The following is a 72,089-nucleotide window of genomic DNA, read 5'->3' on the forward strand; positions in this document are numbered from 1 at the left end:
TAAACAGAATGACTCGGTGCGCCTTATTAAACGAAATATCCGTAGCATATTTCTTGAGCCAACGTGTGAAAATTAAATATGCACTGTTTTTTCTTCCTTTAATAATAGTCCTGCACGTGATATAGATGATATTCAGATGGCGCCGGTAAAATTTGTGATCAGAGTCATTGCTCCAATACTTGCCTACATATACAACCTATGCCTATCCACTGGTGCCTATGCCTATGCCTATCCCTAAACTAATGCAGATATCCAAAGTTATCCTAGTGTTTAAAACTGGAGACAGAAATAACATGTCAAATTATAGGCCTATTTCTATCTAACCTATTTTTTCGAAAGCGCTAGAAAAAATAATTTTGAAGCGAATGACCAGCTTTGCGGATAAACACAGACTATACTCTCACCATCACAGTACGGATTTCTTCGGAGAAAATCTACGGAAACCGCATTACTTGCGCAAAAAGAATTATTCCTTGAAGCATTTGAGAACAGACAAATATGTGTGGGAGTGTTTGTTGACTTCTCCAAGGCCTTCGATCGCCTCCCGCAATCACTAGACTTTAGTCGATAAACTAGAACGTTATGGCATCAGAGGAACACCCCTATAGCTACTGCAATCATATTTAAAATATCGTTCACAATGCGTAATTATAGGAAAGCATGTCTCATGTCTCGAAAAAAATATCCGCAGGCGTACCACAGGGAAGCATCTTGGGTCCTTTGTTGTTCTTGTTTTATATTAATGACATTACTAGAATTAACGACAAAGTAAACTCCATCATATATGCAGACGACACAAGTATATTCTTCACAGGTACCAATATACAATTGTTACAGCCGATCATAAATGACACACCAGCGGCTTTGCAGTCATGGAGTGAAGCCAAATCTTTGGTTCTTAATGCAACAAAAACAAAAGCTGTCATTTTTCATCCGAAGTGCCATGGTTTTGTGCACAACATTAGTTTACCCCTAGGGGGCTCAAATATTGACATTGTGGACAACATCAAGACATTGGGAGTTTATTTTAATAAGAATATGACTTGGGACACCCATGTTGATTCAGTGACTACTTCCCTGGCTAAATGTGTCGGGATACTCGCAAAATTTCGTTGTTTTCTCCCAATACCTGTAAAACGCATTCTTTATAACACCCTTTTCATGTCCCACGTCAACTATTGCTTCTTAGTATGGGGTAGTACTACGCAAACAAACATTAAGAAAATAAATGTATTACAAAAGAAAGCCGTTCGCCATATAGCTAATACCGATTACCTAGCACACACGGAGCCTTTGTACAAACGCTTCAACATTATCCCGATTCCAAAACTGTATGAGTATTATTTAGCAATGCGAGACCTTAAATCGATTAAATCTAGACAGCATAGCTTTTTGGAACTTGTTAATCTCAGAGTAAATATTTCTGTCTACAGCACCCGCAATCAAGAATTTTGGCACATTACATTCTGCCGTACGGATTACGGTCGTCAAATGCTGCGTCTTACAGTCCCACACCTTCTAAATAAGTTGAGATCCCAAAATATAGATTTAGATAGCAGCAATTTCTATGTTATTAGGCAGTTATTCTTATTGTGAATACTGTTCACGCCTATGCTTACTTTTAGTTTTTTGTTTTTATTATTTTTAAGTACATGATATTACATATTACTGCTGCTAGTGCCATGCTGTAAAAAAAAGCCTGCGAGCTGATGTATATTCTTGTGTATGTTACCCTAACCATGTATAAATTTTGGAGACCACACTATTTACATTTGACGTTTTGCCTGTATAGTTCTCATTGATATACATGTTTTCTCTGTTGTTTCTCTGTATTTGTTTCTTGTACTTACGTTAATTTTTTCCTGTTGCGTTCGGGTGGCTCCTGTGATTTAAACACATGATTGTATACAAATATTTACCCTGATTTGACGTATGAACACAAACTACGTCAGAAACTTTGCATCGAAAAGAGTTCGTTTTTTTTTTTGCTTTTTTATACCTCACTGTTTTGTATTGAAGAAGCACTGTTTGCTGACGTTGCATGCCAGTACGGGGGGCCCGGGCTTTCTTCAAGTGAAGCAGTTCACTTTTCGCCCGGGCCTACCGCATCGAAAGGATGCAAACAAATAAACTGAAACTGAAACTGAAACTTGTGTCGAGTTCTCCTAGACCCAACTCGTTCAACTCCATCGCGGCACCGAAATACGTTGCAACGAAAGAAAGCCTATTGGCGGTGAGCGCGACCACGGGCGGCGCTGCGAAGCGCGTCTCCGTGACGTCGGCTTAGGAACTCTGACATTGACGTCTGCTTCACTGGCGCTCGCTCTCCCTGCTGTTTCTTTGCGCGCGGTTGACTTTTGATGCTTGTCCGCAGCATATTTTGCGTATGCGCAACTTTTTATCATAATAAGAGATTTAAAATCGCATACACTAGCCGAAAGCGCGATTAAAAGTATAGTTTTTGATACCGTTCCGGAAGAAATTAACATTGCCGGCGTCGCCCCATTCCTGCGAAGCCGGTCCTGTGCCGAGCGCGCAGAGTCGAAGCTAGGCGTCAGCTTCTGTATCGAGCGATCTTTCGAGCAAAGCGTAGATACAGAGTCTAATAACCGACAACAGCGACAACACAAGACCAAAACAATAAATTCCAGGCCTGCGGCACTAACAGCGTTGGCAGTAGGCATCACGATTCCCGGTAATCGTATGCAAGGTAAAACAGTTTTTGGAACCTCGCCGAACGCCGGAAAGCATTGTATCATATCACTTCATGTTGTCATGGCATGAAAGTATGCCGACATGCACTAAGGGGCGCAAAAAATGTAGGTTGAGTTTCAAATAACCTTTATACCAGGCTCCTAACCAGTATGGATGCTTATTGAGCGAAACGAGTCACGTCCACGGTAAAAATACAGTTACACTATGCTTCTTCGGACCTGGAGGGATATTTCGGCACATTTCCCGCAGCCATATCTTCTCAGATTCAGATATGCGTTATAGTAAAACTGTACTCAAGAGGAGGGGAGGAGGACAAAACATAATATAACAGTAAAATCGTGCTGGTTAAGTGGGTAGGCTTCTCAGAGAAGTTCAGGGAAAGAGAGTAAGAGTAATTTTCTTCAATACAAGGAATGTTACCCCGGGTAGGCCAGGATTTCTTCTTTACGCCTGAATGGGTTGGAAAACAATAACATATGCTGCTTGGACATAGTTAAAATACGAAGGTATCGATCGGCCGATGTCGATGATCGATGGGATGATCGAAGAGATGATCCGATGAACGACGTCTCGCTGGCTCGTTGGCCGACGGCGCATAGCCGACGACGGTCTACTCCAAATAAACTCCAAATGTACGGTATGTACAATTTAAGGGGTATTCACATGACGGAGAAATCCGCCGTTTGGCTCCTAGGAGTGCGCATCACGTGACCCCTACGTCACGGTTTCTCTCCACTGCACCGCTTCCATCGGAGGTCGGAGCTTCTGCTCGCGAGCTACAAACGATCCGATGCTTGGCGGCGGAGGCGGCGGGATTTCGTCTGCTCGTCGGGAAGCTGGCCGCGACTCAAGTTCTAGAGCAGTTGCAGGCACTCTATTTTTATTGCTTCTTATTACAATGGACGCAAAAATGCGCCGCGCACACGACAGGCGCACTGAGCGAGCCGCGTATACCACCAGCACGGTCGCTGGGCGAGCGGCGGCCGCGGCCGCGAAGTGGCGCAGACCAGCGCAGGTAGCTCGAGCAATAGCTTGTTATCGCTCCCCGAGGCGCAAACATGCGAGAAAGGGGATAATGATGTGATGGAAAGTTGCATTAAAAATCGACATCTGCGCCGCTTGCGAGAGCGGCAATCGAATATTCGCCGCAGTGTTAAGCCTAACATCTAACATGTTAAGCCTAACCACAACCTCCTCATCACCAAGTTCCCAGGTTTTGGCATAACTGGGACGACCCTGCAATGGATAACAGCCTTCCTCACAAACCGCCGCCAGCAGGTACACTACCGGGGTGCTACTGCAGGTCAGTGGAACACTGTGAGAACGGGCGTGCCTCAGGGATCCGTTATTTATTTTGATTTGATTTGATTGTAGGGTTTAGCGCGCCGACGCAACGCAGGCGATGAGGCGCGCCGTAGTGGAGGGCTCCGGATTAATTTTGACCACCTGGGGATCTTTAACGTGCGCCGAAATCTCGTACACACGGGCGTTTTTGCTTTTCGCTTCCATCAGAAAAGCTGCCGCCGCGGCCGGGAATCGAGCCCGCGACCTCGTGCTCAGCAGCGCAACGCCTTAGCCACTGAGCCACCGCGGCGGGTAGGGATCCGTTATTGGGCCACTCCTATTTAACCTATACGTCAACGACCTCGCGTCCGACATTGAATCAAACATTCTAAGATACGCTGACGACCACATGCTTACCGCACTATCCATACCACCAAAGACCGGCAGATCTTGCAGTCCGACCTCCTCAAGATTTCCAGATGGAGTGATCGTAATGGCTTGTTCCTCAACCCACGCAAGTCACTATACCTTCGAATATCTCGCAAACGAACACCGGCGGACGTGTCCGACATGGCCAATGGCACACGCCTGCAGGAGGTCACCGAGACTAAGCTCCTTGGGGTCTGTTTTGATCGCAGCCTGTCTTTCAGACCTCACGTAGACTAAGTCTGTAAAAGAGCTAACAGGCTAAGGGGGTTCATAACCCGAACGTCAAGGGCCATGCCACACCATGCCTTCCGTGCGCTGTTCACAGCCCTTGTACTTCCAGTCCTGGAATACTGTTCCACCATCTGGAGCCCCCACCAGATTGACCTCCAAAAGCGGGTCGAGTCCGTTCAACGAAAAGCGTCGAAGACGGCGCTTCATATCAAGGACAGGGCAACCAAACTTCCCTACGAGAGGCGGTTGCAGACCCTGAGGTGGTCTCGAATTGACGGACGCAGACTATTCTCCAGGCGGGCACTCCTGTACAAGTTTCTGCACGGCGACTGTCCCATCCCGGAGGGTTACCTGCGGCGTTCAAGACGAGACCCACTGAGACTCGAGCAGCGCCTCGCACGCACCACTAGTGCCTCCTACTCCCTCTTCATCCAAGCCCCTGAGCTATGAAACTCCTTGCCAGTCGACTCTAGGAGGGCCCAAAGTGTCGGGGAATTTAAAGACTTGGTGCGGCACAGAGATGTGTGACCACTGCACCTCCCCTCACCCGTATATACTACTGCATATATAACTATAACTCCCCTCATCTGTATATATGTTATCATAATCGTTTTCACATGTCCTACATATTGTTAACATACAGCTGAGGAGGCAGCCAGCACTCTGGTGTACGGGCTCCTGCCTTTTGTCTGCCTCTGGCTCTCAGCTGTACGTAAGTTATGCCAATAAACTCCTATAGACCCTTTGCAAAAAGGCGGACAACACTGAGAATTCAGCGGTACTGGTAACACTGGTGGTGAACGCGACGACGCCATTAGAAAGGAAGCAGGTAGTACCAACGCCGTTGCGGTTGCACGTTTTCGCCCACGGCTTCACGAGTCTGTTGCCCCACGAGTCCGTTGCCCCATCGCCGTAGTCATATTTCTCTCCTAAAGTGGTGTTTTGCGCTACCTTACGAAGATTAACGCTGGTCAAAGCGCTTCCGCTTATCCACCCCGCTGCACAACGGCTCGTCTGGGGCGAGTCGAGACGTGCCCTTCTTTTCTCCTATTTCTTCTGTGTTTGTTCGTTCCTCTGAGTTCCTCTCAAGTTCGACTGCCTCTGCTCGCTGCTGACGCACGCGTGCGACCTATCGCTCCCGCATCACCGCATTCACCGACGGAAAAATTAAGCACCGCAAGTACAGAGGCGGTGAATCGCAAACATGACCTCTAGCAGAGACATCAAAATCAGTTTCATTATGCATGCTTTGGTCATTTTCACGAATAGTTTTCAAAGTTTGAACATACGCAAAAAGAGCGGTCAGCAGAGACGGACCCTTCATAGCCCGTTCATAGCGGCCAGCCGCCGCTACCACGGGGCAAGGGCGCATCGATTAAACACAATTATAACTCGACAACCAAACAAGGAGGCAGCGCTAAGGCTATTCTTTATTAGCAGCGAATCCTACCTTTGCTTGCTGCTGTTTGTCAACACTGATGATGGCGTAACGTAGGACTCCACGCTGACGTATGATCGCTCGTACTCGTACCACCTTTCAGTGGTCGACCTCGAAGAATAAAAATCCTGAATATGCCGCTCTTCTATCGAAGGAAGGGCGGCAAAGTTATTTTCCCATCCTGCAGTGGGAAACACCACTTCGCGGGACGCGTATGCAATTACGTGGACGGTAGCTACCCCATAGAAACTCTGTGCTCGCAGCCTTTTCGCTTCCTTTCTAATGGCGGCGCAGCGGATGTACAGTGTTGCCAGAGTACGTAGGGGCTTTAGCACAAATTGCCGCCGTAGCGTAATCGGCGGTGCTACGGCAGCTCTGCTTAATAGGCGACTGCAAACACTGATGTCCGTCCGACAGACGCATCCTCCGTCTGAGCGAAGGAGTTGGCCGAGCGGAAGTCCGCCTGTGGTGACGTCACGACCTCCCTCGGATTTCTCCGCTGAAACGATCCGTCGTGTGAACACCCCTTTATTTACATTACGTATTTACTATACCCTATACGCCTCGAGATTCGCGATCGCTGCGCCGCCTGCCGCCGCTTCTCCGCGGCGTTCGCGGGATTAGCACTGCGTGGCTGATAGGTGGTCATGCAGTGTTTTGGTTCTCTTTCGCTTCTCTTTGCCTTTCCGCGCACTAAACAACTTGTTATGGTGACGTCTGTAAGCTAACTGCACGTTTAGGGCACTTTAAAAAAACAGCTGCGTCTTGGTAGAGCGCTCTTACGCCAACAAGAGCTACTGGAGGAGGCGGTTCTGCGGGCTTCTTGGCCGCTCTTGCGGGCGTCGGCGACGGCAGCAGCATATCACCGCTGTCGCCTTCGAACACGTCAGCACAAGTGAATTCTTTTTTTTTTTTTGTCGCCTCGTTTAGACCTGATATTGGCACTGTAAGAGGTTGGTTCGTTTTGCAGCGCAGACAACAAATGCGGCTTTGCTTCGAATATGTACGTCGTAGAAAAATATGTTTCGGGGATGTGATAACCCAATAGCTGACAAAAACTTGTGCCTTTTATGGGAATATAAGCCACGCGAAAATGTTAAGTACACTCAAAGGCTGTGCATTGTCAGATATGTGCCCACTCATACCTTATAGTAAGAACTAAGGTATATGTAATGAAACCACGGGAAAATGAATGGTCTGCAAGTCAGGAATAAATAGTATAGTCGTACGGCAATAAAAAAACCGAGTGCAGCTTCTGAAATGCTAAAGACGTTTGTTTGAGCAAGGTAGTATTCACCAGACCAACAAGATCCGAAATGCACTGATATTTGGCTAGACATGGGGGGGGGGTGAGGAGGAGGACGCTCAACTGTCGTTTACAAATGCGGAGGAGCGAAATTAACGAATGAACGTTTTGTAATCACACACACAAGCTGCATGTCAACTTTTCGTTTTTTTTCGCCTTCAACGAACGGCTGATCACTCGGCGGACGCATTTTTTGAAGAATACAGGGTAGGCAGTTCACAAGCGATACGAGGTGTCGTTGGAAGAGTTGATTGATTGATTGCAGGGTTTAACGCGCCGACCCAACGGAAACGGAGACGATGAGGCACGCCGTAGTAGAGGGCTCCGGATTAATTTTGACCACCTGGAGATCCTTAACGTGCGCCGAAATCTCGTACACACGGGCTCGTTGGAAGAGTGTCGTATCTGATAAGGGTCTCTGATTTCGGTTTATGCTAGATTCTGCAGTGTTTCTGTGCCATATGTTTCGAAGAAGAGTTTGGTCACGGACGCGGATTACTCTATAAGCCCATCTTCGCGCTTCTCGTGGAGGATAAATGTAACAGATGAATCTTTGCGAGCGCTCACCTCGGGACAAGACGACCCAGCATTAAATTTGTCGTGGTGGGCTGACTCCGGAGTGTAATTTTACATTATCCATCGTACTTCTTTGGTACAATATTTGTGAAATTTATGCCGCATTCGCTTGTTCATGGCACTGATCAATATCTGATATGTGATATTGGCAGGCGTAACTTGCGTGCTGTCAGGTATGAGTTCTCCGTAGGATTTTGTAAGTGCACAAAGTCGATTTACATCATAGTGTTTATGGTCGCAACATGACCATCGGAGGAAACACTGCTTACGGAGACACTGTCACTAAATTTCAGGGCAGCGGAATTGCAATCAGCTGCATGCAAATGCTGGCTTCGGGACGCCGGCCTGTGACACACGCCCGGCGCTCATATAGATCTCACTAAGATCGCGTCATAAACGTTTATACTCTCGTGAACACACCACGCTTGCAAACAGAGTGCCTGCTCCACGTTATTCGGTATTTCGAACGCGGACAAATGGTAAATCGCTGTCTTGAACGAGCCCCAAAAGCAACGGCGACAGGGGGGAGCGGGCCGGGGACTCCCGCGCCTGCTTTCGAAACGGGCCGCTAGGGGGACTTCAGTGGCGCCCCTACAAGCCGCGCTCGAGGCGTATACCCTTGTGTACCCTTGTGTAACTATACCCTTGTGTACACCGGAGGGGCTGTTTTTCCCCTCCACTTTCTCGGGTATTTATGTTAAGGGATTTGTTCCCTGTGCTTAAGGGTGGTAGCCAGCGCAGCGTTTTTCTCAACTTTCTTGCTTTCTTCCAAAATTTTTTACCTGTTTAAATGACCTACCGCATACTCCCCTTTGCTTTCATTGGCATTCTTCACTGCACTGCCAATCCTTATATATATATATATATATATATATATATATATATATATATATATATATATATATATATATATATATATATATATATATATATATATATATATATATATATATATATATATATATATATATATATATTCTCCAGTTTCTTTCTTTCCAAATTCTTTATCTCTTTCAATCACCTACCACATCCTCCCCTTTGCTTTCCGAAGGTTTTCTTGACTGCCAACTCTTATTTCTGTCTTATTTAAACGAACCCCTCATTTCCTATTCTGATTCTCTACATGCATAGCGAGGGCCTCTGTTCTGGCAGTCTTGGTGCCATAGGGAGCTTAAGAGGGTTCAACGCTGGTCGACCACTCTCTACATGTCGTAGACATGTGAGTCACGGCCCGGGGGTTCAAAAGAAGGTCCCCTTCCCCCCGAGTAGTCCGAGTGGCGCTGGCTACCACCCCCAAGCACAGGAAACAAAAATACCTAAACATAAATACCCCAGAAAGTGGAGGCTAAAGTAGCCCCGCTGGTAGCGTAGTGGTTATCGCACCAGACCGGTATTCTGGAGGTCGTGGGTTCGGATCCCACCTGGAGGGCATTTTTTCTCCACTTTCTTTCCAAATTCTTTATCTGTTTCAACGACCTACCACATCCTCCCCTTTGCTTTCCGAGGTTTTCTTGATTGCCAACTCTTATTTCTGTGTTATTTTCAACGAGCCCCTCATTTCATATTCTGATTCGATATATATATATATATATATCACAGGGAAAATACCAATAACAGGATTACCAGCGCCCGCATTTTTTAACGTTTATTGAAATGTAGAAAAAAAACACCCGGGGGTCTCTTGCTAGTGCATCAGACCCCCTTAGGGGTAGCGATAAGTTAAGGTTCACGACGGGTATGGGTGGGAAATAGCAAGGGAAAAAAGTATTCTAGAAAGGCAATCAAATGGGACTGGATGCGCCTTAATTGGCAGTGGCTATTGTCGGCGGTCGCCAATAGCACAGACGAGTCCCTGTGCCGTCATCGGGGCAGGGCGAGAAAGTGGCTGGCGAGTCGACACTGCTCCATCTGTTTTAACTGTTACCTAGATTAATTGTTTGAATTTTATTAGGTTTAAAATTTGCGTGGTTGGCATTGCTAAATAGCAATCTTTCAAATAAACCAAACTTGCATTTTGTCAATGGTTCCTTTTAACTCGCAAGAGTAGCTTGAAAAGCAATCCCACAAAAAATAAATATTATGAACATTACTAAAAATAATTTTGTTTGGGGTCAAGTCGTGTTCGCAGCTGGTTGAGCTGCCTGGGGGACGGTAGGCGATTGACCATGGTTAAGTCACTTATCGCAGCCGAAACAAAAGCCCTCGGAGACCTCTGAACCCAGAATAGAACAAACAAACAAACAAACAAACAAACAAACAAACAAACAAACAAACAAACAAACAAACAAACAAACAAACAAACAAACAAACAAGCAAACAAACAAACAAACAAGCAAAGAAAAAAACAGACAAATAAACGAACGAACAAACAAATGAACGAATGAACGAACAAACAAACAAACAAATGAACGAACGAACGAACGAACGAACGAACAAACAAACAAGCAAACGAACGAATTAAATAACTACAGACAGACAGACAGACAGACAGACAGACAGACAGACAGACAGACAGACAGACAGACAGACAGACAGACAGACAGACAGACAGACAGACAGACAGACAGACAGACAATAAAATAACGTTAAATCAATAGAATCGTGTAATTGATTAGTTTTCCCCAGGAACGAAAGTACTTCAACTTAAAAAAAGTGTTGAAAATGGCAAATTTAGGCAAAGTTAAATGTTCAGATCACTCCATAACCGCCATAGCGTCGAGTTTCGCGAATCCACGTAGTTCTGGTTTCAAGCACTTAGAGCATTTACAGCTGAAAAAGATCGCCTCCTGATAGCTGGCAAGCAAAATCTCTCAAAAAAATTAGCAGTGGCTTACCTCGGCTATGCCAGGATATACTTAGCGTGAGCTAAGGTTCAGCAATCCAATCCAATCCAATTTAATCCAGTCCAGTCCAGTCCAGTCCAGTCCAGTCCGGTCCGGTCCGGTCCAGTCCAGTCCAGTCATTGCTCCTCGCGCATGAGCAGCACGGCTCTCCAGGAGCCACGCGAAACGACTATCAAGCGGCTCCGGCGCACCGTCAGGTACTTGGCTACTCAGGATACTTGGCTACTCAGGTACTCAGGTACTCAGGTACTCAGGTACTTGGCTACTTGGCACCGTCAGGAGCACAGCTGGGCATGCGCCGGCGCCAGTGCGTCTGCCGCGGCTATGACGTCACTCCTCTGGAATGTGCAGACCGGCGAATGTGCAGACCCAGTTCTCTACACACCCGTACTCCAATTCGATTGGACTTCGATCCAATACAATCCAATTTAATCCAACCCAAATCCAATCCAATCCAGTCCAAATTTCTGGGGCGCCGGAACAGGGGGTGCAGGGGGAGCGATGGCTCCCCCTCTTTTACAGATGGGGTATAGCATGGCTCCCCCAGTCAATGGGCTCCTGAAGACTGTTGCAGAGCCCCAGACGACTCCAGGAAAGTTAGGTTTATTTGCAGAAGGCAAAATGCTCAGGCGATATTCATTCGAAATCCTAGTGCTGTTGGTCACTAGTTGAATGATATTTCTTGCCTTTATTAATGGCCTCCCCCAATTATGAAAAAAATAGTGATTTCGACGTTACTTCTTTTCACCAGTTATATAGTTCAACACCTTTGTGTGAAGGCTTTGGCAACCCAATCTCCCGTCTCAAATATTCGATGCCTGCGGTATCAATCAAATGATGGATGGTATACGTATCGGCTTTTCCCTGTGTATCCGGCTCATACCATCAGGACACCAGCCAGCTCACATGGACAGTAATGAACAATTTATGTTTGCGCTAACAAGCTTTGCACCAATTACATAATTACTCACGCTCTAACAAATTGTCAGCCCGGATATCAACAGTGTGGCTATATATTACGAAATATGAATGCATCCGTATCATACCACTCGAGTTTTTTTAATTGAATGGCACACAAGACAATCAGAAATGTTCGGAACAAAATTAAAAGAAATGAACCGTTCTGCATACACGTGCTCTAATAATATAACACTCATGATTCAATCTACATGTACAGTCCTCAAAAGTGTTAACAATAACGAAGAAGCGGGTGCCAGCCTATGCACGGAGCGGCAGATTACGATACCCACCGGCGCATCTTCGGCGCCTGATAATGGGTGCTTCCGATGCTGGCTTTCTGTTCTTGGCAGCTCCTGCGCATGCGGCACAACATCGCTGATTATCCTGGGCGCTGTAGCAAGCTGCCACTCTAGGCATACGCTGACACCTCGTTTTTTGTTGTTGTTAATACTTTTGATGACTGTACATGTTAAAGCATAGCATAACGCCTCTCTTCAACTGAAATGTGTATTTAACTCACTTGCTCTGTCAATATTCATGCACGTGTAAGCCTGCATTTGGTAGCATGAATGTGCAGGTTTCGTAGTATGTTCATGGTTAAGAGGCACGTATGCACCTTTTTATCCGTTAATCTTTATTAAGATCAAGACATGTTCTGGGCTGTGTTGCGTATGCGCAGTGATATCTTCTTGTCCACTGCGCTAATTATGCATAGGGCCGCTAGCACAGCCCACTGATCAAACGGCAGCGCCCAGAACTAAGAAGTTAAAAAGGTCTATATAAATGTGCTGCAAGTGTGTGTTGCTTTCGCAAATTTCTTTTTATTTTTATTTTGATGTGCACTGAATTTTTTTATTGATAAATAAAAGGCTATCGAATCGTGGGTGGTACCGTTGCCTCGTGGAGTGGTCACAGTCACCGTTAAGTCACAACTGGCTTTTTTACTGGGAATTTGTGATGCTCAGGGAATATTTGATTGGATTTGACTTGGTTTTATGTTGGTGGGTCGACTGTGATTATTTATGGTCACTAGTACTGAAAGAAAATGAATTATGATAAAACGTCCATGATAACAATAGAATTGATTATGATGATTATGTTTATGGCAGCATATTTTTCGCTCCCCCAGCGAAAAAATAGTTCCGACGGCACTCACCTCGCGCTTGCGCAGCACGGCCCTTCAAGGTCCACGCGAAACTGCTCAACCTCGGCCAGTGTAGCTTACGCTACAAAACTACTCCTCGTTGACCGAGCCGCTACCGTCGCCGCCAGCTTATACTGCCGGCGGCCACCACGCGTTCCTAGCCAACTTGCTTGGAAAATAAAGTGATTTCTGTCTCTCTCGCTCTCTAAAAAAAAATGACCGTGGATGTGCTTTGCCACAATGCACCTGAATGCCAAATCGCAGCGTCCGCGGGAACAAATGTGGCAAATAAAGAGGTCCGACATAACATTTGACTCAAAAATGGACTCAGCTAGCTCTGTGACACCGCGCAATGCAAATCACCATGCTTGCATTGTGCGATGTGACCACATTTTTTGAGTCAAATCTATATATATGCTGGGTGCCGTCATTGACCTATTTCACCGCTTTGATCGCAGTGTTGGCCTTCCCTTTGCATTGTGGGGATGCAGGCTCACGGAGACTCACAGAGGAACAATTGGCTTAAACGTGCTCAAACTTCGCACGAAGGTCGCATTTTGATCCATTTTTCTAAAATAATAGAGGCTGCAGCAATGCGCTGACTTTTTTTTTTTTTGCAAACGTATAAAAACTTGTCGTTTCTCTCCGCACACAGTAAAAATTAATCCGGCGAGTTTCACACTCATAAGCGAGAACGCGTTTTTAATCGATTGCTAAAAAAAACAGGGCACCATAACCTTCGGTGTTATTTTTTTTAACAAAATAGGCCACAGAATAATACGTTTGTACAAAATTTCAGCCCAGAGGAGCACATGATTTTTTACTGTTGAAACGTCTCGTACGCACCCACATTTCGTAATGGTGACTTCAGAATTAAAGCTTAGTACAGCGTGCTGTTGGGCATGTTAAATTCTAGGGTGGAAAAACTACGCGCGAGAGACAAGACAAAAAGGAAAGGACCGTCCCGTCCTGTCCTGTCCCTTCCTTTTGTCTTGTCTTTCACACGCGCAGTACGTTTTTCCTCACTTTAAATTACTTCAGAATTTATAAGTGCATAAAAATGAAGGTAATGCAACCTGGTAGCATGTTATTTTTGTGTTTCACTGTTAAAGATAAGACGCTTCGTGATTTTCAAATTTCGGGTTTTCATCATTTATTTAAAAACAAAATGACGCGGTCTAACCAATTAAACCAGTTAACTTACGATTTCGTTCTCATCCTGGAGTTGTAAACATTTTCTAATCAATTCTCCGAGTAGATTGAAGCCTAGAATGAGTAGGCTATTTTAAGAGTTTTTACGGGCGATTTACATGCAATTCTTTTACGAAAAAAGTCGGTTCGAACGTACCGCCTTTCTGACACCATCCTCCTCCTCGATTTGCTGACGTCACAATGACGTATGAGGGGGACGCTGGCAAGTCCGCAGGTTTACGAAATTTTGCGAATTCCTAGCATTTTAAACTGCAAACGGTGCGCAAAAAAAAAAAAAATGAAGGTGATATAACCGTGAGACGTGTTAACATCAGTGTCGTGAAGCTTGAGACTGCGTGAAAAAATCTGCAAATTAATGCTACGTTAGCCTTACCCTAATTGGGAACCCTTCTTCTAGACCGGTACCCAGCTGTTACCTGCATGGTGGTCCACCGGTTGTCATTTGGTCTTACTACGTGGCCAGCCCGAGTCCATTTCTTTTTCTTTATTTGAACTGTGCTATCATCGACTGGAGTTTGTTCCCTGATCCAGGAAGCTCGAGTTTCCTGTCCCTAAGTGTTACTCCTATCATTATTCGGGCTGGTTGCACGTACGCCGCCCTTATGGGTGTTTGCCAGTTACGTGCTAACACAGCTTTTGCCAGTTAGTAACACAGCCAGTTACTAACAACACTAACACAGCTGGCCGAAATAACTAATGACCTAGCCAACGCTATCAATACCAACAGTCAGGTTGATGCCATATTCTTGGACTTTTCAAAGGCGTTTGACTTGGTCCCACATGAAGATTTAATCACAAAACTACAGGCTTTTGGTATTGATGACACCTTAATCTCGTGGATTTCCAGCTTCTTACAGAACAGAACACAATCTGTAGCCGTAAACACATATACGTCTGATAGCCTCCATGTGTACTCGGGAGTACCGCAGGGTTCAGTCCTTGCGCCTCTGCTATTTCTTATTTATATCAATGATATCCAATTTTGTATTCAATCACCAATCCAGATGCGCCTTTTCGCAGATGATTGTGTCGTGTATACAGTTGTAAGAAATTCAGAGGACCAAATCAGGTTGAACAACTCACTAAAAAATATACACGCTTGGTGCCAGAAATGGGGCATGAGACTGAACGCATCTAAAACCAAATGCCTCATATTCACTAATAAGAAGCATCCGCTGAATTTTTCGTACACTTTAGACAATAATGAACTCCCTAAAAGTGATCAGGTGAAATACCTTGGTGTCACGCTTTCAGCGAACTTAAGTTGGGAACCCCATATTGACACCGTCTGCAAAAAAGCGGTAGGGAAACTATCCTTCCTCAGAAGAAGGTTGCGAAATGCTCCGACCCAAGTCAAATTAAATGCATACAAGACTCTTATTCGCCCTGCCTTAGAATATGCCGACATAATATGGAGTCCCCACCAACAACACCTAATAGACAAAATTGAACGAATTCAGAAATTAGCTGCACGGTTCATCTACTCTAATTATTCGCGGCATTCAAGTGTCACCAACCTAATTAATAGAGCAAATCTTCAGCCACTTTCCAAACGAAGAATAATTTCAAGGTTAAAGTTCCTATACTTACTCTATCACGGTCATTTTAAGATACCGCGCGCTCTGTACTTACAGGACCCATTTAAACACTCACTCAGGACAAACCATAACAAGGTCATTTTTCAACCTGCTAGTCGTGTCAATACACATAAGTATTCTTTATTCCCAATGGCCATTTGTTATTGGAATAAGTTGCCGGTCAATGCTGTGAATTGTTCTACGCTGGAATCTTTTGTCAACTGTCTAGAAGAGATTGATTTTTTCTAAAAATGTATGCATGTGAATCGCGAAGTACCCTATGCGTATCAATACTTTTTCCTTTTCTTTTAGTAGAGCGTTATTGTGTTTCGTTTTACCTATGTATCCACTCCTGCAAGGGCCCGGTTACGGCCTGCAGTATGTACAAATAAAAAAAAAAAAAAACGTGCAACCCAGCCCGTATGCCTATTCTGCAACCTGTCCAAGATAGTTATAGTCTTCTATTTGATATAGAATTTCTTTAGGTGAAAACTCGAGCAGTGCAGTCTATTAAACTTCGAAATTAGCATATGGTTTTCAAGATCATATATACATTGGCTCCCAACTGGGACCAAGTTAAAGGAGCCATGAAGAGAAAATACAGCTTCGTGTAAATTTGAAAGAACTAGGATTCAGTATCTTACTCAGCTCCATTACAGCCCCGAAAGATGTTTTTTTAACAAAAAAAAAAAAAGCAAGGAGTCTTTAAAAACTTTAAAATTTTGCGCCACCGTTACGTGTTATGAGCAAGAATGACGTCATACGGGCCAACAATAAAACATAATTTTCAGTGTGTTAACTGCACGTTAGCATTCAAGTGATGCAGTCAAATGGAACTAGAGGCCCCATTACAGCCGTCCAGTCATGGGGCTCTTCGATTTACAGTCTCGGACTCACCGCGGATAGTCCGCGGGTAGTCCGAGGATTCCCCGAAGCCATAGGGATACATGGGAAAATCGAATGCCGGTCTGCTTCTCGGGGAGTCCGCGGTGAGTCCGAGACTGTAAATCGAAGAGCCCACGTGTCGTCGCGACAGGTCAGTTAGGCAGCCGCCAATCGCACAAACAAGGTTCCGTGACGTCATAGAAAAGTTGCGGGAAATTGGCTAGGGGCTAGGTCACGACTGCTTCACACGTTTTCTTTAATATCTCCGTTATTTGTTCGAAGATTGCGATGATATTGGTATGGTATCATTGTTATCGGGACTAAGCAGTCTTTCTAATAAACCCAACTTGTATTTTGTCTTCATGGCTCCTTTAAGCCCAACTGGGACCAGTTGTCCCCTTTCAGATCCCAACTGGGACCAGTCACCTCCCAACTGGGACCAGTCGCCTCCCAACTGGGACCAATTGCATCCCAACTGGAGCCAGTATAGTTCCCCACAGGGACCAGTAGTTCCCAACTGGGACCAGTTGATCTCAGTTAAAACCAGCTGAAAGATTTTCACTAGGGATATATTGAATTCTGAATCAAGATATGTTCTAATCATTCTTAATTTCAGCTTGGGTCACATTGACTGCTAACGTAGAGTTACCTGTTAACCTATTTTAAGTAGTAAGTTTTTAAAACAACCCGACATTTTTAGTAATTTTAGGCTCAGATACGCTCGCTGCGTAGAATGGTCAGAATGGCTCCAATCTGTGCGAGTTGGTGCATAAGTGGAAAAAAGGTCGAACTTTTACGAATACAGACGGAAAGGAAATAATGCGCATGGTTGCGAGCAATATGCAGGTCGGACTCGGATACGTCAGAACGTGAAAACGCAATCGTCAACACGTATTTCTACCTTATCGGTCTTCCCTGATTTGCGGCCGCAAATCGGCAGAAATTTAGCCACGAGTACCGAGAAGCGGAAACAGCTCTTTCCGAACCACGATTCTTTTTTGTATGTATTAATATTTATCGATCTCGGTGCCACACGCAAACGTCAGTAGACGCCCATTCCTGATGGAGCGCCGTAAAAAAATGTAGCGTCTGAGCGTTCATGGATAATTTGTCCTTGTTTCAATCAACGAACGGCTTTCCTAGGGAAAATTGCGTGCTGCCTTTAGGGAAGAACTTTTGGGCGGCCCGCGGACCTACCGCTTGAAAACAGGTCTGGTAGGTCTGGCAACCACGCCCTCGCATGGCCTCGTCTGGGAAGAGAACGCCGCAACGGCGTCCAAAATGTCGATATTTCTTTTACATCGAAAATGCTTCAGAACAAAGGAAACACATTTATAACTGACTCTAATCGACGTATTGATGTCGCTGATTTAAAGAGGAACTTGGGTGTGTCATAATGAGCCCGATTCATTGGGAGAAGCGCTAATTTACCACGTCAAAAACACGAAGACAGCGCCCAGGGCGCGAAATCCAGAGGGCGCTAGCGCAAATAAACTATGGCACATGGTTAAAGTCGGTGCGCTTTTAATGTAAATGATCTGAATTTTACAGCGCCTTTAGGAGGTCTAATTGTTTTATGTTGCGCGTTAAGTACTGCTGGAAGGCATATTAGTCTCTGGTTGCCAGGTTACCTTTCGTTCTCCTTGAATAGCCTCGTTTTGTAGTGGTTGTGCGCTGACCATTCTTTGCGATGTCGGAACCCAAAATATCCGCGAGTGACCCGTTGAAGCTGTGGTACAGCATAAAGGGCGATGTCAGGTAAGTGAACACGTGCTTAGCAGCTTGATTTGGGTCATGTATCAGCTTCAGTATTCGGCTTTCTTGTTTTGATATATATTTTTTTATTGTTTCTCAATGGCTGTTTCAAAAGAAAAAAAAAAGCATCGCAGATTAATGTAGGTTTTACATTCTTTTGAGCTCTGTTGTGGTTATTATGCGCAGTTTTTATGCGCAATTTTACGGTTGATTTCTGGCCGTGGCGAGGAAACTTTACAGAGACCTATGCTACAGGCCGACAAACGGAATCGGAGGGTGTATGGTTAAGCTGTCAGTGCTGCGGGGAATGTGAACGCTTTCGGGCTCCAGCGACATTCAGTGCCCTTTGCATAAGTCCCAAGCACAATTCATTCCTGTATGGAATAAAAATTGGGTATGATTACTAGTGTCATCAGTGAAGCCCTCATTTTCTTGTGTGCAAGTTTTACAGGATGCTCCATGTAGCTAGCGTAGACATAACCGTGTAGCAACATCCATACTTCGCGCTAAGGGGCCTCAATGAATGTGAAAAATAATCTTACACGGAAACGCTATTGGCCATAAGGTGCGTTGTAAGTTTTATCATCTGTAAAGGGGCCGAACTGAATGAAGGTGGTGGTTTACGTCGCCCGTAGCGAGCCCAATGCAGTTGATTGTTTACATCATTCGTAACCACCCGAACCTGGTAGAATTTAATATTTTATTGCACATGATTTGCTGAGTTCTCTCTCGTAAAAGCCCCAACCACGGGAAAGAAGTCGGGTAAACGTTGACGCGGAGTTGGGTGCAGTTGGGAAGCACCCCCGCTCGTCGTGTCACCGAAACGAAGAGTGGGCAATCGGTGCATGCTTTTAGTAGCCACTAATGGTGCTGAAAGTTGGTGACGCAAGAAGCACCTGTACGTGAAACTTTGGTCACCGTAAGAAGCCGCGACAAACAGGTTCCATGGTTAAATAGAGGTGTGCATCTTTTGATCTGATAGGCGACTGCAGGGAGGCGACCTCGGCTCGAGCTAAGAAAAAAAAATGGAGTTAGGCAATGCAACCGATGCAACGGGGAGGCAAAAGATTGGTGGCAGTGTGTCTACTGAGAGATCTGACAAAAAAGAGATATAACCAGGAAACTAGGCGGAGCGACCAGGGGAATGAAATTCTTGGACGAAGATTGGCTGTAGCTGGTGCAAAGTACAAGTGAGTGCAGGTTATTGGGAGATGCTTTTGTCCTGCGGTTGTGAGAGCTGTATGTTCAGTCTTTGTGTCTATAAGCAGCCACAATGTGTAAGCAGCAACATTCGGCTTTGTATTGTGTGGCGTTAATTAAGAGTGTTGAAAAGTGCCTGTAGTAATTTCTGTACACTGTATCACAGCTGTCTGCTCAGTAAATTTAGTTTACGTTGGGGCTCTAGAAACTAGGGTCTAATGCCATAAAGAGGAGTGTTAGTTTCGAGCTTTTAAAATTCTTACTACCTGTAAAAAAAAATGCTGTAAAAGAGCAAAGGAAAACATTGATATTGCTTTTCTGTTGAGGCGAAATTGTACGTTATGAAAAGACTCAAACGATGGAGAGTTTAACAGGGCGTACTTAGCGAGGTGAAAAGCTAAGCTGGTCTTGATGTGATTAGCTGCCAACGTTGAGGTGGGCTCTTTATGGGGAACTAACACTAATGAGACATTATTGCCTAATAATCTTCGTTTGTTTTTCATCTTTATTTCAGGACAGCAAAGAGTGTTGCCCTGGAGTCTCTGACCCTGCAGTCTGTCGACCACTCAGTGTATGTCATGCTGCAGATGAATTGTGACTTTATTAAGAAGTTCGAATTTCTGAACATATCAGAAATCATAGTTACAAACCTGCGGGTAAGTGGTTTCATGCTTCTAATTTTATGTTGTCGTTTTTTCTTGCAAGCTGGTGTTTCTGTGGTTGTTTTGTGTCCCTGTCCTCAGTATGATTATGTAAGCCTCGAAGACGACCAACAGGCAGAGGCAGTCACCAGAGGTGTAACCGAACTCACGCTGAATGGGCACATGTGTGCGCACTTGCACTAGGGAGGAGGAGTCATGAAGTACTGGGCCTCGCATGGTCTGCTTCACCGTGCTGCTTCTCCCCAGTTATGCCAGGTGGCAGACGCCAGCTATCTTTGACCAGCCTTGGCAGTTGCTGCTGCACACTGTATTGAGTGAGGGACCGCGTGATAGGCATCTAGGTCAAACAGTCTTACTTCGGCTTTTCACTGCAGAGGCTCTGTTTTAATTTTTCCCTGCTCTTTTAAATACTTTGTCATAAGTTATCAACTTTTGCTTTTCACTGCAGAGGCTCTATTTTAATTTTTACCTGCTCTTTTAAATACTTTGTCAGTAAGTTATCAACTTTTAATTGCACAGTTGGCTGTGGTCTTCTGTGGACTTCTGCTGGTCTTCTGTCCAAGATCCTCTCAAAAATCTTCTTGCAGGGTGGGGGAGGATAATTACTCAATCCCCCAAAATATTCAGCTTTCCTTGGTTGTGCAGTATTTAAAGGGGCCATGCAGACAAAGCACAAGTTTGGTTCATTCGAAAGATTGCCTCGTTAGAATCGTACTGACACCACTTTTACTGTAAACTTCGCTCAATTAAGGTATTTAATTAGGGAAAAAGGGAATGGCCATGCGACTCGCTAGCTCATTTCACGCACTAGAACCTATGACGTAATATGCACAGCTGTGCAATTGGCTGAGGCCGGCAAAAGCAAACGCAAGTTAGGCAGGTCTTATAAGCTTGCAGAACGAGCTATTTTTGCTTGAATGTAATGTATATTCATTTTATAGCAGTAAGAATGGTGGGGTAAACAATGGAAGTTACGAAAGTACACGTAAACATAGAAGTACTGCTTCGCACTGCTGTTGGTACTGGGCGCACTATGCTTGTTTTAGTGTCACGGCAGTCTGGCGCTTTGTGGCTGTCCCGCACGACACAGGCCTGTTGGCGTAAGTGGAATTGTCTTACTTGACCCTGTTTGTCAAGCATACCCCATGTTTAACAAAATGATTGCTACCTACCGTAACAAAAACGAGCCAGGTGCGAATACGGTCAGAAACAAAGCAAAGGCAGACAGTGGCCCTGCGCAGTACGGTGACGCCATCTAGGAGTACTAACTGCAAAAAAAAAGTTTCGCAGTATGCTGCTGAGTAAACTGCACACTAACATTCGCTTGAAGACCCGTCCTTGTTACGTCTTTGTAGATGTCATGAAACCCATGATTTGGCGTGACATAAATTCAATAATTTATCAGTGAATGAAGCATCGTTTGCTGCTGGTCAAGCGTTGGGGGCAGTCTAAAACACCATATTTTTCGAATAAAGCAAACTTGTATTTTGTCTGCATAGTTGAGTTGTGGGCAATCAACCTAATACGCGGGATCAAAAAACGCTTGCATAACGGCTCAGCTACAAGAAAGTAAACTGTTTAGTTAGCATGCTTTACTTCGTTATTGTGGCTTTTGCTGCTCGGATTTGCCATAACTGTCTTGTAATTAAATGCAGAATTTCAGCTTGCATTGTCCACAACTGTCCGTTTGCTGGATTGCTTACATTGTCCCATTGTGTACTGTGAAAAGTTTTGAAGAGGTGAAAAACATTATATGAAAGTGGCAAAACGAACACTGAAACAACATTCTTGAAATTGAGGAAAACGCGGAACTCTTTTATAAGGCCTCTTTGGCTCTTTTAAGATGTATTTCTTGTGTTTTCTTTAATTTAACTTTAACCTTAAAGAAACATACTTTATTGCTGTGTGATAAATTTCTTTGCTTTTTTCTCTCTCTTCCAGAATGGTATGAGCCTGATGGAGATTTCAGACTGCTTGAGGATCCTCGCAAAATATGCCAAAGAGATGTTGAAGCCTACGAAAGAACGTTACAAGCACTGGAATAAGATCCCTTTCATGAAGGCAGGTGCACCGCAGAAGTGGACAAGGATGGATGTAAGTCTGACTCATCTAACTCAGTTGGTGGACGTTGTTTTTTACATTTGTGGTTGGAGTGGTTGCCTGGATGCACAGATGTGAGGACTGTGCACAGAACTGAAAAATTATGTTGTAAGTCACTCGCACTGTTTTTATATGAGGAGCAGCTTCATTATTTGTCAGTCCTTAAGCTTGTCATGGCTGATGCTTCGAACGTGCCCTTTCTTTTCTGTCATTCTGAGCGTCAGCATTGACATGGAGGTCAAATTCATGGAGTACAAGAATTTAATTTGCATCTGTACAGTTAGTGATCATTAAATACTTACAATATTTTTCATAGTGACAAATTTAGTAGATGTAATTTTGTTCTTTAGTTGTCTGTGTGTTTCTCGAATGCCATTGAAACAAAATGAGTTCTATAATAAGCTGTTTTATAGTAACGACTGTAACCTGTGAGAAAGTGCAAGTCTACTCCTTGGTTAATGTAAAATGTTTTTGCTTTCTGCTGCCATGTCTCGCTTTAAAGTCACTCTCCTAGACTTGTGCAGTGCTGAGCTTGGCACTGAGCAGTAGTAACTGTTAGATAACGATGCAGTGGAAATGAAATGTTCCCATGCCAGTTTGATTATTCTTTTCCGTATTGGCCTCTTTTTTTTTTTTCTTGTTGTTGAACTGAGAGCTCAGGTGTGAGCCTGCAAGGCATCACTTGTTCTTGTGTTTTTATTTAAGTGATTATGTTCTGCTTGCGTAGATGTTGTTCTGCACAGTGTTTTGAAGCTGTGTACCCAAGGAGTGAATGAACTTGTCTTGAGCTGCCATCAAAATGTGTGGTCATCCGTAAAACTGTGGGTTTGTATATTTGAACTTGTGGAATGGCTAAGGGAGTTTTCCCCTTAGCATGAGGCTGCAGTAGTCATGTTTTTTGTAGACACTGCAAAAATGGTCATTTATGGAATTTTTCTGCACAGTTAAAGGTTACTCCTGGTTTATACTGTATGTTCATGATTGTAAGCACTCCCCTTGCTCCCTTAAGCGGGGATAAATTTCAAGAAGCTAACATTTTAAGGTGGATGTGTTTTGAATATAAGTAACCTTTTCCACTTTTAAAGAACCATGAAGACAAAATAGAGATTTGTTTTGTTTGAAAAAACTAGCCTTTGGTAACTTGCGCAGCTCCATTCTGGCCTTGAAGGCAGTTTGCCCCGAGAAAGATAAGAAATTTTGACAAACATTCAAATTCCACATCACATGTTAGCAGTGATGACATAGGGAACTACTAAAAATGCAGTTATCAGTGTATGAACATTATGTTAGTATTCAAGTGGTGCAATTGGGCAGAACTAGAGGCCAATGTATCTTGGTGCTGGCTTTGGTCCATCAGTTGGGAACACTGCTTGATGTGTTCTCCTTGTTGTGTAAATTAGCCATTTGAAGTTCAGTTCAACCCTTCGCGGTCCGTTGACGGGCCCTGCCCGAATACGCAACATGGCCGTAGTGGTCCAGTGTTCAGGTACGCCCGACTTGGGTGTTCAAGGTTAAATTTCGTGGTTTTTCTCACTGCGATGTGCCCGCATTTTTTCTACACATTCTTGAGGGATAAGGGAACTTTGTTTGTTGAAGTTTTCTTCTTTTTGCACTAGGGTGCAGCTTAAAGGGACACTGAAGTGATATGTAAACATTGCGGGATTACTAGCGCAAATTGTAGTCCGGAGTCCCCAGGCCATGTTTCGACCAATCTAGGTGCGTTTACGCGATTTTATTTAGTAGAAAAACTAATTCGAAAACGCTGTCCTCCTCTCTTTACGCTCGCCCATTTTCTGTGGCGTTTTCGTGTGACGTCAGGAGGGGATGAGCTGGCAATTGGCTGCGCCACGGCTGCGCTACTGCACGGCTCCCCGGCCGACAGAGTCAGTCGGCCCAGCGTTTCGTCCGCCGGCCGCCGGCGGGTCGTCGCAATCAAGGAGGTTAAAAAAAAATTGCTTGGTCGCAATTCGTTCGCTTAGTTGAAACGAAGCCAGGACACGTTTGTGAATGGAAGAATGTGCCTTTCTTTACTTGGTTTGTTTGTACACTGTATCTAGCTCCAAGTCAAGGTCGCTTCACACAAGCGCTGCACATGCGACGCTTCGCTGACTGGTACGCCAGTAGGAAAATATAAGGCCTCTTGAAGGCGGGAGAAGAGTCAGCGAAGTCAATATAGGTACTAAGCAAATAAAATCAACTGATATTTTTATCGTACAGCGTAAAACTAGGGCGCGGGAAGCACTTTTTTGCGCTTGGCGAACAAGCACAGCGGTCAGCAGCACGACTACGCATCTGCGAACGCTTTTCCGTCTACGAAATGCAATTGCTAGACGTGAGCTACTGTGGAAACTCGGGCGACGCTTACTGCACGATCGCAGTACAACAAATAGTCACCTAAGCGGCTTGAAATGCCAAAACTAAATAAAAGTGTAAACCGGTTGTACAATATATACCATATATTAGCGAGGCAATTCGCGTCCCGCTCCGTAGCCTAGCGGTCTGGGGCGCTCGAAATTCGCCGCAAATGTTTTGCGAGTCACGAGTTCGAATCCCCGCGGGTACGTGCTTTTTTTTTTTTGTAAGTTAACTTTTTTGTTTTCCGCCGATGTTTTCTATATTGAGTTCACCTTTTTTGGGGCCGCAACGTTCATGGCTACACGAACTAGTTCACAAAACGCGCGCAGGCTGGCACTGGCGCGCTAGCGAGTTCTCGTTGGCGTGCTGTTGCCATAAGCACCGACTGCTTGCAGGCAGTGGGCACAGGCCAGAATGAACAGACCCTTGGCCTGGTGCGAACACGCTTTTTACGATACAGGCATGAGGGAGGCAAGCTCCAAATATGGGGGAAAAGCGCATGACATTTGGGCGTCTGCGGGTACGCGGAGGGCGTTCATGCACTGCGTAGGTCTCGGCTAGTGAATGCTACGACTACAAGCCGTCCTGGGAGGCTTATCTTGTGCATTTTACAGCCGACAACATGGCAGAAGCGCGGTATGATGATTACTGAGATATTGAGAATGCCCATCCAACAAAGCCATTGGTTATGTTTTACAGAACCGAAACCGAAACTTGTGTGATTGCTAACCTTGGGCATCGTCCAATCACGGCGCCCCTCCTCTCAACGTCACAGCCTTAGTTGGTGCGGCCGCCGCAAACCGCGCATGGTAGTTTTTCTTCTTTCGCGCTTTGTAAAATAATTACCGATTTGTCAACCGGATAAACGATGAAAAGTGTGCTAATTTGAGCCAGTCTACGCAGTGCAAGCAAAAACGGGAGCTTGACAAATTCACTTCAGTGTCCCTTTAAACTGGCCTTCTGGATTCCAGAGCGTTTTCATGTGCGCGCTGTTGGCTGAGAAGCATGGCCGCCTTCTCATCGCATGCATTCTATGGTGGTGCACTTTGCGAAAGCGATGATGACTTCAGTGAGGAGAAGAATTGCGTGCCTCCATCAGTTAGGAATGACAGTGATTCAACAGAAGTGAGTGATGAAGACCACGTTTGCGGTGGAGACAGTGTCGTGCAGATCATTACTCTTTGAGCTACACATTTTGTCGAAAGGCAATGAAATGGTGGCGAAGGCTTTTTTTCTGGTGTCTATAGGTTTCCATTGTCAATAGTTTTATTTGGAGGGGCACACAGATGCAGAAAAATGGTGAGAAAGAGCAGTGAAACCTGCAGCACCGTTGCAACCTCATCCAAAAAGCGGGGCCCATCTGCAAGTATGGAGTGTGAGGAAAGGCTAGACGAGACGAGCCATTTCATCTACAAGCTCTCAGGCCGGAGCAGCGAGGACTGTGCTGTTTGTAGTGATTGGAAAACAAAAGGAAGCAGGAGAGAAACTGTGTGTTTCTGCAAAACCTGCAGTAACAACCCTGGCCTGTGCCCAGGAGAACGCTTCGAGCGGTTTCACACGCTGCTCAAATATCGGTAAGGGAGTTGCAAGCAGAATGCAAGAAACAAAAAAATATCCTGTGAGTTTTTTTGCACAGTTTGTGTTTTTCTCCGCGGTGCCAGAAACGGGCAAAATAGTTGCAGACCGGAACGGCTGGAGAGTGGGTGAAAGTTCCGGACCGCAGAGGGTTAAAATGTGCATGTTTGTTATTGATGCATAGCAATCTTGAGAATGAACCAGCTTGCATTTTGTCTTCGTGGTCCTTTCATCTAATCAAAATGTAAAAATGGTGTTAAAGGGGCCCTAAAAGAGGTTTTGCTGATACATGGGTGTTCACATTTTCAGGTGAATCAATGTCCTAGTAATCACCTCCTTCAAGAATTTTGTTAAAGCGATTAGTATTAGTGCGCTGCAACAGATATTACTGGCACTCTCGGACGAGCAGTATAAGTCTTGGGGCCGTGTGCGCCTGCCTCTTCGTTCGTCTGTGCATATGATTGCACAAAACATTTATTCCACCCTCGCTTTTTCCGCTGATGGCCTGTAGCCCCTTTTCTTTTTATAAAGGCTGTTCGCTCATTTTTTTGCAGGCCCAGTGCTGCCAATTGCAATATGTGGAGGGTTTGGTTGCCCCCCCCCCCCCCCCCCCCCCCCCCCCCTCCCCTTGAGCCCACCTTTTGTCTTGTTTAAGGGGATGAAAGGAAACTATGATGCTTACTCTGTATTAAGACACACCAATTTTGCAAAATGCACATCAGTATTTTCTCCTCTCAAAAAAAAACAATTGCCTTTTTATATATACAAAGCACAAGATTCAAACTGAACAGATCGTGTCTATGACTTAAACAGTGCATTGACATTTGATATGGTAGTTTCACAGTTCAACCAAAAAGTTTTGTTTTAAATTCGTCAATACGATTTGCAAACCATGCCACGTAAAGGCAGGAAAAAAAGAAAAAGCAAGACCCTGCCGGGATTTCAACCCTTCACTTTGGTTGTCTGGGCGTGAGAGTCCACTGCGCCACTAAATAACTGCAAATTGAGACCCCCCCACCTTTGTGTAACATCAGTGTTTTCTACCTGATTTCAAGGATTCCTGGCTGGTTAACTAAACATTTCTTGAATTACAGTTGCGCAGTAAGGTTCCATGAAGCCCCCACCATAGGTGGTCTCCAGCAACACCACTGTTTCGGCTGCGATAGCGATTTCACCCTGCGGGAATATTGCTTGCCGTGCTTTTGTTTTACACTACGCTAAAAACGTTGGTCAATATTGATTCCTTATTAGCTAATAAACCTTCCGTAACTCCTCTCCTGCTCTTACCTGAGCTTTTATCGCACACGAATATGCATTTTGCAACTCCAGGAAACGATTTGCCGCCAAAGCGAACGGCCGAAGTGTCATAAGCCGAAATACAGATACCATTAGCGCTAGTGTTAAGTTGCATGAATGAACTTCATGGACCTTACTATGCTTATTACACTCTAGGAACTAGCAGAACAGAGCCGCATTCATTACGGCACGAATGTTGTCGGGGCGCAGTTTTCGCTTCTTGATCGATCTCAGCGATCGTTTGCCCGATCGGTATTGTCGGTGTCTTCGGTCAGCGAGCCAGTCACACCACACGGACTTTCGTTCGGCTGACGTGTTAGTGTCGCTGTCGGTGTCGTGTGACAAGGTGGTCTGCCAACTCGGAAGTCGGCGTCACTATTGTGTCGGTGTTGTGTCAGTTTAGCCAACGCGCCTCAACGAGAAGCATAGTAATAGAGTAAAAAAGATAAATATGGATGAACACGATAGCATTAGGCATGCTGTAGGAAGCACCAATTAACCAAAGGTGCCGCCATGACCTGTCGACACTGAGCAGACGACACTTCTCTTCGCCGGAAGTGCAAGAAAGAGCCATCCAATATCAAGATTTCTGCTTCGTGATGCTCACTGAAGAATCGATGACGTACGTGCGGGAAGATGGCGGTGTCCAAAAACATGCTGGGAAGGGTGGGAACGTAGCAACAAACTTTGCAACGAAAGTGTGAGCTTTCCGCTGCACGTAAAAATGTTATTCTTGGCACAGACGACATTGACCACCCACTCTAACAATTGCACTAGTTCATTTAGTGTACTAAAAACGCCTTTCAGGACTCCTCTAAATAGCTGATACTATTTTGAATGACTGTTTATTACTCGTTGCTGGAAAATTCATTACTGTAAAATTCTGAGCAAACAACGCCTTCCTGCAGACAAGTTGAGATCATCGGCAAAGTGGGGAGGAGGCACTATCCCAGAACAACACCAAAATTCAAGATGGCAGCGACAACAATCCCCCACCAGCCACAATCACCCAACAATAATCCCCATCTTGAGCCAGTCCAGAAGAAAAGTTCGCAGAATTCCGCTTGAAGTCCACCCTGGTCTCCTGGTGCCCTGCAAGTCCACCATGCAGGTCGCCTTTCTCCGAGTCATCCAGCGCGTTCCTTATACCACAGTCCCCGAAGGACCCTACCTAAGTATCCTCAGTTACAGCGCAGCGGCCCACGGCTTGGCTATAAAATCAAGTGCATGCTGCCGCCAAAAGGAACTGACACCACCAAAAGAAAAACGAGAATTGGTCCGTAGAGATCGGGCTAGCAGGCTGCTAACCACAATTGGATTGGAATGGACTGGCCGTGGCAACCCAGTGTTGCCTGGGTGCAGTGGATTTCGGGGTCTGTACATCGTGGAGCGAAGGGGGACTTTCCCTTAACGGCACAGAAATTTGAAATTAGCAGTGGATTTAGAGGGGGTCCTTTACACGGGTGGGAGTGCTTGTTAGGAATTTTACGGTATTTCTAATTTATTGCTTAATCCAAATAACGTGAAACACCACCTGTGTGTGTGAGTGGGAGAGGGTGGAGAGGGGTACATAGGTATGTGGAGGTTAAGGTTGGAGACACAGATTTGTGGATATTAGGGGTGTGGACCTTTCATTTTGTGAGTGCCGAATTGCACTGGTGCGTGGCAAGACTGGGCAGTGTATGTAGCCTTTGCTTTCAGTGAAGTGTATTTCTGTGAAAGCAGTAAGCCAGCTGGTGATCCCATGGGCGACGGTTCAATTGCGTTAAAGTGGACTGTGCAGGATACCACTTATGGGCTGCACGATGCCCCCTGCCTGGTCCTATCCGGCCTGCTAAAGTCATCGCGTTGCTCACCGACTGCACTGCCAAAAATGGCAATGTTATTTATTGGTGTTTTCACTATGCCTGTTCCACGTTTTTGTCCCATCATCTCAGTGTACTTTTTTCCCAATAGGTTTAGGAACCATGCAGTTATGTGGCAAAATATTATGAGGTTTTTGGTCCAGTGGTGCAAGGGAGTCCCAGAGTCTTGCATGGCTTCGCACTGAAAATAATTGCTTACCTCTGTATTAGATACTTGGGACGTATTACAGCACATACAGAATGACATCCACTTTCGTGGAGGTTGTGAAAGGCTTGATTTAATGAAGCCACTGTGGCTTAGTGTGGCTAAGATGTTGCATTACAGAGCACAAGGTTGCACGTTTGATTTTTGGCCGTAGTGGCTTTTCCTTCTGATGGAAATAAAAAAAAGTGCCTCGAGTTTTCAGCTCATTCAAGAAGTTGAAAATCAGGATTCTCGTGTTTCTCATGCTTCTCAGATGCATCTTTGGTAATAACATCACTTGGCATTTTAATGGCTCAGGTATTGGTGTGTGTTGTAAGTTGTGCTGCCACTATCTTTTTCCAGGGTACCAAGACCATTCTCAAGCAGCTTGGCTACACACAGGAGACCTCGAAGGGCTACATTTTCCCGCTCCATTCCTTCGGGCCGCCGCTGAATGTGATCAAGAGCCTCTCCTTGGAGCTGGCCCTAGCTGCTGCCGAGCTATCGGTCTTCTACAACAACCACCATCCCCACCCGGAGTACATACGCAACATCATGTGCCCCGCTGGGGCCCTCCTGCCCTCGGCCTCCAGCACTGAGCGCCGAGAGTTCAACGTCATGGATCTTTTGGCAGAAGTTGGCAACTCTGCGAATCTAAGGGTACGTAGCTTGCTGATTGCCACCTGTTTTGGGACGTTGATTGCAACAAGGCCGACTGCAGCAAATGTTTGACCACATATAAAGACTGTTCTCTGAGTGTATGCATGAACAAAATGCCGAGTGAAAAACAGAATACAAAAACAAAAACAAAATATGGGTTTCGTATATCAGACCAAGTTTCATATATCAGACAAAAGACGCTGCCATTGCTGGTGGCCAGGCTGAGCATTTACTTCATCCCGAGCAGGCAAGGCTGCTGGCCATTTCCCTTATTAAAAGGACTGTGAAGTTAGGCTACACACTGATTGCCCTTTTCTGGCATTTAATTTGTGCTGCACATAAGCCATTGCACACAAAATGAAAAACTACATCCACAGACTGGACGTTTTTCAGTCAAATTACTGTGCGTGCTAGGGTGAAATGAGTCCGTACTGCTATCGTAGCTAGTTCTGTTAAATCGTCTTCCAAGTGTCGTGCATACTGTAGCAGTCCCAGGGACAAGGAGCGAAACTTTTTAGCGGACTGCAACTGCGACAGTCTCCTGTTTTTGCGAAAGCTTTCTAGTTGTGGAGGGAAAACGTATACTGCATAAAACGAAAGTGCAGTCTACAAACTACAAACCAGATGGGACACCATGTCTGAAAAGGCCGCGAGAGGTTTTGAATCTGCCCTTTGAATCTATCGTTAGTGTGCTAACAGCGCTCTGTGGGCCCTGTATTCGTCTAGTAAAAGCTAGTGTGATGTTTCGCTTGTGTAATAGCATAAATTTAGGCTCTGCACTTGCTTCAGATGGTGAAGTTGAAGTTCAGATTTCTATTTGCTTCCAGTGTGGCAACTTGAGTTGACCATGACTCTCACTGTTGTAATAAAAGAAAACGGGCAACTGGAGTTTTTGATATTTGTTCTGGATTTTATATAGTCATGCTGCTACAAGAAGCACACAGAAATGGTGCCACGTCCTTAGCGTTTGGGCTTGTCTCTTCGCTGTTATTTCTCTGTAGGCATTTGGTAATTGCCTTAGCTACCGTACTTACCCGATTCTAACGCGCACCTTTTTTCCGCAAAAATAGGCTGAAAAATCGCATGCGCGTTAGAATCGGATACAAAACCGAAACTGCCGAAACAGCTGAAATTTCGTTCCACTCATCGCCATCGCCATCTCAAGATTTCGCCAAAGCTTTTAGCAACAATTTTTTGGATCTAGGCGCCTAGGCTATTCTAACGGCGTTCGCACAAATCGTCAAATTATTCCACTTGCGCGCTTGATAACAGCAACGGCAGCAGCGGCAACGAAGGTGCGCCGCTTCCGCGGCTTACGAGCGGTCCCACGCGTTCACAACGAGCGGTTGGCTGAAGCGTACGCCTCTGGAGAAGCTCGCGGGATAGGCGTGCGAGGTGTGGGCCACGATCCCATCGAACATGGTTGAACGTTCGTTCAGAAGTGTGGCATCACGAACGCGCTTGACGTCACCGATGACGAGATGTTGCGGTCAGCGGAAGGCGACAAGGAGTAAGATGAGTGAGATTACTTCAGGAAATAAATCGCCCGTTTCTCTCGCATTCGTTTTTCTTGCTTTTGTCACAAAGTTCCTTGCGCGTTACAATCGTAGGTGCAAGTTTTTTCAGTTTTTTGCCTGGAAAATCGGGTGCGCGTTAGAATCGGGGGCGCGTTACAATCGGGTAATTACGGTATATAAAAAATTACCGTTTCATGTTTCAGGGGCAATTATTTTGAGTTGTAAACCCTCAGTCCTCACAAATGGGATTTTCTTTAAAGGGGTCCTGCAACACTTACTACCAACTGCTTGGAATGTATTTTGGAGTAAAGTCTAATGGTCCCAGCAATGTGTTCCTGCAAGAATTATAAAAATCCGTTCACTATCATCAAAGCTACGCGAGATGAAAAATTGCGCATGATCGTTTCCTCTCAACTCGACAGCGGACTATGCGACGAAAGCTGAATGCTCTGTTCCAGACAGGGGGGCGGCTCGTGCGTTCTCTTCGGGGCCCTTCAATATATCACAGGCCGGGGAGTTCTCTCTTTTTTTCTCTGCGACGTGGCGGGGTCTATTTCCAGTCTGATGCAAGAAAAAGGCAGGCATTGAAGCCTGCTCACAAGCACACGCTCAGGCTGGTAGGGCGTATTTGAAGCAATAAACGTTTTCTGTCAAGTAGTCTGATTTTAAAGGGAAATATTGAGTTTGTTACTCAAACTCTACGCACACTCAAAGCACAAAATAAACGCCAAAATTGTTTGTACATGTTCAGGCATAGAGGAGGTTGGTGCAAAGTGCCGACAATGGCGGATCGTCACAGGAAATGCGAGGAATAAACCGTGAAGTTTACCAGCAACAGCCAACAGGACAGCCACCACTGTAATACGTAATTACAGTGGTGCATAATGAGAGAAATTGAAGAGAGTGCACACACAGTGTGCACTCTCTTTCACAGTCTTTCACAGTGATTTGCGAGCTTACCCCGTCACGTGCATGTGTAATATTTGGCTCGGGTATTCCTGGCAGTGCAATCTAAATGTCGCGCATGTTTATTTGCACTGCTCAAAGCGTGTTGCAGGGTCCCTTTAAAGGCCAACTGCACTCAAAATTTCAACCTCTTGTGAACGTTATTTTCGTATAGTCTGCCTAAAAAGACTGCAAGATACAAAATAGGATAGCTGGAATACATGTATTTGCGGTGCAAACAACCATCAAAAGTTGGAGATTTTGAAACCGAAATTGAGAAGAGCGCTGATATTACGCCGAGGCTGAAGTGACGTTTTAGTCAGCGATAGAGCGGCTGCATGCGGCCGGCCGGCCGGAGCAAACGTGCGCGCAACACTTCGCCCTCGCAGCAGCCATACAAGAAACGCGCTTATTGGAGCTCCACCGGTTCTCCTCGCTGCGGAGGAAAAATCACCCGGCCGGCTGCAACGTCACTTCCGCTTCATGGCTGTTCGTGCAATCCACCGGCAGGTGCAGCGTCGCCTGTACTGGGAAAAATTCTGATCCAGTTTGAGCAGATCCCACCTGAAAAATGTTTCATTTTAGTACTTTAGTTCTGATTTGACTTAACTTGAAAGTATAGTGGTTCACAAACCAATTTGATGTTTGTTCCTTTACGTCGGTATTTTATGATTGTCTTCCAGGCATAGCTTGAATTTTAATAAGTTGTATGAGGCAACTGAACGGCTGGCATTGAAATTTGAACTGTCAGTGTGCATTTTTACTTAGCTCTTCTATCATGAAAACCGCCTGCAAAATGCACAGCAGGATAACAATAAACAATACAACCCACCTGAGGACCACACTTTTATTTTATGCCTATTCTACTCCGTTTTTAGCTTTCGTAGTTGCCTGTGCTTTGCATAGGCAGTGCTCACCAAACTCTTCTACCCTGTGGCCAGTCAGAATTTAAGTGTTCACGTTATTAGCACCTTTTCCCACCCATCCTTTGCCAGGCTTCTCGTGACACACAAGCTTTTGATTTCAGTGCATTAACCATAGCACATGAAATTGTAGTAAAAGTTTATTTGACAGTGAATAGTCAGTGAATAAGCTAAGCCGTCATGCACATGCTGCTGGGAAGTGCTGTTTTAATTGTGAACTTGCTTTTATGGTACAGTTTATAATAAGAATAGTGTTTGCGGTTTACAACCCTCAGTTCTGCAGTTTTTGCACCGTTATAGAAACGGTGGCAGAGAGGAAGAAGCACAGGATAGAAGGGCTTTATGTGGATGGCAAACTCAGGATCAAATGCCATTGTAAGGAGCAGGATCATAATCCTGCTTCACATGATGCTTTTCCATCTGACTTGTGGGCGGGCCTGAATGCAACTGTCCATCATGAGGAACGAGGCCATAGCCCTTTTCCTCATTCTACTTGGGATCCAGTTCCCTTCCTCTCTGATGTGGGGAGTGCTCTGAAACAACACGGCCCCCTCACCCAAGGACATTTCTCCTTTACCAAGCACACATGCAATGCTTCCTATTTATTGCTTTGCCTGGTACTCAGTACATGGGACACGGTGCACTGCTACAATGAGAAGAGAGGTTAAAGGGACACTAAAGGGTGGAAACTAGTTGGCCTGTATTGATGGATTACCGTGCCGAGGATCTAAATTCGCCATTCCCGCAACTAGCAGTTGTTTAATAAGGCAGAAAACACCAGAAACGTGAAAACAGGGGATGACGCCTCGTACGCATTTGGGTACTACGGTATGTGACGTCACAAAAGTGGTTAATGGCGAGAGTTCATTGGAGAAGCATCCATAGATCTTTTCCTGAAATAAACAGTTCCTAAGTGGTTGAGCATGTGAAATAAAAGTAAGTCAAAGCTTTCCGTGAGCTCATCGTATCTAAAAAACACACACTTCAGCCTTTATACCCTCCGAGGCAGGCTGCTTCTCTCATGATTCAGTCAGCCATCATGCTTTCAGTTTCGTTTTCGAAAAGCATTGGTGCGCAACCAACGAAGTCAATAACCTGCAACGATGAGCACCCCAGCTTCTGCGAGCAATGTACCTGGCAGGGAGCAGCTAAAGTCTCTCTATTGGAATCGGCAAGAGGAACAAGATGCACTGCAGCTGGTTAAGCAAGCCGCCTGCGCTTCCAACCGGGTGCTTGAGAATTTAAAAGCATTTCTCATTCCGTCGATGAAAAATCATAAACCCCCCAGCCAGCCTCCTCGGCCAGAGAAACGGGCTGCAGTCCACCATGGCTCGAAGCGTAAAAGCTACTCTGCCAGCGTTTACTCTCTAGACCGGTGCATCGCTCCTAGTTTGTGACGCAATGGCTACATCACGAAAAAATGAAAGGGAAGTGGGTTAGAGAAATGCCAGCTTTGTTTGTTTATTTCTAAGCAAATAACGCATCGTTGCTCGTCGAACAAATGCCGAGAGAGCTGCAAAATGTATGATCTCTCAGTTTAAACAAATGCACACTAAAGAAACATCCAGTTTTGTATGTACCCCTAGGTTTGTGCCATTGATCGAAAGGTTGTCACAAATTCATGTAGAACTGAACAGCTCCTGTAATGCTAAGTTTTTTGTTTTTTTTGGCCAAGGTTAATACATACTGGCAGATACAAGAGTTTTTTTATTCATAATTTTAGCGGCAAAGCACCTTAGGGGCTCGGGCTGTCGACGTCTAATGTGGTCACAGTACTAAAATACCTGGACACTTGTTTTCCAATGCCTCGCACCAGAATGTTTCATCTCCATGGCCAAAAATGCTTACTAAAAGAACACACTGGGGCACTCATTTTCCAATATCTCGCGCTTAGACCGCTTCGGGCTTCAAAGACACGAGACTTTACAGCAAAGCTGTATACATCTACCCCCCCAATGGTTTCATCTCCGTGGGCGAAAACGCCAAGGCCTAAGACGCCGTGCGCTCAGCATCGAAACTGCATTATACACTTCATAACTTCGAAACCGCATCATCGAAACTGCATCGTACACTTATGCACTGCATGCTTCGCCCCCCCGCCAGGCTTCACGTTAGTGGAGGTGGCCCTGTTTTTTAATGTGGTTAGCATCCAAGGCCATCAAGAGAAACAAACAGAACTAAAGGTAGTCTGGTCATTCGTATTCCTTGAGAATTCCTTCATTTTGCATGTAAATTTATTGTAGTGCCAAGCTTGTTCCAACGTTTGCCTCTATAACATATAGGCAAACGGAGTGACAGTGGTGGTTATGTGTATACATCCATCTGTATCAGTCTTATAAATCTTCTGTAACCAATTTCACAGAACTAATGGTACATATAAGGGTGTGTTACGAGGACGGCACCAGGTGCCGCCGAGCATCAGTTATTGACATAAGCTGCCTGAACTGTTCTGTCATAAACCAATAGCTGCTGTATTAATAATTTTTTGTGTGTTTTAGTTTGTTTGGGTTCAGCTTGCTCTAAAGACAATACCCATTGCAGTTTTGGTCCTGTTCAGGCACACACACATGCACGCACATACACGCACATGCGCACGCACGCACACGCACTCACACAGTTCTGGTTTGGCACCCTGCTCTGCACTTCTGTGTAATTTAATAAAGCAGGGACAGTGAAGTGAAAGAATTGTTTGTGGCCCCCTGCTGTTCCCCTCCTTCAGCTGTCCCGTGTTGTGTGGCCCCTTCTGCAGGAGCTGACCCAGGCCCCGATCCCGGCGCAGACCCTGATGAGCCCGTCGCCGCACAAGGGCCGTGGCCGTCCCCCGGCTGTGACCCGGGCTTCGGAGGTGGTGGCCAACTGCGCGGCGGCGTGCAACTGCCACGCCTACTACGACAGCTACGGGGCCCAGCCGCAGCAGCTGCCGGCACACCAGCAGCCGCTGCACCTCCAGGCACCCGGCCACCTTCAGCCGGCCCACCAGCAGCAGCAGCAGGAGATTCAGCGGCACCAGCAGGAGATCCAGCGGCACCAGCAGCAGCAGGAGCTGCAGCAGCAGGAGATCCAGCAGCAGCAGCAGCAGCAGCAGCAACAGCAGCAGCAGCAGCAGCAGCAACAGCAGCAACAGCAGCAACAGCAGCAGCAGCAGCAGCAGCAGCAGCAGCAGCAACAGCAGCAGCAACAGCAGCAGCAACAGCAGCAGCAGTCAGACCAGCAGGCTCAACAACAGCAACAAGCACAGCAGGCACCACCACCACCACCGCAGCAGCAGCAGCAGCCAAGCCAGCAGCCACAACAGCAGCAGACCCAGCAGCCACAAGGGCAGCCTCAGCAGGACATCCAGCAGCAGCAGCAGCAGCACGAGTCCCAGCCGTGAACCGAACAGAAAAAGGGTGAAGGCATCGTTGCTTTGCGTACAACTGCCCCCCTGCCCCCTCTCTCTCCCCCTCTCTTTTTGGCTTTTTCTCTTGCTTTTAACTGTGCTGCCCTGAGGAGCTGGGGTCAAAGCCTCTTGAGGAATTGACTAAGCAATGTATGAAGTATCTGGAGGAAAATTCAGCTTCCCCTAAAGAACCCTAGATGCTAGTTGTTGCTCTCTCTCTTTCTCTCTCCCACTTCTCTGCCCCTCCCCCTCCCACCATTGAGAAAGACGTATGACGAGGATCTTGCCTTTGCGCTGATGGAAGTCTGAAGGCTTTCGGCCTTTTTCTGTACTTGGGGTTGGTGTAACTTCATCAGCATTAAAATTTTGGCTCTTGCGGATGCTTGCTTGGCAATGTGAAAAGTAAACTGCATTCATTTCAGGCCCTGTGGTGGCGACAACGAATACCTTTTTCTTTTATTTCATTTTTGTGAGCCATGCTTTTTTTATCTTGATGGTGCACATTTGTTGCTTTGCTTTTGATGGTGTTGGTCCTCAGTCATTTACGGAAAGGTAAAGCCCCAACTAATGATGACTCCATTAGTTTGATGTACTTTTGGGCCACTTACACAAACGATACGTACAATGGATTTTTTGTTTTGTCTTTTTTTTATTGTTTGTATCGTTTTTCTTTGCACTTAAGCTACTTAAGGCCACTCTTTGCTTTACTTCCGCTGCGTTCTGGGCAGCGTAGCATAGCCGTTTACCTAGTGTGCATGTATCTGACATGGAAACGTGGGCTGTACATAGCAGTGTAGTTGCTACTCCTAGCAATACTTAGCTGTGTCTTCTTCCTGTGGTGGATCCACTGTCCTTTCCTTTTTTCCATCGTGGTAATGAAGATGCATGTGTGCTGTACACCATGCACGCAGGAGAAGTGTGTAGATGGAATGGTTAAGAAGTATAAAGTCATTTTGTGTGATAATTTGTTTCGGAATATTGTGGAAGGGTAAAAAAATTGATCATTGCTTCTTTCTCCCTAGGCTTTTGGGCATTGGCTGTGACACACGAGGACTATGAATTACATAATATCTTTAGTGGCTTTATTAAATTTTGCTTTAAAAATTATTTTTGCAGAAATCAAAAACAGTTCGAGTTCCTATATGCAGTGAATGATAGTGAGTTGCGTAGCGGACACGTAAGCATTAAATGTTTCAACTTGCTGTTTGTCAGTATTTTTTTATTCCTTTCTCACTGCAACACATTCTCTGTATGTTACCCTGTAATCTTCATGTTCAGTTTGATTGTGCAGAAACAAATGGTGGATGTGAGGACAATTCACGTTATGCAATTTTTGAGTGTGTGCTTTCGATGTCCGAGTCTCTGTACTGGTCATCTTGCTGCGTGGCTTATGGAGGTTGGTAATGTGCTCTCAAAGCAATCAGCTGCGCTTTGTCGCTTGTCTCAATAAAAAACAAGGCCGCCTAAGTTTCAGGCGCATTCACATTTAAGGTGCAGCTGTATATATGTATTTTGTCTGAGATTGTTTAGTGTCATCTCGTAACTGTTTGTTACTTACCAGATGAGAATTATTTCATGCGGGCTGGGTTATTACTGCCCCCTTTTTTCTTTAAATTAAATTTTTAAATTTGTGCGTGAGGCTTCACCTTGTGCTGAAATTTTGTGACTTGGATTGTTTTTACTCTATTTTGAAGTGATAGGAAATCAAAATGTGTGTAATTCATTAGCCCTATTTTTTTCCCTGGGATATTTGTGCCTGTTTCACAAGGACACAGATACAAAGGTGATTTAGTGCTCCAAGTGTGAAGAGAACATTTCTCTTTCCTTCCTCTGCATCTGTTTGGCAGTATTTTTTTTTTTTTGGGGGGGCACAGCTATTGCTTCATATTCCGACTGTAGACGCCTGTGTGTTATTCTAAAATGCGTGAAGAGTGTCAGGCTTTTGTGTTGTGTTGTTTTGGCATGCGTGTCATTTTAGTATTAGTTTGTTTACATTACATGTTTCTCCATCAGCTCACGTGTGCACTTTGTCTGATGCTTGTACATTCCACCTATGGGCTCTTTTCTTTGCAGAGGAGATTGTACGCAAACTGGCAGGAGTTTTGTCAGGCCAGATTGTCAGGCCAAGAGTTTAGATTATGCAGGAAACGATTTACAGGCAACAAATTGCAGCTACAAATGATGTGCAGCATCCATGGTAAACTGTTTCCAGAGGTAATGAGTTTTAACGGCAGTAATTCGAGCACCTGACTTTGTGGTCAGTAATGAGAGTTGACAGGCTCCCTTCCACAGATATTTCCTTGTGTCATTTCACCTCTCCGACTTCTTGTGCCGTCCTCTTCTGCCCACACCTCCAAAACATTTCTGACACCACTGGATGTGTTTGTACCAGGTTTATTTAGTCTAGTTACTGTCAGCGTTAAAATATACAGGATAAAAAAAAAATCCTTAGCTCTTATTGCTGATCTTGCGCTTAAAGAACTAGTGACACGAAATTTTCGTGTTACATTTTGTTCCGCTGTTATGGGTGCCGTATTTTCGCGCGTAGAACCTGCACCAAAAATGCAAAAATTTCAGGGGTGAAGAAGAGGTGCGGATAATATGCGAGGTATCTCCTTTGGTGCAGCTTCACCGCAATGCCCGTTGGACCGTGATGCCCCTACAGCAGTAATAGTGACGGAGCCACTGTTATTCCATTGACAGTGCTTATTTTGCACACACAGCTGAACAATATACCAACCTGAAAAAATGTACGTGGTAAGCCATCTAGTACCGTAGTCAGCAAGGTCAGTTCTTTTGCATTAACAAATGTGTAATGTTGCTTGAGTAGTAGCTTCGACGGAAAGGGGGGGTGTGGGTTATATGCAGGGGCAGGTTATACGCGTGAAAATATGGTACCGTACCTACCAGCCCACTATAATCGTAGAATGGCACATTAGACGGTCGGTTGCAGCTCAAATATTATTTACAGCCTCGTTTAACAAACAGCGAGGCGGCTGCCATGACAGGAGGGCACCCGTGACGTCACTGTCTTCGTCGCACCATTGCTGGTGTGGACGCGTGCACGCCCAGACTGGCCGTGGTCTTCACCATCTCCATGCATTCAGGCAGCATGATGTCACTTCCACAACCCGTGACATATTACACATGCTAGAGTAGCGCGCGCCAACCGCAGCCAGTGCGTTGGCCACGTCACAGGTGTGCTCACGTCGGCTGTTTGAGGCCAGGAGGAGCAGATAGCGTCATGGGCATGCCGATTGCGAAAGGGTATCCATTCTGAGCTTTCTCGTGCGCGCAAAGATTAAAATGGATTTAAAATATGTTGTACTGAATGGCTGGGAGGTATCTCCATATACAAAGGAAGCCTTCTACGCAGTTATCTCAGCTTTGAAATTTCGTGTCAGTACTCCTTTAAGGTTTATATAATAATGCTGCTGAAAACCTCAGTGTAAAAGTTGCGTGGAGCTGATCTGTTCATTGCTTCAAAGGTTTTTTTTTTGTTTTTTGTCGTGGTGCATGAAACAAGCTTACATGAAATTTTTTTGTTGTTTCCATAAAACAACTGCCGTAAAGTTCCGAAAGAATGCCAGCCAAATCTACAGAGATATCTAGTGAAAAATACGGAAGGGGTGAACTTTCGGGTCAGGTGCGAGAAACTCCAATAATGTAGCCGCACCGCCAGCCAAAACTGTGGAGATATCAAGTAAAAAAGCCAGACAGGTTGTGTATTTTTTGTGCAAAGTCGAGACATCGACAATGTTTGCAGCTGTGTTAAGTTTTCGCGGAGGGAGCTCCCCGTGCTTTTGAGAGCATTGAAGCTAGCGCGATTTTAGGGTGTGGGCGATCTTCGGGATCTCCTAGTAAATTTAATATTTCACCCCTAAAGGGGGTGGGAGATGTTTTGGGGGAGGGTGTTCTCTCGGAACTTTATGGTAGCCATAATGTCGGTAAAGATGTCCCACCTGAAAGTAGAAAAGAGTGAGTGTGGCAAAAAATCGTGGGTGGGCTAGCGTTCATCATGCAAAGAAAGGTTAGAATGTTGCCGTGGTCAAGCCTGTTGCCCGAGATGCTCGGAAGATAAATTGCCAGATTTTAGTCACCAGCGTTTCTCTGTGGCCGAAGGTGAACTCTTGGAACAGCATTTGATTAGTGCAAGTTTGGTGGAACCTGTCCAGCATTGAGGGGCGCTGTTGCATCCTGGTGTGACTGACATCTGTTATCAAAGTGGGAAGAGGGCAAAATAAAAATGGCAGTCCATAGAGCCGGCTGTATTTGGCAGTCTGTGCTGTCTCCATGTTACTTGCTAAGTCGCCTTGACAGGTGGTGAGACCACCATGGTATTACTTTCATTACATCGTGTCTGAAGCGGGACAAAAAAAGCAGGTCTTGCCATAAATTTACACTGGAGATCTTCAGGGGGAGGTATTGGCATTCAATATTAAACTGCTCATAAAGGAATTTGCTAATGCTTAAGTCATTTGAAACAGCTATGCTAAAAGAATTAGTATTATTGCTGCATTTTGCCCAGTAACTTAACAAAACATTAGTTAGCATATTCCACAATATGCTGGTGCTCTGTGGGCAATGCCTGTCAATTGTAGGCTGCAGTGGCAGGCATATTTCCCTCTGCAGTAAGGCAGACATAATAGTTTATAGTTGCTTTTGGGTTTGGGTTCAGTGTGTGTTGGCCAGTGCTGACAGCCATATGCGGTGTTGTACATATTTTTCCTTATTGGGGCTTGCGCTATGTGCGAGCAGCGTCATTCTCTTGCTTGTGCAACACTGTTTGGCTTAGTAACCTAGAAGCACTTATTCTAGTAAATGCTTACTTTTGGCACATATTAAGTAGGTACTGCGCGAAGGCGAGCAGTATCTATTTAATGTGACCTACCAACTCTTTCAAGAATACACTTTATGGCATGTCTTGAGCCTGTTACTGTTCAGATTCACAGCGCTGGTGGTATACATGAGTTGTTTGCGTTTGTCTGTAATTTTCTTCCAGACACGTTTAGCAAATGCCTTGGGATGTCCCCTTACCTTTTAGTGTACGTTTATCACTTCACAGAGCTCATCATCTTTTATGTTTGGCAGAGTTCGTTGTGGTTTTCACACAGCACTGTCCGTCTTCTTCACAGAGCACTTGTCGCCTTCATGTTTCCTGGGCCCTTGTTTTCTTGTGGGGTGCAGGCAGTTCCTAAGGTGGTGGGTGCTTGTACTGCATACGTCTTGATGTGAAAAAAGGTTCTTGCATGACTGCTGCTTAAACGATTGAGGCATTCAAAGTACGCCTATTTAGTGGGTGAAAAAAAGTAGTGGCAGTGATTACACTTGGAACAAAGGCTCTTTGAAAGGGGCCTTATAATGTTGGTTTGCTGTGCGTTGCTTCATTGTTGTTTTACCAAATGTCAGTCTTTGCACAACTTGGCGTAGCCAACTTATGTGCTGTCCCAGCACTTCAGGGGGCTCGTCGTTTGTGTGGAACTGGAGGAGTTAAATTTTTTTTCTTGCTTCTAGTTTGCAATGGTCCCTCCTGTCTTTTCCCTTGTGTTTTTATCTTGCTGTGCTTTTCTTACCCCACTTGGAGCACGTTAGGGTTACGCATCAATGTTAGTGATGGAGGCCTCTAGTCTGTTGAAGAGAAGAGCCTATGCTGCATTGGTACTGCATTTGGTCCTATTTTGTAGTGCCATTAGTTCTGCTCTGAACGTTGGTCTCTCTCTCCTTTTTATTTTTTTTTCTACAGTTGCAAACTTTGGAGTGACTAATAAGCAGGGATGGTAGTGGTGACGACAAATAACTACACAAAGTGATGCTGGTGAGGTAGAAGCCTCTGTATGAGTTTTGGGCACTTGATTTGAAGTGGCTAACTTCCACAAATCATGTGTTTGTTTTAACACAATAGTAGGAGTCCGTGTAATTTTGCCTGTGTTTTTTTTTTTTGGGGGGGGGGGGGTGAGAAGTTACTTCCTTTGATAGTTACCAATGAAAGAATATTTTCTCATTCTCCTTCCCCCTTTTTGTCATGTTCAGGGTGCGTTTCATTTACCCCAGTAGACAGAAAAGTAACCGACTGTGCGGTACAGCACCTTTCTTGAGCCATGTTTCAGTTTTTGCACACATTGAAGCACAGTGGTGTTTGAAAAAAAAGCGAAAACAAATGCAATTTTTATTGTGTAATTTATTATTTGTGCAACTGGTTTTAGTTACATTCTTAGATTGGCTTAAATTTTGTGTTTTCAAGTATTTGTCTTGTGCAAAAATATTGGCTTGGATTCGTAGACGTAGGAAACAGTGTTGTTGCCTGTGCTGGTGGCTGCTGCGCTGTTTCATTTTTTGTCGCATTGGTGCCTATTTGGCCATCTAATTAGGCTGTTTCCTAATCTATAACAGACTGTCTGTGAATTGGAACACAATCTCACTTCGACGCCGCAAATTGGGAGCAACGGAGCAGTTCCATTCAAGGAGCAGTTGTCAAAGTTATCCATTAAAAGTTGCCAAATTCATCTTCAGATACGCACCAGTGTTGTTTTTTTTTTTGACCGAGCAGTGTTGATGTTCTTCTTCGGCAGTTTACAAATCCTTCGGAATTTTTGACACCACAAGTTTAGAGTTCAAAGAATTGGCCTGGGGAAGTGGTACCCGCTCTGTTTTGTCATTTTGTAGTTTATCAATGGGCTGTTGCCTTCTAGTGTAGTGTATTTGCAAACTTAATTGTATCTTTCTACCGACTAAGGTCGACTTGTTTCTTACTGTCCTTTTAAATGTGCACAATTTGTACATTTCAGAGCAAATGCACTGTGATAGTGATGAGACCAATTGGCACATTTTAGTGGCATGTCTTTTATGCCTCAAGATCTCAAATCATTTTCCTTGTATTTCTAGTCGTATTACCTGTTTGCTAAACTTGAGCCAGGCTGTACTGTCCCTGCTGAGCTAGCTGCCAAAGGTGCATTGGCTTCCTATTGAGCTGTGTGTTCCGGCTGGTTTTTGTGCACAAATCGCTCACAAGCTTGGTTTTCTAGTGTCTATTGGAGTAGCTGTCGCATGTGCTCACGGCACTGTTAAGCTAAAGCAAGCAGAAATGTGTCACACATTGGGAGGAAATGGATGCAAATGTACGATTGTTGGTGTGGACAATGCTGCCCGCTGCTCATAGCTTGTTTTCACCGCTTTGTTGCTTGGGTAGCTTGCTTTGGATGCTGCATGCATGTTATCTGCTTCCTCCTGCTTTCCATCCATGTGCTTTGCTCATACTTCTCACTTCTGGGTTGAAAGCTAGGCTGTTGCCAATAGCCTCGATGGAAAAAACAGCAGCATTATTTCGCCCTCGGGGAAATTTTCTAGACATTTAGTGCATCCTAGCTAGTTATATTTGAGAGCCTGCCTTGCTTGCGTTTATGCTGAAGTATACAAGATCTCGTGGTGAAGGTGAGTTTGGCCCTCATTGACTGGCTTGTTTCCTAGCATGTTTGGAGTGGCTCATTGTGCAACGCACCAGCAATAGTAGTCTTGCCCTTTCCATTTGCTGGAATGGAGTGCAGACGTATCAATTGTATGCAAGAAGCTGTGGAAGTTGCATAGCTCGTTACGCATGGTGTGCTCTTTGAATCATCATTATGTTTTGTGATAGTTTCCCCTCTCCTCACATTTTTGTTTTTCATCACGGAAGCACCATGCACTTGGAAAGATTATTCCATTTGAATATTACAAGCTAAGGTTACAGGTTGATGGTAGGATTTGAGTCTGGTTCCCAAAGTGACCGCGATGCTAAAATCCTACATTGTTGCTTGTTGCTTAGCTTGGATGCATGGAAACCGTGATATACTTTTTTTTCTCGCATTGCATATGCAATGGTGACAGCTTAGTGAACATTTTGTTTTGTTTTTAGCTACATTGTGCCAAACTGTTTCATTTGTGTTTGCTTTTGCTTCTGGTATTATAGCAGTAAACAATAAAGGGTGTTCGTGCTGAAATAAAGTTGTCGTGCACTTATTGAAAATCCAGCTTGCCACATAAATTTCTGCATCTACTTAAGCACTTGTTACTGCTAGTTTAAAACAGGGTAAAGGGCTGCATTTTCAGTAAATGTAGCACACGGGAATACCTGTGTGCTTGTTGTTCTGAGATTAGAGAAGAATCCTAGATCCTACATCAGCTGGGAAAGGGAACATGATAGTTGTGCTGTCAAACCCGAATGTAACGAACTCGGATAGAGCGAAATAGCTTTATAGCGAACACAAATTTTTTCGGCCATTATGCATGTAAAATGTAGCTTTTATAACGAGCTAAACACTGGATATATCAAACTCGGAGTGCGCAATTGGCCACCAAACTGCCACCAATACACTTCTGCGCCGGATGCGCCTAGCCTCCGTGCCGCCGCGCTGCATGCCCGTGCTTCCGTGAAACACCGCAGCGGCAGCAATCGTCTGGTAAATGATGAAGATTAATTTGCTTGCTGTCTGCGATCGGAATGATCAGTCGTGTATAACAACAGGTGACTCGAGCCACAATTTGCAACGGCTTCCACCGTTCCGGACTGTGCCAAGAGGGAGAGACAGTTGCGAGTGCAGTGCAAGGCGACAGTGAAATTGCCACACTTTGGGAAGATCTCGCCGATGCTCCGGCTGTTCTGCCAGAAAAAAGTTGCCTTCAAGGACTTCTTGACGCTGACGACAACGTTGCTGTGACAGCGAGCCCGCTGGATTCGGAATTTGTTGCTGACATGATGGCGCCTGGTTCTGGTGCCACCGATGAGTAGCCGTTGTAAGACGATCGGTCTCGCCCGATCTTGCTAGAAGCTCCTGCTACCGATGTACTGCGGCGATACTGCGCCGAAATACAGGGAAGTGGACCGGAGTTCTTCGAAATGATGTCGCGTGTTGAGAATGCGATTCTCATTCGTCGTGCTAAATGCAATGTCCAGGCGAAAATCCCTACCTACTGCAAATAGGTGTACATTTCTCTGCAACAAATCTCTTTCGGAGCAGATTATATATCCATGGTGAGTGGCATGGTTATTCTTTAGTTATCGCATTTTCAATCAACTACTAACTGTCCGCATACATTGCCTATAACGGATCTGATACTGATGTTTGTTATACAGTAAAATCTCGATGATAAGAATCTGGCAGGACCGCGAAAAATATTCGTGTCATCCGAAATTCGTATGAACCAACACAGATCAAATGATTGAGCCCTAAAGAAAAGTTTTCGTTTAATTCTTTTCTTACTTTCGTGTGAAGAAATCCGTGACGTTTCTCTGCTTTTTTTTTTAACCTCCATGTCGACGAGCGGTCCTTTCTGGACTTTTGTCTCCTCACTCGAGGTGCCCAAGCTCACTACAGGAGCGTTTTAGTGCCTAGAATATAATGACTATAGGAGCGTTGTTGCAAAGTGGAAGTCTGGGCCTGTTGGTTCATCATGTTCAAGTCCAGTGATTGTCCTTGTCTTGCCTCTGCTCGTGTGTAGCGTGTTTTTTTCACTGGTTTTTCCTTGAGCGTTGTTGCACGCGATTCGTGCGCGTCGGCGTTGCGCGCGCTATAATTCACGCCCGCGTCGGCGATTCTGCGCCCGCAACCGCCTGTGGCTCGGTCACAAAATGACGCGCGTGGCAGTGGGAGGAGCCTGACGACTTGTGCCAGTGGAAAGGCGTTGGCCTCAGGGCGGCAGTTTCGGAGCGCTTGAAACAGCCGGCTGGCTCCACCGGAGATGTTTAGGCTAAGCACCCCGGCAGATATTTCATGGGGGGTGTAGCCCGAAAGAACCCATTCCCGTTTGACCCCTTCCCGTTTGAACCCATTCCCGAAACGGCCTTCCCGCTTCCCGACGCCATTCCCGAAACGCCCGTACGTCGCCGTCGCTTGCTCGCTCGGCAGTCGGGCGCCTCGCCGGCTCGTTCGTATCCGCCGGGCCGCGCAGGTCCGCAGCCGAAATTTTTCCCATTGCAAACAATGCAGTTTCGCCGGGACTTATCAGAAATTCGTATCACCCAGAATCGTATCATCGAGATTACACTGTAAGCGTGTTCGGTTAAATTGAACTTCTCCGTATAGCGAACAAGTCACGTTGAATCACGCTGTTCATTGTTTGACTATATATATCATCTGCTCCTATGGGGAAGATGAAAATCACCAATGTGGAAGCAATGCTGTTGCTTGTCCATATGTAATAATACAATAGTCTAGATGACTACTGCAAGCCTGCTATAAAATTTGTACTGGCCATGTTTGAGTAAAAAAATTGTGAAGAATTCAGGCAACAGCATGCTTACAAAACAACGCATTTTTGTACACACGCACGCCTGAACTGCCTTAAAGGGGCCGTGCAGACAAAATACAAGTTTGTTTAATTCAAAAGATTTCGTGTTTTATAGTGCCCCCAGCGCATTTCCGGGAGCAAACGATGCCGTATTCACTGAGAAATTAATCAATTTAGGCTAAAATTTCTATTCTCCCGCCAAGTAATGTGTTTTCGTGACGTCTGCCATGAAGTTATAATGGCGTGTATTTGTTTTAATTGGTTGGCTGACTGCACGGTGTACCATCTTCCATGCACCATCAGGCAACTCGGGGTGAGTTTTCTGGCCAAACAGTGTGTGTGGCCTAGTAGGCCTAGCTGTGCGGCCGAAAGCCCCTGCAGGAGAGCGCAGGCGTAGCCTAGGGACAAGTTTCTCCGTCGGCTTCCCCTCACTCCCCGTCGCCCTTCGCGAAACCTGTTTTCCCCGCGGGCCGACTCCCCTGACTCCGCGCCGACGACAGCGGTAAGATGGCGAGAGGTACGATGCGCCGAGAGGGTGTTGACGCGCCACAAGTCAAGTGCGACAAAGTGCAATCGGTGGGCCTACCTAGACGAGACTGGCTATAAGACGTTCCGGGAAGCCCGAACTGCGAGCGACTTCGTGTGCACGCTCTGCGTGTCGGACGCTGCATCCGCCGCAAAACTGGAAGCGCTGGAAGCGGAGACGACAACGCTTCGAGGTCTGATAACGCACCTGCAAGATCAATTATTAAAGGTAACAGCACAGATCGGCCTCAACGCGACCTCCAGTGCAGCTGAGAACGACACAATACAAGATGAGATGAAGTGCAGCCATGAGCCGGAGATTTCGCAGGCACAGGAACTGACATCGGACATCGCCCACTCCGAGAGCGACGCAGCGGGGAATAGCGGCGACGACGTGGCTCTGGGCAGTCCAGCACAGACCCTGCCAAGTGTAGAGGTACCGGCTGACCCGGAACAAACCCCCGTGGACACGACTGCGAAAGACCGTGTGGTTGTACGTGGCACAGCGAGTCCTGCAGTAGCTACGACAAGCCAGAACAAGGCAACGCTCGCGCATGCTCTGGAGGTTCACACAGCCAGGAAAGAACATCGTGAGGATGAAGTCCACAAGGCTTCCGACGCCCCAGCGCAGATTGCCGGGAATACCCTGTTCAGCTGAGAAAGGGTACGCCCACTCTTAAGGAAAAAGGTAGTCTGCGGGGTGCAGCAGCGCAGAGTGACGATGCCCCTTGCTCGTGGCTCCCAGCGCAAGCGGCAGGGAACTCGCCGGACAAGCCAAGTGGAGAACTATGGCAGTCAGCCTACCAGGCAAGACAGGGAGCCAGGCAGAAAGGAAGGCAACTGGGTCTACTCTGCCCGGAACGCTGCCAGAGAGGTGATCCTGGTAGGAGACGCCAACGTCGGCAAGTTTGGGGCAGACGCTCAGAAGGCCATCGGCGCACCAGGCGCAGTTGGTCTGCTGTATGGCAAGAAAGCGACGGCGGCAACAGCCATAAGGTATGTGGAGACCTACGAGCGCAAAGCTCAGCCTATTCGCCGTATTTACGTTCTCCATGTGGGCCTGGCGGACGTCCTTCGTCGAGCACCGGAAGAGATTGTGCGCAACCTCGAAGCGAATTTGGCGGATCGCCGCGGTGACCTCGTCGTGTGCTCCATCCCTGAGATAACGACCAGGGGTGGAGAAACACGAGCTGCCATCGTGATGGCCAATGCAAGGCTGAAGAGGTGGTGCAACCGTTCGCGGCACATATTTCTCGACCTTAGCAAGGGTTGGGAGGCAGCCATGATGGAGAGGGACGGCCTGCTGTACAGCACGGAGGGGGCTGCCTTCGTTGCGATGAAGATTGCTCAGGTAGCAAAACCTTTTTTAGGCCAGCGCTATCGTCAGTAGGAGCCAGTCGAGCAGAAACCCAAGACTGCGCCTGGCCAACTGGAACCGAGCGGCGTGGAGGCGGCACCGACGGGGAAAAGCAGCAACATGCCGCCACCGCAGCCGCAGTGGCCAGCACCCAGTACACCGCCGCTGCACCTTCCTCAAGTACCAATCCCGCCTCAAGTGCCGCTCCCATGGGGACCTGCAATCGCGGCACAACCGCCGCAGTTTCTGCATACTCCACACCGAGCACAACTGCTACCAGCATGGGGACAAGCTCCTCTATGGAACCCACACCCAGCGCTCAGCAGTGTTGTGGAGGAACTGGTGCGTCACCATCTCATGAGGGCCGCCCACCTTCCCCAGTAGCAAAAGCCGGCACAAGCGCACGCGTAGCCTTGCAGCTCCGCCGGGGGGTGGGCACGCATCGCGGAAACCCTCGGAAACGCCCTGGTGGCCGAATGGCAGAAGAGCTGACTGGCAAAAGGGCCGCCGAATGGCAAAAGAGCCAATGGCGGACGGGCCATGCAGGTGAGGTCACAGGCAGGCAACGACTTCGGGGACGCCGAAACCGCCATCGGACGCACCCGCTGCGCACGTAAACTTGTGCTAAACGTTGGTTTCCTCAACCTACATGGAGCGCGTAAATGCGGAAGGTGGGAGGAGCTTTACAAGGTGCTGGACGACGAAAGTATGATGGTGTACGCGGTCGCCGAGACACACCTCATTGGTGACGAAGAGCCACCGATCCACCCTCATTGGCACTGGTCAGGGCAGAACCGCGCTCCAAATGGCCGCAAAGGCGGCGGTATCGGGTTGCTGTGGAAGGCCGGTACCTCATGGACCAGGCTCGACTGTCCGTGCAGTGAGCACATGTGGGTGACAGGCGACATCCTGGGCATCCCGGTCCTGCTTGGGGTAGCCTACCTTGCGGTCGACCGTGGCCACAACACGGGGAATGCGCAAGTTATGCAGTGCATCAGAGAGAATGTCGGCCGGTGGGCAGCAGATAAAGAAGTGTTGCTGCTGGGTGATTTCAACGGCCACATCCAGCCCCTGGATGGCTTCCAAGATCCAAACGGGGACCTCATGCTCCAGACAGCTCAGCAGCTGTCACTCGAGGTGCTAAATCTGCGACCGGACTGCGATGGTGAATTTACGTGGTGCGCCAGGAGTGGCCGCAGCTGCATCGACTACGCGCTAGTACCCCACAAGTTGGCGCGACACGTCCAGCACGTTCATATTGATGAAGCGGGACAGTTCAGCGCCAGCAGCGACCACAACCGCATAAAGGTCAGCTTCACCAAATCTGCTTGGAGGGAGCGGCGCAAGGAACAGCGTGGGCCTTCCCGGCGGTTTCTTCCCACCTCATGCAGCGTACGAGGCTGTAGCGCAGGAATTCGAGCTGCGTATACACACAAGCTACACCACCAAAGAGCTACGAACAATACGTGGGGGAACTGCGGCGCATCATGCAGGCCTATGAGATTCGCTCCAACTCGCCAGGGGGGAGGGGGAGGGGTGCGGTGCAAAGGCTGGTGGGACGAGGAGGTGAAGGCGGCCCTGATCGTGCGTCGCGCAGCCAATCGCCAGCACCGGGCCGCGGTGACGGCAGCACTCCCCACAAGCCAGTGCCAAATGTTGTGGGAGCAGTACCTAGAGTGCAAGCGGACCATGCAGCAGGCCGTACAACGGAAAATCGCGGCTCACGATCACGCCCAGCTGCGCTCCATAACTACTGCCGGGCGAAAAAAGAGTTAAAAGTTTTGGGCGTACGTGTCAACACTTGACCGGAAACCCACCCCACCAGAGCTCCGGGATGAAACTGGCGAGCCCGTCAGAGACATCGTGGAACACCTCACCCGACACATGGCGCAGCTGTCGACCCCTTGCCGCCCAATGCAACTGAAGAGCGAAGTGAAAAGTGCGCTGCACACTGCAGTATCGCGGACATTTACGAGTGCGACTGGCAGGTGTCTCGGCGCGCGCTGGACCGCGCACTTGCCGGAATGAGCTCGAGCACGGCCCAGGGTCTGGATGCAATACCGGCGGGCTTTGTGAAAAGCCTAGGGAATGTGGCCCGCGACACACTGGCCCTTATTTTCACCGCAATCATCGCCGGGGAGCCGGTTCCAGCCGACTGGAAGTGCGGCTGCGTGCGCCTCGTCCGCAAGAAAGGTGGGGATGCTGGTAACATACGGGACTACCGACCCATCACGGTGACCAGTGTAATGTACCGCCTCTTTCTTTACCCTTGTGGTAAAAAGCTGGATGAGTGCCTGAGCGGAGTGCTCCGGGGCCCTGACGGAGCTACAGAATGGCTTCCGATCCAATCGCTGCTTCGAAGAAAATCTGTTCACCTTGAGCCAGACAATTGAACTGGCACGGAAGGAGTCGCGCGGTCTCTTCGCGTGCTTCCTCGACGTCGCGAAGGCGTACGACAGCGTCCCTCACGAGCCGATGCTCAGCCGAATGTCGGCCCTGAGTATGCCACAAACACTGGTGGACATCCTACGCCGGCTGTACGAGAACAACACCGTTGTGGCCTGCCTAGGTGACTCCCAATCGCAGTCGGTACCGGTACGTCGGGGTCTAAAACAGGGCTGTCCGCTCTCCCCCCTGCTCTACATGTTGTATGTATCGGAGCTGGAGCGAAGTCTGATCGACTCAGGACTAGGATTCCCGTTCCAGTTCCTGTACGAGGGACTGCCACATACTTGGGTGCTCCCTGGACTGCCCTTCGCGGATGATCTGGTGCTCCTGGCGGAAACCATCCCTGACCAGTGGCGTAAATCCAGAAAAATCACAAGGGGGGACACACATCTTGCCAAGGCGGCCATTTTGTTTTGTGCTTTATTTTCATTTATATACAAATTACTATCGTGATTTGAATTAAAACAAGAAAAACGAGCATGCTTTCATACGTCACGTAATTGCACTGTGCTATTGCAGACGTTAAAAAAAGATCAATAAGAAATACTCTGTGCAATATGAGTACTGATCACCTATGACATGTTTCCTAGCTTTCGACACTTCTAGAGGGTCCAAAAACGAGAGCGCGGGTTTTGCACGCACTGACAAAGTTTTTCAACAACCCTGGCAACGTTATGAGGTCTATAATGTCTTGATGAACGTGTGCCAAAGCCATGGAGTTGAGGCGTTCCTCCCCCATCGTACTACGCAGCCATGTTTTCAGTCTTCTCAAGGCACTGAACGATCTCTCTGCTTCACAGGAAGAAACCGGCATAACTAAGATAATCCTGAGAACACTCTCCACTTCCTTGAAATACTGGCGGGTGGACGTGTGCATGTTCCGGAGTACTGCTGTCACGTCGTCGACGGACTTGAGGTTGCAGTGTTCTTCGTGCAACAAGCGCACGCGAGACACGACTTTACCGATATCGATGCTCTTGTTTTGTCGGATCACGTCCAAATCTGCTTCTGATGACCGGTTCAGAAGGACAAGTTCCAGTGCCCTGTACGTCACGATTCCCTCAGAATCTGGATTAAACCTCTTCTCAATGCCCGCTACAGCTGCATCAATTATTGAAAAAAATATTCGTCGAAAGTAGGCCCTTGCTTCAACTGGGGCGTCTAGAAGTAGCTAGTAGCTAGAAGTAGCTAGAAGTAGCTAAAAAATCCAGCAAGGAGCTAAAAGTAGCTAAATATTTTCAAGTGCTTCTTTAACATATTCTGGGTGTTTAAAGTATGTATTGGCAGCTGTATTTTCTTAAAGGGTCAGACAACCGATTTTTGTCGCGTATATGTTCTCTAGCTCATATGAAAGCCAGCGTTTTATATAGCCCGGTAACCGCAAGCAATTTCAAAACAAATTGGCGGAAATAATTTTAATTTATTTCGGCGAGCCACAGCGGAAACAGATTTTACCTGCTTTCAGTGATTCCGCTTGCACCTTGTGCACGTCGCCGATTGTGGAAAACGAACCTTCTTTTTATTTAGCGGGAACGGGATGGTTATTTCAGCTCGTGCAGTACTTATTAGTGACAAAAACAACAGTTGTTTTAGCTTTCAAAGGTAAATGAAAGATGAATCTCAAGGGGGGGACACTTGCAAGGGGTGTCCCCCCCAGCCCGAACACAAGGGGGGTCAGGACCCCCCTGACCCCCCCATGATTTACGCCACTGTCCCTGACATCCAGAGGCTCATCACCCTGAGTGCCACACATCTTTCCCTGCTTGGCCTCTCCTTCAACCCCAAGAAATCCGCGGTGCTCCAGTTCTCCGCATGTCCAGGAGTGAGCACCGTGCTCTTGCCAAACAACGACACCATCCCCTGGGCGACCGAGTACCGGTACCTTGGGGTGATACTCTCCTCTTCGTCGGATCTTCTGGGGGCTCACGAAGAACACCTCAGGCAGGCCTGCCGAAGAGCCAGTGCTATGCTCCGCCGGAGGTCAATGTGGGGGTGCAACAGATACACCCTCGTTCGTGAGCTGTGGAAAGCGGTCCATGTCCCAGCACTGACCTTCGCCAACGCAGTGGTGTGCGTTTCATCCAGCACCCGAGCGTGGCTGGAGCGTGGCCAGCGCGAGGTGGGACGCGTGGCGCTCGGCTGCCATGGTCGCGTGGCCATCCAGGGTGACCTAGGATGGTCGTCTTTCGAGGCTCGAGAGGCAAGCAGCAAGCTGGCCTTCGAGGCTCGACTTCGGCGCATGGACGATCAGCGGTGGGCGCGACGTGTCTTCCGGTACATGGGCTTCAAGGGCACCCAGACTGTGTGGACCTCCCGAGTACACACGTTGAGTCGCAAGTTCGGCTTTCTTGCAGAGCCGCTACAGATATCAGGCGCCCAGGAGTTGAGCCACGTGGCACGGAAACGGGTACGCGAGGTAGAACATGGTGCTCGGCCATGCTTCCCAAGTCCACTCTGGAGCTGTATCGCTCTTACAAGTCCACCCCAGCAGCGGAATTGTTCTACGACAACGACACTGGGAGTGCACTGCTCTTCGAGGCACGCGCGGGAGCACTCCGCACCCTCCTCTACCGTCAGCGCTTCGACTCATCCCCAGTAGAGTATATAGCTCCCTGCGGGAGCTATATACAGGAACTCTAATTCCCAGCAGTGCAAAGTGCCATCTGCCGAGCCTGCGGGGAAACACAGGAGAGTGCGGAGCACGTGATCACCCAGTGTGCTGTGTTGTCGCCAACCCACCCAGAGGGCATCACTGTACCGCAAGCGTTGGGACTCGAGGCCTGCGACAGCGACACCAGATCCAGGTTGGTGACGACGTCGAAGGTGAGACTGCGCCAGTGGTGGTGGCAGACCCGGCAACCAGGGCCCAGAGACAAAGGTGCTGCACACGGTGACACTGACTCATAGGGAACCCCGTGATTCGTGCAGACAGTGCCTGCCCTATGCCATGCCCTTCGCTCCGTCTGATAATCTCCTTCGCAGATATAGTTTGAAGTGACGGCTAGGGTGCCAAAATTGTGCCCACCCGATACAAAGGGGATAGACACATCATCATCATCATCATCGGACCGTTGACCGCCGTTGCTTTGTTTTTGACCGTATTAAGTGCGAATGCACTTTATAAGCGACCCTGAATTCCGGCGACCGCCGTCCGTCCACATAGCAACAGCTGCGGGTGCGCGCGCTCCTCGTCTTCCTTGGCAACGGGGGGAGATGGGCGCGCGCTGCCTGGCCGCTGACATGGAACATACCCACGTGGGGGATTGGCCAGGAATCTCCTCGTCTTCCTTGGCAACGGGGGGAGATGGGCGCGCGCTGCCTGGCCGCTGACATGGCACATACCCACGTGGGGGATTGGCCAGGAATCGGGCGTGAGAAGGGCTAATGCACCCGCTTAAAGGAGTACTGACACGAAATTTCAAAGCTGAGATCCGCTCTAGCAATCAAGTACAACGACAACACAAATAGGTGTCTGTGCATGGCACATACCCACGTGGGGGATTGGCCAGGAATCGGGCGTGAGGAGGGCTAATGCACCCGCTTAAAGGAGTACTGACACGAAATTTCAAAGCTGAGATCCGCTCTAGCAATCAAGTACAACGACAACACAAATAGGTGTCTGTGAATAAATGCATCTTTCTTTCTTTGTAGTTGTGTGTGTGTGTGTGTGTGTGTGTGATCTCTCTTTCGCGAACATTACCGAACCGCGCAAATTCAACTCGTGCATTCGCACTTTCACATTCTTCCCCTCGGGGAAATGCGGGGAAATTTTTTGCACCTGGCTTGTTTTTGTTCAAGTAGAAAGTAATCGTTTCGTGAAACATGGGGTATGCTCGACAAACAAGGTCACGCAAGACAACGTCGCTTACGCCAATCGGCCAGTGTCGTGTAAGATAACTCCAAAGCGGCAGGCTGCTGTGCAGCTAAAACAAGCATAGTGCGCGTCGGTGTACTTCTATGTTTACGTGTATTTTCGTAACTTTTATTGTTTACCCCACCATTCTTACTAATGTAAAATGAATATGCATTACATTTAAGCGTAAAAAGCTCGTTCGGCAAGCTTATAAGCCCTGCCTAATTTGCGTTTGCTTTTGCTGGCCTCAGCCAATCGCACAGCTGGGCATATGACATCATAGGTTCTCTTGCGGGAAATGAGCTAGTGGGTCGCATGACCATTCTATTTTTTTCCAAATTATATAGCTTATTTGAGCAAAGTGTGCGTTAAAAGTGGTGTCAGTATGATTCTAATGCGGCAATCTTTCGAATGAACCAAACTTGTGTCTTGTCTGCACGGCCCATTTAAGAGAGGGAAATTTTGCCCAATGTCTTGACAGATGGCTGTCTCCGGCATCTTACTTAGGCTATCTGGCAAATAATTAACGAGTGCATCCAGATCTGCAGCTAGTTTCCTCGGGACATGTGCCTTTGTAAAGTCTGATAATGAAGGCGTGCACATAAGGTGGCCTTTTGAAGAAGCTTGAAAAAAGTTGCTGCCAGTTTTCGCCATATTTCATACCTGTGGACGAGTCACAGAGTCAAACATTCTCATCAGTTGCGTGATTTTTACCCTGGATCTGAAGGAAAACTTCGAAGAAGCAAAAGAGTTGCCAAGGTCATGTTTAAGACGTGAGCAAACGATAGGAGGGATCGAAAGGTACGGGCGGTGCAAGATAGCTTCAAGGAAAAGGCTGTAAGCATAAGTGCTGTGGTGCTTTGCTGCTGAAACATATACACACACCTACATGCACAACAGCAATAACAATGTTTACAACCCAAGAGAGAATGGTAGCTGGTCCCAGCTGGTTTATGGTTAAGTTCCCCGCTGGAAATACCTGGGCCCATCTGGGAATTTAGCCATAAACCAGCTGGGACCAGCTACATTTTTTCTTTGGAACTAACTGCAGTGATCCGTAAACACTGAAGTGAATTAAGTAATTCTAGCTGACTACTTTGCATTTGAAAGGGCCGTTTCTCCTGCACCATCTTTCGCTGGTTTTCGAATGTTGGCTGCTATGACAACACTATAGCAAGTCTGCAGCTAGGTATATATTTAGAGAAATGCTAGCATGCTTAATGTGTACAGCCCGTGCGGGAGCTAGAAAAATTGGCAATGAAATGGGTGCAAACAAAACTTTTTCAAGGCTGAGATGGCATGAAAATGCAATTGCAAACCAGTTGTAATTACAATGAATGGTGCGGCGGCCACGATCGGCGTAGGGTATTTCCACTTCTACTGCCCGCCCGTAAACTAAGGCTAACTCGTGCTAAATAGCAAACTATAGGGGATTACTTGGCAGGGACTCTGGAAAAATTTTGGGAGGGGGGGGGGGGGGGGGGGGGGTGTCGTCGTCTTTGTATGTTGTGTTTATTATTTTTTTGGCAATATTTGTCCATTTTTATTTACTTTGATTTTGTTATTTTAATAATTAGTATAATTTTAGTGGCATCAATAATTAACGTGTTAATTCATTTTATCCGTATTAAGTTTTACATCTTTGCAAGTCTGCAGCTAGGTATATATTTAGAGCAATGCTAGCATGCTTAATGTGCACAACCTCGCTTAATGTCTACAACCTCGCTTATTCTCCATTGGTATACACTTTAAAAACGGTTGAAAGTTTCAGAAGTACTGATAACCTGCGCAGACCGCGCAATGACAAAACGGGCTCGAAAGCTCAAAAAAATCATTTTTAATATTTATGCATTCGCTCGTAAGTCAAGGAAATGTAAACTGACTCAAGTGCACAAATGTGATTCAAGTAGACAAGAAAGTAGGCCCTAGGTGCAAAGCTATTATCGCAGATTGACGAGCTTCATGGCTGGCACGGCAAGGGAGCGTTGGGCAGGAGAGGTTGTCATTGAAGGCCGAACGTGCTGTTCATTCTGCCGTTCTAGACACGAACTCTTTCATAACAGCAAGTGCAGTTCCGCAGCTCTCTTGTGCACGCGCAGGAGGAGAAGGCGTCATTCGATTGCTCAGAAGTGACGCTTTTGCGCAATCAAAAGATTGCGAAATGTCTCGAAAGAGCACCGAAATATTGCTCTCCTGAAGCAGCTGACGCAGGTATACCGGACAACCTGGTCGATCATATATCTTACGCATATCTGCAGACTTCCCCCGCAGAATCTGTAAAGTGCGTTCACTTTCGGCCGGACCCTCGTCATGCAGGAGCGTTGGGAGAAGCCCGAGTTGCACCGAAAGCCTGTTGTCAAAATCTGCAGCGTGTTCTCCTAAGCCTATTTAGGTCGTTTGCCACGAAGTTTCGACCTTCAGCAGCGTCAGTCAAAATGCGCTCGAGGTTTCTCCATGCCAGGCTGTTCAAATCTCCGTCGGATCTCGCTGGTAATACGATCGATAACAGCAAAAAACTTTTTTCTCTTTGAAGCGCTTCAGGCTTTTCAGGCTTGTCTGTGAATTGAGATCTGGGCGGCTGCGAAACTCTGGGACACGAGGCTCATTTCTCTCTTGCTCTTTGCCCGCTTCCATAGGACGTCAAATGAGGCTTCAGGCCGTAGCTTTGATAAGCGGTCACAAGTAAAAAAAAAAAAAAAGAAAGAAGATCCTTTGCTGCTCCTTTTACTCCTGCAGCGCGGTAAACTGGGCGTTGAAGAATCTCCGCTAATTGCTCGCATGGGCCAAAATGGCTATAGAAGGGTTAACTTGATACCCAATAAAGTTTCGAACTTCTTTAATACTTTGTCATATCCTTTTTTTTTTATGGCCGTCTTGCCGGTGCCACTGAGAGAGCTTAAATTTGAACTTGTATCAGCTCCTGCAAAGTCACCTGCATCCTTTCATAGTTCTCAACAAACCTTTCCATTCATTTTACTCTTAGTGTCCACCTCATTGGACTCAGTGGTAGCAGTAGGGTGTTCGGCCTGGAACAATCCTGCTCACCGACATCATTACCCGGAGGAAGTACAACGCTCTAATAAATAGTCTATAAATCGGCATATGTGTGTGGTAGGTTGTTGGTGAAATAAATAAAATAGATCAGTGAATAAGTAACTAATAGGCAAGAAGAGTTGAAAACAAAACAAAACAAGAGGGAATGTAAAATAAAGAGAAAAGAGAGCTTTTAACAAAAGAAAGAAAAGCAGAAGAAAATGTTGAGCTTCATGGTGCGCCATTGAACCTGACAGGTTTCCGTTCAGTAGCATTACCGAAGGCTGGCTGCCGTGAAGCCGATATTGGGACAGTTAAGCTTGGTCAATGGTCTGGTTGATCCTTTTTACGAGTTTTTCAACGGCTTGGTATACATGTACCTTGGTGTTTGATTATTGCCGGTTTGTATTCTGTAGTGTTTGGAAATTTGCGTGTCAGGAGTTGTCTTTCCTTTCTTGTTAGGAGGCAGTCTATGAGCTGGTCATCGATCTTTTGTGCAGCTTTTTCGCATTTGCAAGAGTTGGGGCCAGGTTTGTGGGCGCAGTTCCGGTGATTACCTGGCTTGTGTATTTGTAGGAAAGTGCGGTGGCATGAGGGCAATATTTCTTATCCATTGATGTGTTGTTGTTACCTCTCCGTGTCAAAGTCAATATTTCGCCAATTTTTGTGCATCTGTGTGCGTAGTTGTGATTTAAGAGTTTGGTTACTGGTATGTTGAGTGGCGTGCTTTAATTTGTGGCTTCTTAACTGGTCATCGTGCCGCCGCTGTACGTCCAATTGATCATTGGCCTTTTGGGAAGCATTGGATCACTAACCCCCAGTTTGAAAAGTTAACTATAGCTCTTGTCAAAAATTTGACTTCAGCGTAAACGGTCGGAAAGGGGGGGAGGGGGAGCCCCCCTCCCTTCCCCCTTCCCCTGCACCTCCCTGGTTTCGGAGCCCCTGTTACTTGGGTTAAATGAAGCTGCAACAAATTCACTTCAGTGTTCCTTGCAGCACACACTTCTGTTGAGTTATGACAGAAGTACATTGCGTGTACTGGAAAGGGTTTTCAGCCAGGATAGAATGTGGTGGTCGTGTTAGCTCATTTTGTAAAATATTTTTACCGCTTTACTGTGCCATAACATCCTTAGTTTTTCAACAAAAACATTGAGCAATATACAGCAGCTTAAAGGTAAGCAGTGATAATTCCCTTCCGATAAGTTTGCAGCCATCATATTCCAACCAGTACAAAGCGCATCTTGACGTTGAAATACAAATCTCTCTTGTTCAAAGAACTGATTGATTGTAGGGTTTAACGCGCCGACGCAACGCAGGCGATGAGGCGCGCCGTAGTGGAGGGCTCCGGATTAATTTTGACCACCTGGGGATCTTTAACGTGCGCCGAAACCTCGTACACACGGGCGTTTTTGCTTTTCGCCTCCATCAGAAAAGCGGCCGCCGCGGCCGGGAATCGAACCCGCGACCTTGTGCTCAGCAGCGCAACGCCTTAGCCACTGAGCCACCGCGGCGGGTTAGTTCAAAGAACTCTCGGTACGGAAACTAACATGTATTTCCCGAGATGCCATATGCTTTCTTCAACACATAAAAAGAACCTTCCAGTTGAACTTCCGAAAGATACCTGCAATCTATATACGAGGCGTTTTTTTTTTCGAAGTGAGCTAGATCCAGAAACCGAAACTAAGTCGGATAAAACTGCAGTGACAAGAAAAACTCTACAACTTTCCCCTAAAAAAGGGGCTGAAAGAAAATAGTTGAGATAGCGCCCGCAAAACGCGTACGCAGATCGTAGTTCGCATCGAAAATGAGCCAGATCCTGCTGTTTCACGGATCAAAATGAGCCAAATCCATTTACCCAATGGGCGTTTGATTTTGGCTTGACTGTTCAGACTGTTTCGTGGGTGTTTTCGGGAGTTTTTTTTTTTTTACTTTCCGGAGCTGGCTAATTATGAATTCAGACGGCAAATAGGAGATTAGCGAAAGATCTGTCCGCAGTTGTCAACGACGAAGTGAACGGAACAAGAAGTGAACGAAATGAAACTGAGGGAGGTGAAACAATGATTTCATGTCGTCTCACCCTACCCTACGAAATAATTCTGGTTACATTTATTTTTTAGCCCCACTATTTACCATTTTAGCGCTTAGCCGCTAAATAGCCGCCTCTTACAAGCACTGGCAAATCTACCCCCCCCCCCCCCCCCCTCCCCTTGAGAGTACGAACCAATTCATTAAGGCGAAGCAGAAGATATCAGCAGCCTTCTTGTGAAGCGTTTTGGACATTAATGGCAAAGCAATGAAGAGCTTGCTTACTTCGTGAGTGCCTTCAGGCGTGCCCAAGAAAATTATCCTAGGGAAGAATTCCAAAAGAGCTGCTAATGGTGCCAGGAGGACTCACCTTCTTTCCGTGTATAGTTCTACTGTTCTTGAAGCCATGGTGCATATTTTTAATGCCTTTTCCACCAAAACGCTATCGCACCATGCTTTAAAGTCAATTTAATAAAGTTTTTATAAGAATGCCGCATCAACTTGGGTGTTTCAATTCAATACGAGGCAAATCCAAACTTATCGCCCCAATGGTGCTCATATTCACGGCATAATTTTTAATTACTTGTGGCCATAAACTTCTCCTAGCTGAGATGTAAAATATATCATATAATAGCTTTGATGGCGGTGGGTTTAGGTCCGGTAAAAAACTTCCGCTTGTTTCTCAAATTCGCGCTATAGGTGGATCTGGCTCATTTCGAAAAAAAAAAAAAGTCTCATACAGAGGTCTGTTTTGTGTGCTGCTGGAAGATTCTGACCTCCCATTGCTATAGGATTTTATGAACGTCCAATGTTCACCAACATTTAAAATGCTGCATTCACATCGGGATCAGTTCCTCAAAAAATGACACTGTTCCAGCTTGGCGAGATGAGCTGAAAGGGCATGAAAACTAACACTTGATTCACTGGACACAGCACACGAGTGCGTATTTTTTTGTGCAGTAAATAAAATAAATGAACCTACTTTAAAAAAAGAAATCATTGAAATCAAGTGTTGGACGGAAGCCCGTCTGGTCGGAGAAACGCATGATACAAATTAAAAACAGACACCGACCACGAGTGTTTATAAAACTAAAAAAGACGTTTCGGCTCCCGTACGGGAGGCAGGATTGTGAACAAGGCTCCCGTACGGGAGCCGAAATGTCTTTTTTCGTTATATAAACACTCGTGGTCGGTGTCTGTTTTTAATTTGTATCAAGAAGAAATCCTTGGTTTAAAAATGTGAATTTTCACTAATTTTTGTCGCAATTACCAATTAACTGTTTTATTTTTTATTTTCTACATGTTTGCTCAGATATTTATAAACTTCAACATTGCTGACACCTGCGTATTTTGTCCTTCTGACATCAGATTATTGTATTTAGGATACACATATGAATCTGTTTATTTCACACTGCTTACTTGAATACCAGCTTTTAGGCATGAGTGGGTGGTACAGATGAGCATTAAAGGAACCCCAAAGTGTAAAAGCAAGTTGGCATAAATTGGTAGATACAGTGTCTTGAATACGCCACTCACAGCAACACTAGTTGTTAACGCAGGAAAGCCCAAAAGCGTGAAAACAGGTATCGCCGTCCCGTACATTTTCCCCGCACTACAATTTGTGACATCATCATCATCATCATCATTTCTTAAACCCTTAAAGCCCCTTGCGGGATATTACATAAGGGGGAGGCAAATGCACAATTCAACAGACGCATGATTGTCAATGGTACAAAGCATAATCGTGCGTGAACTACACGATAAAAACAGTGTCAACAGAAGGAAATGAATACATACATGGAAGAAAACGGTAACAATTGTAAATTTACTAACAAATCAAATGATTAATGATTAGCTGTTTAAATTTTAAGGGGCTTGTTCGTGGACAATGGATTCAGGCAGGCTATTCCAATCTTCAATGACTGTAGGTAAAAAGGATTTGTTGAAAGCGTTAGTTGAACCATGTAAGCGCTGTAAACTGAGAGAGTTAAAGAGGCGACGCGATGAACGGGCGGGAGGGAGAAGAACGGTATTGCGTTGTGACGGGAAATTATAGTATAGTTTGTGCTGAAGGCAGAGCCGAGTGACCTTGCGGCGAATTTCTAGTGGGGGGGGAGGTGAGTGATAGTTTAGTAGTGGTAATACTTAAGCGAGGACTGTATTGTGAGGTGATAAATCTGGCAGCGCGATTTTTAATTGCTTCTAATGCGTTGATTAGGTAATTTTGATGAGGGTTCCAAATAGCAGACGCATATTCAAGTGTAGTATACGCGTGAAGGTTTCGTAAGCTAGTTTTCGGATTTCCGGCGGGCAGGACGTAAGGGATCTTTTGATGTAGCCAAGTGATTTTGTTGAAGCGGCGACGAGTTGTTCTATGTGATTTCTATGTGATCGGGTCATGTTAATTTGCTTGATATTATTACGCCAAGATAACGATACGAGTCAACCTGGGTTAAGGGTTGAAAGTTCACAGAGTAATGGAAGGAAAAGTTAGTGCGCTTGCGCGAAACGTGCATGAATTTACATTTGGTTGTCTTAAGCTGCGTTAGCCATCGCGAACACCATTTATGTATGGTAGACAAGTCATTCTGAAGTGTAATTTGGTGAGTGCAACATGAAATGCGACGGTAAAGCACGCAATCGTCTGCAAAAAGGCGGATGGTAGATAAAATTTCGTCTGGGACATCATTAATAAAGATTATAAATAAAAGAGGCCCAAGAACGGAACCTTGCGGCACACCGGAAACTACATCAACACGGGTTGATTCATTATTCGCGACTACAGTAAATAGAACACGACCAGTAAGAAAAATTTAAATCCAGGATAGGGCTAATGGGTCAATGCTGAGACAAGAAGGTTTACTTATTAGATGCCGGTGGGGAACATGGTCGAAAGCTTTCGAAAAGTCGAGGTATATTACATCGTTTTGAAAAGAAGAGTCCAGGTTAAAATGAAGATCAGTAGTAAATTCGTACAGCTGTGTCTCGCACGACAGCCCGCGCCGGAACCCGTGCTGGTTCGAAAAAAAAAGAAGGAATTTAGGTCCAGATGAGTTGCAATGTGGGAGTAGATTACGGCAGGCGATGTATGTTAACGAAATAGGACGATAGTTTGAGGGGTCTGAACGGTTTCCGGATTTGGGCACGGGGGTGAGTTTACTTATTTTCCAGTCTTTTGAAATAAAACCAGTGTCAAGGGATTGGTTAAAAATGAATTGTAGGATAAGACTGGATATTACTTTTGTGCTTTTCAAAATTTTAGCGGGTATATTGTCTGGGCCAGGGGCACCCGAGAATTTAAGATTGTCGATTAGTTCCGCAATTCCTTCGCTTGTAACAAAACTGGGTGGCATCTGCGGGAAGTCTCTGGGCGGCAAGGACGGAATATCGGTGGTGGGTTCATGCGCGAATATAGATGAAAAATGGGAATTCATTATTTCGGTGGAGTCAGTGGCGGAAACGGCCCAACCATCGGGATTAGTAAAGGGCAAGTTTTGAGCAGCGGTGTTTTTAGGAGCCAAATATTTCCAAAATTTTTGTGGGTTGTCGCGCAGAATGCCGAGGAGATCATGACTACAAAATTGGCGTGCGCAAGCATGTGCGATACTTTTCCCATTTACCACGGGATTTCGATAATTTGGCTTCTCTGAAGAGGCGTTTTTTCTTTTTTGACAGCCGCCTCAGAGAATTAGATCAGGGTCTTTCGGCATCCCCGCGAATACAGACTAGTGGCGCATGTCTGTCAATTAGGGACAGAAATTTGTTTTTGAATAACACCCAGTTTTGTTCGGCTGTTCTGGAAACAGCAGAATGGAAAAACGTTTCATAGAAATCAGCTAGTCCTTTATTAATTTTGGAAAAGTGGCTTTGTTGTAATCACGGATGTACTTATTGAGAGGTTGCCGGTTGGGAATAGGAATGGAAAGGCCAATTAATAAAATCTTATGGTCACTGATACCATCGACGCATTGAATTGAGTTCACAAGATCGGGAGTTGAGACCAAAACTAAATCGAGTACGTTAGCACCACGAGTGGGCATCGTAACAATTTTGGGCAAAATTAAACATAAGGCACAAATCAAGAAAGTATTTGAAAGGCGTGAGTGAGCGGCCAGATGAACCCAATCGATACCTGGGAAATTGAAGTCACCACACAACAAGAGGTTCGAACGGGGAAAGCGAGAAGTTAAGTCTAGGACAATAGAGTAAAGTTCTTGTGTGAAATTATCGTCAGAGTCGGGGGCTCGATAACATACGGTTAGTATTGTTTTACTAGTTGGAAAAGTTAGATTTACGCACAGGATTTCATGACGGCATTCTACATCAATTTTAGAGGAAGGCAAACTAGGCTTTACAAGCGCCACAACCCCGCCTCCCCGGCGCCACAGCCTAATCTTGCCTGTGAATACTGTACGAAAATTTCGCGGAAAGTGATTCGTTATCCTGAATGTCCGGATTAAGCCATGATTCAGTAAATATCGCGAGATCAGTGCTGTTATCTTCCAGTAGAGCTTCAACGGTTTCTTTTTTGGGCAGGTAGCTCCGGACGTTAGCAAGCAAGCAGTTGCACTATGGAAAGCAGAAATGGCTTTGAAAGGTTTTCTTGGAACGTTAGCACGGGAGAGAGCAGACTTGTGGGCACGTGGCAACTGCTATGTGGTTAGTTCAACAATAGAATCGGTCATTGCATCGTAGGTGTATTGTTTCTTATCAACTGACAGTTTGTCAAAGCGTATTTTGAAGATTGCGTTACTTTGCTGCCCAAAAGAGTATAATTTTTGCCTTGCGAGGCGCACGCGGGCTGAACAGTCTTCCCGTATGAAGAAGGGCGTTTAATTAAGTTTCCGCGAAGAGTGAAGGATTTTGGATTTATCTTTGTAACGCGCGAACTTAACGATGATTGGGCGCGTTTTGTGGGTGCAGTAGCGACCGAGTCGGTGCGCACGCTCTGTACCTGCGTCAGTAATGCTCATTCCAAGGTTCGCGGTGAACGAAGACACTGTTTTTGCCTCAGACTGGGCCCAGGTTTCAGTATTTTCGTCTTTAATTCCAAAGAATAATAGGTTCGATCGGCGTTGGCTGTTTTCAGCATCGTCGCCTTTGTCAGCGAGTTGCTTTATCTCGGAAGAAAGAGAAGCTATTTCGGAGGTAAGGGGGGATTCCAGAGGTGGGCTTTTGCACTTGTTTGTGTCGAATTTTTTTTTCAAGCATATCTAGACGCGACGAGAGGTTGCCGACAAGATTTTCAATGTCCGCGTGGGTCAAGCGGATAGATGAAATTTCGTCCCGAATGGTAGATTGTGAAAGGTCTAGGCAGGATACTTTTTGTGCAAGGCTTTACAAAGTTAAAGGTGGTCCCGGGTTCACTTCAACATCACCCGGCAAAATTAAAAGTAGACGGATAAGGTGGCTGGTTGCACAGTATTGAAAAAGGGATTCATACACAGTTTTGCGACAGTAGTCAAGCAATTCAGTGGGGCACGACACCGAAAAAAAAGGATCGCTAGAACGAGTACAAAGGTACAGCCTCCCAAATTTTTAATAATATAGCGGGAGCGACGACCGATCGGCATGTCAGCGCCTTATCACGGTGCTCACCGGCGGAATAGTCGAGAGTACGCGCACGCGCATAGAACTATCTGCTGTGTGGAGCGTTGTCTGCTCCGCTGTTCTCCTCAGGGCAACACACCCCCTGTGTTTCGCCAAGGCCGTTTCGCTACGGCCAAAGGGAGCTAAGCAGCGTGGGGACGAGTTTTTATTTTTATCAGATTTTTTTTATTTGTCGCAATTTATCGCGCAGTGGCCTGAGGCCAATCGAGCCAAAAACACGTCCCGTTCTACTTTTATTTATCTTTCCAGTGCCATTCCTCACGGTGTGCAGGGGCAAGTGATCCGAAAGAAAAATCAAACGCGCATTTGATATGCGCATGCGCTTCAAATAACCATGGTTTCTCGTGAACAAAGCCATTCAGATGCAGTGGCAGGGGGTGTACCACTCTCAAGAAAACAGCGTAGCAGACGACACTCATACAGTAGATAGCCCTACGCGCGTGCGCGTACTCTCGCCTATTTCGCTGCTGAACACCGTGATAAGGCGCTGACATGCCGATCGGTCGTCGCTCCCGCTATATTATTAAAAATTTGGGAGGCTGTACGTAACCAGCCTGCACGAAGAACGATAATTTGAAGGCCATGCTCGTAGCGGTAGCATGCCCCAACTGGCTACGGAGAGAGGAGGGCTTTTGTAGTCGAGCAGATTGCGAATGGAAAAATGGGATTGGTGGAGCTTCTTGTGAAGCAAACACCGATGCAGGGGCATATAAGTGTAAAATAAATGTATGCACCTTTATTATGTGCTCTTTAAAAGACACAAACTTAGTAAATGCTATAAATGCAATAGAAACACCAGAGAAAGATGCAAGCGTAGTAATTTTTTATTTCTCAGCAAATAAGGCATCGTCAATGGGCCATGAAACAAAAGCCAATTTAAGATAGCTGTGAGATGCGTAATCTCTGGGTTTAAACAAAAAGTTAGGCTTGAAGAAAAAACCACTAGTGTCCCTTTAAAGGTTTCCTGAAGCACGACCCGCCGCGGTGGCTCAGTGGCTGAGGCGTTGCGCTGCTGAGCACGAGGACGCGGTTTCGATTCCCGGCCGCGGCGGCCGCTTTTCTGATGGAGGCGAAAAGCAAAAACGCCCGTGTGTACGAGATTTCGGTGCTCGTTAAAGATCCACAGGTGTTCAAAATTAATCCGGAGCCCTCCACTACGGAGCGCCTCATCGCCTGCGTTGCGTCGGCGCGTTGAACCCTACAATCAATCAATCAGTTCCTGAAGCATCCTCCACCCATGTTACGGAGCACGTATACATATACGGTACCACGCAGCTCAATTTGACTCATCTACTCTTGCAAGAATTTGTTAATGCGATCAATATTAACAAACTTGCTGCACTTCAAATTTAGACCACATATTTATGCGCTGGTCCACCCGTCTTTTCTAAGCCATTTGTAGTGTTCTATAAGGTAGCGCTGCGCTGGATGCCTTGACGCATGCTCTCCAATCGAACAGCAAACACTATTTGCACAGTATTCAGTTTCGAATATTTGCTCACCTCTAAATTTTCATGTTTGTTGGCTTTGCAGCTCGGTGTGCACTCGCTGATGCGGAGAGGAGGAAAGCTTAAACTGAGCTGCGTCGTTGCGTGCGCATGCGCTGTTCACATGTTTACCAGAACAGCGAGAAGCGCGACATGTGCCGAGGTGAACCGTTTTAACGAGATACGTCTCGAGAGAATACAGCGCACCTCAAACTTGGAATGTGTGCGGTAAATGGCTGCCACGACGTCGCCGTGCACAAATGCAAGCGACACGGAGGTGTCAAACTGTTAAAACACCAGCTCAACGTGTTGCTCGCTTGGAAAGTTTACGTCGATGTGCGTCGTCGTTTCCAAAACAGCGCTGAAGAACATCCCGACGCTCTCCGTGTTGACTGTGCGGTGGGTTCGGCGTTACAACTGCACTCACGTGGATTTGCGTTACTCGTAACGGTTTCTCCAACAACATGCTCACGGCGTTCACGCAAAACAACGCCCTGCAGCTGCCTGCGCACGGGTATTTCGAGCCTTATACTGCTATTACGATATTCCCCGCTTCCGTATGATAGTAGGTCCCGTCGGCTTGCTGCTGCATGCAATGTAATTGACCCTTAAAGGGGCCAATTAGGGTGCGAGCGTAGACTATAGAGATCTAACATTTAGTGAAATTTTGAGGGGCGTGAAAAAAACAAGCAAACAAGTTCCTTTCAATTTTTAGAAAAATATGAAAACTAAAAAAAAAGGACGATTGCGCACAGATCTATAAAAATACCGACATATTTATTAAGGCTTTCGCCCTAATAAAGCCTTATATCTCTTATCAAACGCGAAAAGTGACCGTAGTTGACAGTTGTCGGCGGCAGCACGAATGGAACCAAAGTGACGGCTGCTGTAAAGGGGAAATAAATAAGTAAAATATAAATGAATACATATTTGGGTTCGGAGGGGATGGGAATTAGCCTGCGAAGGAAAATTTTGCATCCACATGAAATGCAGCCGCACAGCGTACACCTACAACGAAAAGTTATACAGGAAAGCTGTCTTAGACCAGCACGAATTTTTCTTCAACTGCGAAGTTTCTGGGAAAAACTATAGCTTTCCTTTGTAGCCGCACGACTTCATTTCAGGTGGATGTCAAATTTTCCGTGGCAGAAAAGTACTTCACTTTGGAGGTTTCCGCTACGTTTGGTCGACTAAAAATTAACCTAATGCGTGTCCCGCGACAGGTGAACATATGACATTGAACAGAATATAATTGCTACATGCTAAATCATAAGTGTCCCAGCAGAGCTTCTGGTCTCACAATCTGCACTATTTCACGTCAAGTCGTTGATTTGAGAAAGCGTTTTCCTGCCTGCAGATTAGTCTTTGGGAGGCTCAGCTGCTCCCGTGGCCTTTAAGGGAAAGACGGGGTCGCGAGTGGGTTTGGGACGGTTTCCAGGGAAACGTATCCATTTTGGCAGGAGGAATTGGAGGAGGTCGAGAGGTCGCTGGCCTACCATGAGCAGCAGCACAAGTGATGGTAATAAAGAGATACCACCCGGATGAGAGAGCGTAGGCTTACTTTTCCCGCAAGAGTTGACCTACGTCCGGGCCACCTTTTTGTGTTTTCCTGAGTTTGTAGTGGCATACACCATTTTCCATAAGCAGCCGGGAAAGGAGGGAAATACTCTCAAACCAGTTCTCTCGGCGGCCGACCAGCGTTGCCTGAGCGCGCTGGGCTGCTAACATCGCTCGGCGCGGTGTGCTCCGCTGCGTAGTTCAGGAGTATTTCGCACTGTGTGCTTAGTTTTTGCGGAACTTTCAACTGTTTTAGCCAATGCTGCGATGCCGTTCAAGGCGCAAACGTCGCTTGGTCAGCACTGCGCGGTGGTGGGTTATTGAACAACCAGAGAAAGCGAGAAACAGTCGCTGACAGCACGCATGTGCACGACACTGCCTGGAGAAAATGCAGTGCGGTTGCGGCGTGTTTTTGCGGCATCGCTTCCCAACGCACACCGAGTTGAGATATCGGTGGATTCCGTTGATAAATCGCAACGACTTTGTACCAACGACCAACTCCAGGGTTTGTTGGGTGCACTTGGACGGCAAGCAGACGGAGCAAAATCCATTTATCCCACGCAAAGCTGCGACAGGGAACGGAACCCCTCGAAATGTTAGAAGCAACTTAATTTATCCTTTACAATACAGCATTGATTGGTTTGTTGATTGATTGATTCATTCATTATGGTGTTTAACGCCCCGACGCTTCATGGGTGATGAGGCGCGCCGTAGTGGAGGGCTGCGGGTTAATTTTGACCACTTGGGGATCTTTCACGAGCGCCGATACAATACAACATCACAATAACTTCTGGTTCCTTGCAGTCAATTTAAAATACCATATATTGTGTGGTCATTACAGCCGATTGGTATTAAACAATCCCCTTTTCATCTAATCTAACCTTTAAAATCACGGCGTTTTGTTTACTTTTTTTTCAGGCCAACTCATTACACTGCCAAACGATATAAAAGGATAACTTTCTCCATCGCACACTGCTGGTCGATAGCAGGATAAGCAGGCAGCCAAATGTGGAAACGCAGCTCGAGATACGCGTGAACGCTGCGTTTGGAAAATAGCTCAACCTGTTTACAACGCGGTCAAAGGAAAACCTTCTAATCCTTTTGCGTTGCCACGGAATCTAAAGTATTACAATTACAAACCAGTTACTGCTGGTCGCGTAAAGCATTTGTGGTGCAAGCAGCGGTTTCACAAAGGTGGGCTCCGAGCAACAGGCCACATGCGCTGCGCAGAGTTCGGTCAATCATGATCACGATCATGATCAACCAATATTAACTCGCCCGAACGTCAAACCTTTTGCTCAACCTTCGAATAGTAATTTGACTGGTTGTACGGTCGTGTTATTTTTCCGCCCAGGTAATTTCATTTCGTCAGTAACCTTCCTAAGTCTAGTTAAGAAAAATTATATTGCATTGCAATGTCAACAGCGTAGCAATCGCCTCGTCGAAAGTCCGTCGCGAGCACGGATCAGCGTGACCCACATATGCTGTGCGCGCTCCGCATTCGACGTCCGCGCTTCCGTAAACATGACTAATCGGTGAACATAACAAGCACGGTGGCATTTAAAACACGTATTTACTCCCTGATATCGATTTCTATGTCAGTCGGTGCCATACCGGTACGTTTGCATCGCGGAACTGCGGAGCACCACCGGCACCACCACCACACTGCTACTGCTGCTCGCAACAGCCGGGGTCTGAATTTCCTGCTCTTGCAGCAAATTAGGACGTAAAATACGTCCGCAGATGATGAAAACAAAACAGAGCACGCACACACACAAGCACTGCAACCGCTAACTTAACGCCAAACCACTACGGTTCACTCGGTAATGCACGGATACCGAGCAGACCGAGGAGGTTTCGGCGGTCGCTTGATAGACGGCGCTAGCGTCTGGTCAGAAAAAGCAAATGGCGGCGCCCACCTCTAGCAAGGAAAATGATGTATAAAGTCAGGCTATCGGTGGTGTTCAGGTGTCTGTTAGAGGCCTTTAGTGAGATGCAGGCGCCTGTGTCTGCAGTTGGAAGGGGGGGGGGGGGGGGGGGGAGGAGAGAAGAACGGTCGTTTCACGCCGAAGGCCGGCGTTCAGGGAGAGGTTCAGGTAGGGTAGTCGGAGAGCAGTGCCACTACTACTGGACAGGAATGATAGGAGTTGACGCCTGATGGAGTGTGGGTAGGCGGGCTCGTTATGTATATCCTTGGGAAAATGGGGGTTGTACTTCGTTCTTTTTTTGCAAGACATTTGGCCGATGAAAAACATTATTGAAAGTACAACCAGTGCAGATACGCCATGTGCGTAAACACGGGTATGCATACCCCTTTGCCAAACACGCCGAAACGAAGACTAACCCGTCAGCTCCGTCGCTGCGCCGTTGGTGATTGGGGATAACGTTTTTGAAGTTTGGTGCACTAAGCAATCACGGACGTCCGTGGGACGTCCGAAAAACAGCCGAACGTCCAATGCCAAGTTTGGACGGCCACTGTACGTCCACTGTACGTCCGTGTTCGGATGTACATTTGCGTACGTACAGTGGACACCCAGCAACGGATTTACAAGGAATACATTTTCGTATGTCCGAAGGATATCCGCCCGTGGACGTACAAATTTACCACAAAGGCTCAAATAATGGCGTAAATTGAATATAAAAGCTAAAACTGAAAGTGCTAGCCGGCTTTTCAATTAAAAGACTGTACATCAACACCTTGACTGGAATGTCGGAAGTTTCATCTGTGTGTTACTAAAATTAAGCCCATTTTTTACTTTTTTGAAGCAACTCACCGACCCCAACGATAATCTCTTTGGGGAAGAGTATATAATAAATGAGAATCGCTACCATTACGTCGGAAGTAGGTTTGCCGTGTTCCTGTATACTTGTCTGCCCAGTAGTGCATTGGTGTTGTGCGTTTTAGTATTCGTTTTAGG

At 46.4% G+C, this 72,089-nt stretch overlaps 1 protein-coding gene across 2 annotated transcripts; it reads left to right on the forward strand.

Annotated features, from left to right (window-relative positions):
• Positions 1-17,863: 17,863 nt before the first annotated feature.
• Positions 17,864-44,993, forward strand: LOC144155294 (uncharacterized). 2 transcript variants are annotated; one of them, XM_077686635.1, is made up of 5 exons: positions 17,864-18,358; positions 20,070-20,211; positions 22,159-22,311; positions 29,956-30,252; positions 36,387-44,993. In XM_077686635.1, exons 1-5 carry the CDS (start codon positions 18,291-18,293, stop codon positions 37,008-37,010), a joined length of 1,284 nt encoding a protein of 427 aa, XP_077542761.1. In that variant the 5' UTR covers positions 17,864-18,290; the 3' UTR covers positions 37,011-44,993. The 2 variants fall into 2 exon arrangements, with proteins under 2 accessions (XP_077542761.1, XP_077542760.1); XM_077686634.1 differs by lacking the exon at positions 17,864-18,358 and adding an exon at positions 18,506-19,545.
• The last annotated feature ends 27,096 nt before the right edge of the window (positions 44,994-72,089 follow it).

Source organism: Haemaphysalis longicornis, unplaced genomic scaffold, assembly GCF_048455015.1.
Source record: "Haemaphysalis longicornis isolate Haplotype H1 unplaced genomic scaffold, Haemaphysalis longicornis Haplotype H1 scaffold_1, whole genome shotgun sequence".
In the NCBI taxonomy this organism is placed as follows: domain Eukaryota; kingdom Metazoa; phylum Arthropoda; class Arachnida; order Ixodida; family Ixodidae; genus Haemaphysalis; species Haemaphysalis longicornis.

Coding starts and splice junctions, on each gene's coding strand:
- LOC144155294 (XM_077686634.1), top strand. CDS start 19,394: ATGCAACCGATGCAACGGGGAGGCAAAAGATTGGTGGCAGTGTGTCTA. Junction 20,212..22,158: donor TCATAGTTACAAACCTGCGG/GTAAGTGGTTTC, acceptor TCTCTCTTCCAG/AATGGTATGAGCCTGATGGA. Junction 30,253..36,386: donor GCAACTCTGCGAATCTAAGG/GTACGTAGCTTG, acceptor CCCCTTCTGCAG/GAGCTGACCCAGGCCCCGAT.